At 47.6% G+C, this 52,217-nt stretch overlaps 1 protein-coding gene across 1 annotated transcript; it reads right to left on the minus strand.

Moving 5' to 3' along the window:
* Positions 1 to 28,843: 28,843 nt before the first annotated feature.
* Positions 28,844 to 51,857, minus strand: SPARC (secreted protein acidic and cysteine rich). Its single transcript, XM_086412531.1, has 10 exons — positions 51,796 to 51,857; positions 40,545 to 40,614; positions 39,620 to 39,682; positions 38,929 to 39,016; positions 37,432 to 37,553; positions 35,536 to 35,656; positions 33,682 to 33,815; positions 32,529 to 32,677; positions 30,524 to 30,672; positions 28,844 to 30,054 (listed from the first exon to the last, which is right to left on the minus strand). Exons 2-10 carry the CDS (start codon positions 40,599 to 40,601, stop codon positions 30,026 to 30,028), a joined length of 912 nt encoding a protein of 303 aa, XP_086268657.1. The 5' UTR covers positions 40,602 to 40,614; positions 51,796 to 51,857; the 3' UTR covers positions 28,844 to 30,025.
* Between the last annotated feature and the right edge of the window lie 360 nt (positions 51,858 to 52,217).

The following is a 52,217-nucleotide window of genomic DNA, read 5'->3' on the forward strand; positions in this document are numbered from 1 at the left end:
AGCTGTTCTCTCAACTTTTGGTAGAATTTGCCTGTTAAGACATCTGGCCCTAGGCTTTTGTGTGCTGAAAGATGTTTGATTACAGATTTGATTTCCATGTTTGTGATTGATCTGTTTATATTTTCTATTTCTTCCTGGTTCAGTTTTGGAAGGTTATGCTTTTCTAGAACTTTGTCCATTTCTTCCAGGTTATCCTTTTATTGGCATATAGTTGTGCCTAGTAGTCTCTTATGATCCTTTGTATTTCTGTGTTGTCTGTGTCGTAACTTCTCCTTTTTCATTTCTAATTTTATTGATTTGAGTCTTCTACCTTTTTTCCTTGAAGAGTTTGGCTAACGGTTTGTCATTTTTGTTTATCTTCTCAAAGAACCAGCTTTTAGTTTTATTGGTCTTTGCTATAGTTTCAGAAGCACAGTCTTAACCACTAGACCACCAGGGAAGTCCTCATACTGATTTTTATCTGAACCATTTGAAATTAAGTCAAATACAGCATCCCTCAGTGTGCTAGTATTTCCCTTTCAAAACCACAGTATAAAGATCAAAATTGGCAAATTTAACTTTGCTATAAGCCATTATTTAATATACAGTCCATATTCAAATGTCCTCTGCCATCCCCCCACCCCCACTTCAGAACTGGCAATTATTTTTATCCATTACCCTGTACCCAGGCGCCCTGCCCTTTCACCCAGGCAAAGTGAATCAGGCCTTTAATCCTTTCTTTCCCACCTACTACCTCCTGGCTCTGGGCCCTTTTCCCCTGCCTCCTCTGCTGAGGCCTGCCCAGACCAGACAGAACAGGAAGTGCTGCTGTGAGGAGCAGGAAGGCTGTCCTCACCTTTGACCTGGGAGCACAGGACACCTGAGCCTCTGTCTCTAGCGTGCCCAGGGAGGGTAGGTGTCCAGAAGTCTTAGGGAGGTGCACCCCCAATCTTCAGTGGTGCCCACTGGCCTGCCTGTCCCAAAGGGCAAGAGGGGCCCAGCCCAGAAGGGGCTCCACTGAGAAGCTCAAATTTGGTCTAGTTCTAGGGATAAAACCCACTCCCATGAAAAATCCATATACCCCAGAATGAGTTTCAGTAAAGAAGGCTCTGTGAGTGGGAAAGGAACTTTCTGGGCTTCCGGACGTGTTCTGTATGTGAGTGGTGGTTTCAGGAGTGCATGCATGTGGAGAAGTTCATCGATCTGTGCTCCTGAGATGTCGATCCTTCACTCTATGTCCATGTCAGTAAATAATCAAATCTATATAAATGTGTGTGTATGCCAGGGAGCAATGCTGTGAACTCCAAGAGGAAGTGACAGCTTCTGGTTTTGTCCAGCCCACCTGGAATGGCTTGTGCCCATCACTTTCTAGACACTGAATAAACTGTTGAACAAACAAATGAATTAACTTAATGCTGTGACCATATTTCTCAATGTAGAAGAATGGAGTGTGTGCTCAGTTGCTCAGTCATGTTTGACTCTTTGTGATCCCAGGGACTGTAGCCTGCCAGGCTCCTCTGTCCATGGAATTCTCCAGGCAAGAATACTGAAGTGGGTTGCCATTCCCTACTCCAGGGGATCTTCCCAACTCAGGGATCAAACCTGCGTTCCCTGCATCTCCTGCATTGGCAGGCAGATTCTTTACCACTGAGTCACCTGGGAAACCCAAAACAGACATGATATCTTGCTAAATGGAATAAGCAGATTATAGAATAGTAGGCAAGAATGCTCCCATTTTTATAAATATTTATGTTTGTATATATTTTATATCTAATCTGGGTAACATACCAACTTCTTAATAAGTGGTCTCTCTGAGTGAAAAGATAAGGACAATTTCTTTTTATTCCCCCTGTTTTGCTACTGTTTAGGAAGGGTGTTTTTTGTTTTCATAAAAATATGAACTGTTTAGTTTAAAAAAGCAAATACTTTAAAAATATATATTCATAAAAAGCACCAAGAAGCAGTACAGGTCCTGAGCATACCAGGACTGATTTGTGAATTTCTAAACAAGGGTTACAGTATGTGGTGTGTCCCAAGTTTATCAAACCAAAGACCTTTTGGCAAAATGCTGCTCTAAAGAGAAAAAGATAGAAAGATCCTGGGTCCCTGATAATTGCCTGGCACCGTCACATCAATCCAGAATTGCTTATGTCCAGACTTCTTCTATACCTAAGAAAAGCAAAGCTTTTATATATAAACTACAATGATTTGAATTCTTTGCTATGCAGGAAAACCGAATTCTAGTTGATGCCAAAGTTTATGCAGTGCCATGCACTTAGGAGGTGGTCAGAGACTGTTAATGCTGTTATTTTCAGCTCTCCCAGGTGGGGTCGGGAGAGGAGGGTGCTGGGATCGTCTCCCCAAGACAGAAGCTGCTTTCCCAAGCCTTTCACACAGGACCATTACCCAGCACAAAATGAATTCCTCTGATCTGTAAGCTGCAGCTGAACAAGCTGGAGATGGAGTGAAGTTCTATGGCTGCAAAGGTCAAGCCTGGAAGAAATCCCAAAGCCTGGGTGTGTCTGAACCAAATGCATATGGGCTTAATGGATCCTGGAGTTTCTGAAACCACAGAGATCCAACTCACATGGGGAAGGCTCCCCTCAGGGGTGAGAACCACTGGCTCTTAGAGTAAGAAGAGCCCTTAAAATGTGACCACAATGACCTCCTACTTAAAGTACATCCCCTCCATGGCATCCCTTCCAAGCAGTCCTCTGCTCTACCTGAGTACTCAGTGATGGTTGCTCATCGCCTCCCCAGGAGCCTGGCCCTTCTTCCAAGACTCCAGATGAAGTCCTTTGTATTCAACTTTGGCTCCCATCCTTTGGTCCTGGTTCTGCCCTCCAGAACTGCACAAAGCATGTTGTCCTCTGAAAATCTTTTATGTGTGGAAAGTGTTTCTCCTTAATTAAAATAATAACAACAGGTACTGTTAATGTGGAGTTTACCGTGGCTGGATGCTCCGCTGAGCATGTTACATGCCTGATCTCACTCACTCCTCATGGTCCCACGAGGGAGGGAAGACAATTGTCCACATTTTATAGATGAGGAGTCTGTGTCTTAGGAGAGATAAAGAACTTTGTGTGAGGTTGCTCAGTCAGTAAGTAGCAGAGCTGAGATAAGGGTCTCAGACTTTTCATAGCTTAACCACTGTACTGATGACTACACATGCCTACCTGTCAGAATTTCCCAGCCAACTTAGCTCTTCCAAGGCAGGCTTTCTGAGTTCCTGCTTGTTTCATAAACCCAGAATTGACACCCATAGTACCACAAGTACACATGTATGTTTGGGGAGCAAATAAAACATAATAGGAAAAATGGGATTATCCTGGGAACTCAAGTGTAATAGTTCGAAGAGCCCTGCACTGGTGGCTGGGAGACTGGGAATTAATTTGAGCTCTGGTGAGAGAGATCCCAGGAAATGACAGTACAGCTGATGTGGTCTCCCAACCATCATCCATACCAAGGGCCACGTGGTTGATGCTAAGACTGCATCCCACTCCAGCCAGCTGTGTTTTCTAGCACATAGTTCTGTATGCAGAGACCTCGGTGCTGAGAATACCCTTCTTGCTCTGTGTGTCCATCACACACACAAAGGTACCACATAAGAAGTGAAAGAGGAGCTGGGCTTGCGTAGTACATAGCCAGGGGCAAACACTTTACCCCTTTCCATCTCCTCCTCATCCGACTTCTGGCAGCAATACAGTGATTTTGAGAGAAAGCCAAAGAAGAGGGAAGGAAAGAGGCAACTCTCTCCTCTAGCTGTTAAAAAAATCACACACATATAAAGCCCATAGGCCAGGCACCTACCTGTACTCCTGTCCAACTTACAGTTCAGGCAAGGGAATGCTCTATGTTGGCATGGTATATTTCTCTGTTTTTAGAATTTTAAAAGAATAACCACTCAGTAATTTAGGGAATTTTTTGAAATAAAGTTTAATGAGTTTTTTATTTTTCTTTTCTAAGCAAACCATATGATGATTGGATCTCTGAAGGTCCCTTGTTAAGTAAGCTTCTTGGGAGTATGTGGTCAAAGGAGAGGTCCATGTGAAACCCTGGGAACAGCCAGGATGTAGAAATCATTCCTGCAAAGGCAAGTGTAGACCGTGCCCTGACTTCAGCACCCTTAGGCAGAGGGCATTAGGTACCCCATGTGTTCTGCTCCATACGTGCTTTTGCCTGCAACCCAGAGGCCTTAGTTTTCACCTCTGTGAAATGAAGACACTGGACTAGACTTCCTGTCTTTCCATGCAACACGGGGGTCTTCTGGCAAGCTGGTGATGCTCTTTTTCTTGAACTGGGCATTGGTTACACGGATCTGTGTAATTTGTGAAAATTCATTGAGTTGTACATTTATAATGTGTGCACTTTTCTGGATGTATATTTTGCTTCGATGAAAGTTGATATAAACTGGGACTTCCCTGATGGTCCAGTGGCTAAGACTCCATGCTGTCAATGCAGGGGGTCTGCATTCAATACCTGGTCAGCTAACTAGATCCCACATGCTACAACTAGAGATCCCACATGCTACAGCAAAGACCTGCTGCAGCCAAATAAATAAATTAAAAAGAAGCTTACATAAACTAAAAAACAGATAGGAGAGAGAATGGATGTACATAGAGATGAAATAAAATTGAATGTGAACTGATCAGTGCTGAAGCCAGGGACGAGTTTTGGCGGTTCATTATGACATCTTGTATATTTTTATGTATGTTTTAAATTTTCCATAATGGATGTTATAATAAGAATTATAATTTTTCTGAAATGCTTTCATCTGAGGAGCTCCTGCTATTGTGTAAGAAGAAAGGCAGGTCACAACTTCCCCCTTCCAGATTCAGAGAAGAGAAAGCCTCCTTAACCTAACATGGCCAAAACAGGGTTACTGTGACAGATATGGGGTGTACTGTGCCTCTTGGACTGAGTTATTTGTTTTTTTCATCCTGGCTTCAGATACTGTTTAACATATTTATGTGTGATAGAGCAAATTAACGAAGGATGCTCCAGGACATAGCTGTTTATTTAAGTTACCCATGAGAATGCTAGCAAGGGCTGGCACAGGGTAGATTCTGGGTTGTCACAGCCCACGCTCAGTTGCTGCCTTTGCCCTGGTGCCAACTTCACCCGTTCAGCTGATGGCAGGAAGTAGGTAGAAGGACAAGTCCCACAGGGACCCTCTGGGGTTTGGCTTGACCTTCAAGCAGCAATTGCCACGTCACCCTCACACTTAAAGGGGTTGTGAATAAAACACCATGGCAAAGTGGCTGGGGTTCCCTCTCTCTTTAAATACGTGTACCCAACCTCTGCTCCATGCCAGGCACGGTCCTGGAGTGAGGGTTACAGCAGTGCACAGAACAGACCAAAATCCCTGCCCTCAGGGAGCTTCCATGACTCACTCACCTAAGAGCTTTCAAGACTTTTTCAGACATGGAAAATAATATTAAATGTGGGACTTCCCTGTTGGCCCAGTAGGAGCTCCATGCTCCCAGTGCAGACATGAAAGGGGTGCAGGTTTGATCCCACATGCTGCATAGGGTGACCGAAAAAAGAAAAAAGAAACACTAGATTTATCATTTTAGCCAGTATTACAATGATTTGAGTGTACAGTTCAGTAGTGCTGCTGCTGCTGCTACTAAGTCGCTTCAGTCGTGTCCGACTCTGTGCAACCCCTCAGACAGCAGCCCACCAGGCTCCCCTGTCCCTGGGATTCTCCAGGCAAGAACACTGGAGTGGGTTGCCATTTCCTTCTCCAATGCATGAAAGGGAAAAGTGAAAGTGAAGTCACTCAGTCGTGTCTGACTTCTAGCAATCCCATGGACTGCAGCCTACCAGGCTTCTCTGTCCATGGGATTTTCCAGGCAAGAGTACTGGAGTGGGGTGCCATTGCCTTCTCCATCAGTAGTGCTAATTTACGTTATTGTGCAGCTAATCCCCAGAACTTTTTCATTTTGCAGAACTGACATTGTATACCCACTAATCAACAGCTCCCCTTTGTCCACCCTGACCCCAGGCCCCTAGTGTTCTATTTTCTCTCTCAATTTAACTTCTCTAAATACTCTGTATAAAGGGAATCACACACATTTGTCTTTTTGCAGCTGGCCTGTTTCACTTAGCATAATGTCTTCAAGGTTGTGCATGTTGTAGTGTATATCAGAAATCTCTCGCTTTTTAAGGCTGAATATTCCATTGCAGTGTATACATTTCCTTCATCCATTCATCCACAGATGGGCTTTTGGGTTGCTTCCACCTTTTGGCTGTTATGAATAATGCTATGACTATGAGTGTAACACAACTATCTCTTTAAGACCTTGCTTTCAATTCTTTGGGATATATACCCGGAAGTGGAATTGCTGGCTTGTACAGTAATTCTAATTGTTTGAAGAACCACAATATTGTTTTCCACAGTGTATACACTATTCTACATTTCTACAAACAGTGCACAAGGGTTCCAATTTCTCTGGATCCTCACCAACACTTCTTATTTCCTGTTTTGTTTTGTTTTCAGTAATTGCTATCCTAATGGGTGTGAAGTAAAGACAGATTTTTAAAAACTACTTGTACCAGCTTAATTATAGAACAACTGTGCTAAATTAGGTCAGCTGGAAAGTCACATACAGGAAAGGACAACTCAAATTCATCACTGGCAAATGAGTAAGCTGAGGCTGCCGGGTAAGGTCTTGCTCCAAATCATGCCTTGAGGTGTGCTGGTGCAGGATTCTAAACCAGGGGTCAGAAAACATTTGCTGTGAAAAGACAGATAGTAAATACTTTAGATTCTGGGCCACGTGATCCCTGTCTCAACTCAGTGCTGCTTCAGTATCAGGGAAGCAGCCATAGACAGCGCATTCAGACGTGATGGTATGCCAGTAAAGCTTTATTTACAAAAACAGGCAGTGGCCTGCAGTTTGCTGACTCCTGTTCCAAAGCATTATGCTAAAATGTAGTAAGCCGGTGTAGCACTGGACCCTGAACTTCCAGTTGCCGGTGTATGATCTTGGTAGAATTGTCAGTCAAGTAGCCTACCTAACTGGGGTCAAGAGGTGGGCACATGGCCCAAACTGGACCTTTCTGTCTGGCCTACCCATCTTGACGCAGAGACAAGACGTTGAAACTAATCAAACCTGTGGTCTCTGGTGGTGGTGACTGTTGCTGGTTCCTCCTACCAGATTCCCCGCCCTTTCCTATCCTGGTGACTCAGTTTTCCTTCTGTTCTGCAAGTATACCCCCATCCTTTTGTAAATTTCCATTCTGCTGTATTCGCTGGCGTTTACTTCTGTTGCTCACAACTAGAAAATCTTGACTGATCATTGACTTTTTAAAAAATATTTATTTATTTGTCTGTTTTGGGTCTTAGTTGTAGAACATGGGATCTCTAGTTGCAGCCTGTGGTATCTAGTTTCCTGACCAGGGATCCAACCCAGGCCCCCTGCATTGGGAGCACAGAGTCTTAGCCACTGGACTACCAGGAAGTCCTTGATCACTGAGTTTTAAGGAACAATATCCTATATAATTTCTTTAATCACAAAGTCCCCAGGGGGGTTGGGGGAGAATTGATAAATGTGTATGTATGGCTAAATCCCTTCACTGTTGACCTGAAACTACCACAACACTGTTAATCAGCTATACCCCAATACAAAATAAGAAGTTTAAAGTTTGGGGGAAAAAAAGCCCCCAGAGAGCTAAAATAGAATTTGATTTCTTAAAATGCAATTATGCTGAAGCTGAAGGACGTCTCAGATTCATCAGTTGAAATGCTGCCTTCCATGCCTGCCAGTGCAGACACACCACAGGGACAACCCTTACCCTTGTTTCTTAGTTCAGCCAACACCCCAGCCCTCCCCAGCTGCCATTCATGCAAGCCCCTTGCCCTCTCTGGGCCTTAGTTTCTCCATCTGTAACATGGGGGTGGGGAGAGTGAACAACAATGGTGATTCAGGTTCCATCCAGCTCCAGGCTTTTTTATCAGGGTCTCGTACTGTGTGCTCAGCTCTGAACTGCAGAGAGATGTCAGGCATTGGTAAGCTGTAGTGACACGGGGCTGCCTGTGCAAAATGCCAGGTGAAGAAAACAGCTACGGGTGACCAGAAGGAAGAGAGCTGCTGTGGACTGGAAAGGACTTTATTTGAGCCTTTAATAACAGATAGGCTTTGAATAGGGAGAGAAGGAAAAACTTCATGCGCTACAGGAGCCACTTAGCCCTCAGACTAAGCTCTGGCAGCAGGTCCTGGCTTCATTTCCCTCCCTGGAGCAGCTGAGGATGAATGGACCCAACCAGGGGATGCTCAGGTCCACTTCTACTGGTGACATTATTTGTTGCATTCAGTTTCTTGTAGGTGTTTCCAGTTGTTGACTGCAGGGAGCGGGGTGTGGTCAGTTCTGAGCTCTCTAGCTAGAATATCAAAGTCTTGCTGAACTTGCTTGTTTTCTGCCCGTTCCAGCTGTCCAAGCAGTCACAGACAGCCCCCTGCGTCCTCCCCACCCCATCCTCCAGGAGGGCAGGAATGAAGAGGGGCTTCGAGTGTGTGGTTCAGGCCCCCAGGAGGTGCCTCTGATGGGAGGGAACTGGGAGGGAACACTCTTGTTCCTTTACCACAGGGGGTGCTGGGCAGGGTGACAAAAGGCAGCAGGGGGTGGCCCTCTCCCCTCCTCAGCTTTCTAGACGCCATCTGTTCCCAAACCCAAGCTTGCTTTCCGCTATACCTGAGCCACCTGTGGGACCGGTTATCCGCAGCACAAACACCTCTTTGTTTGCTGCTTTGTATTTGTTTGTTGGCATTTGAACAGTTCTCTGTGGTTCAGGTTTGAGGCCAGCATGAGACAAAATGAGATTGGCAAAGGTGGGCATGGGTGCCACACCTCTTTTCCACCCTCCTGCCCCCAAGTCTAGACCCCCCAGCTCCCCTTTATATTAATAACAAATACCAGCACCACCACCTTTGGAATTTCCTCCTCCCTCAGGGTCTCATTCTTTGCTGTTTCATATGGCTTATCTCAGAAACAAATCTCTTCAAAGGGATGAAATTTTGATAAAGTATTTCTGTTTTAATAGGAATCTTCAGGAGACACAATGCCCAGGCATTGTGAAAGGTTTCTCACGGAAGATCAGGCTGCCCCTCAAATACAGTCCCCCTCTGTTCTTTGTCTAAGCAAAGAATACCAGGGTACGCCGGCCAAGCAAGAAGGGGGCCTGAGCTCCTAGCCTCAGTTCAGCCATTAATATCAATTTCTTCTACCCCTTTGGAAGAGCCTCAGTTTTCCCATCATTACGGCAAAGGGGTTGGATGGAATGATTACCCCCGGCCCCACCATTTACAAGCCTGTGAGAGTGAGAGGGAGAAACTGATGTGCTGACCATCCCCTCCAACCCCCCCAAAAAAAGTTCTCCACTTTTTAAGAACTGCTCGTGAAACTAGGAGACAGTAAGATTTCTGTAATTCTAACACACATGGCTTTTCTGCTGCTTGGGGTGGTTTTCCCCAAGCCATAGCGCTTTGCAGACTTCCCTATTGACTCAGTGGTAAAGAATCTGCCTATAGTGCAGAAGGCTCAGGTTCAGTCCCTCGGTTGGGAGGATCCCCTGGAGAAGGATATGAACAACCCACTCTAATATTCTTGCCTGGGAAATCCCATGGACAGAGGAGCCTGGTGGGCTACAATCCATGGGGTCGCAAAAAGGTCGGACATGACTGAGCGACTAAACAACGACAGCATGATGCTTCACAGCTTCCATGGTGCTGTCACTGCCCTGACTCAATGCAATGCTTGTTCTGTAAAAAAAATTATTAAATAGAAACCTCAATTAAATAAACTTGAGAGACTTCAAGGAGGAGCTCTCATGCCATGCAATGATAACAGAGCCCAAAAGGAAGAAGAAAGACTCCCGGCAAGGACTCAGCCAGTGAGAAGCCATAGACTCTTTGTTAACTAGAGCCCTCCCACCTTCCTTTTCCCTCTATAAAAGAGTTCTCCTTCCCTTGCCATGCTGGGACTTGCATGTGGCTTGCCAGAGTCGCAGATCCCAAATTGCAATTCTTTGCTGATCCCAAATAAACTCATCTTTTCTGGAGAGATATCCAGCAGTCTGTTCTAGGTCAACAGTTCAACAAATAATTTTGAGCAACTGTAAGGTGTCAGTCATTGTCTCGCCTCTACAGATACAAGCATGAATGAGATGTTCAGTTCAGTCACTCAGTTATGTCTGACTCTTTGCCACCCCATGAACTGCAGCACACCGGGCCTCCCTGTCCATCACCAACTCCCGGAGTCCACCCAAACCCATGTCCACTGAGTCGGTGATGCCACCCAACCATCTCATCCTCTGTCGTCCCTTCTCCTCCTGCCCTCAATCTTTCCTAGCATCAGGGGCTTTTCAAATGAGTCAGCTCTTCGCATCAGGTGGCCAAAGTATTAAAGTTTCAGCTTCAACATCAGTCCTACCAATGAACACCCAGGACTGATCTCCTTTAGGATGAACTGGTTGGATCTCCTTGCAGTCCAAGGAAGAGTCTTCTCCAACACCACAGTTCAAAAGCATCAATTCTTCTGTGCACAGCTTTCTTTATAGTCCAACTCTCACATCCATACATGACCACTGAGAAAACCATAGCCTTGACTAGATGGACCTTTGTTGGCAAAGTAATGTCCCTGCTTTTTAATATGCTGTCTAGGTTGGTCATAAATTTCCTTCCAAGGAGTAAGAGTCTTTTAATTTCATGGCTGCAATCACTATCTGCAGTGATTTTGGAGTCCAGAAAAATAAAGTCAGCCACTGTTTCCCCATCTATTTGCCATGAAGTGATAGACAGAGTGCCTGAAGAACTATGGATGGAGGTTCATGACATTGTACAGGAGACAGGAATCAAGACCATCCCCAAGAAAAAGAAATGCAAAAAAGCAAAATGGTTGTCTGAGGAGGCCTTACAAATAGCTGTGAAAAGAAGGGAAGCAAAAAGCAAAGGAGAAAAGGAAAGATATACCCATTTGAATGCAGAGTTCCAAAGAATAGCAAGGAGAGATAAGAAAGCCTTCCTCAGTGATCAATGGAAAGAAATAGAGGAAAACAATAAAATGGGAAAGACTAGAGATCTCTTCAAGAAAATTAGAGATACCGAGGGAACATTTCATGCAAAGATGGGCTCAATAAAGGACAGAAACGGTAGGGACCTAACAGAAGCAGAAGATATTAAGAAGAAGTGCCAAGAATACACAGAACTATGTAAAAAAGATCTTCACGACCCAGATAATCACGATAGTGTGATCACTCATCTAGAGCCAGACGTCCTGGAATGTGAAGTCAAGTGGGCCTTAGGAAGCATCACTACAAACAAAGCTAGTGGAGGTATGGAATTCCAGTTGAGCTATTTCAAACCCTGAAAGATGATACTGTGAAAGTGCTGCACTCAATATGCCAACAAATTTGGAAAACTCAGCAGTAGCCACAGGACTGGAAAAGGTCAGTTTTCATTCCAATCCCAAAGAAAGGCAATGCCAAAGAATGTTCAAACTACCACACAATTGCACTCATCTCACATGCTAGTAAAGTGATACTTAAAATTCTCCAAGCCAGCCTTCAGCAATATGTGAATCATGAACTTCCAGATGTTCAAGCTGGTTCTAGAAAAGGCAGAGGAACCAGAGATCAAATTGCCAACATCTGCTGGATCATCAAAAAAGCAAGAGAGTTCCAGAAAAACATTTAGTTCTGCTTTATTGACTATGCCAAAGCCTTTGACTGTGTGGACCACAATAAACTGTGGAAAATTCTGAAAGAGATGGGAATACCAGACCACCTGACCTGCCTCTTGAGAAATCTGTATGCAGGTCAGGAAGCAACGGTTAGAACTGGACATGGAACAACAGACTGGTTCCAAATAGGAAAAGGAGTATGCTAAGGCTGTATGTTGTCACCCTGCTTATTTAACTTACATTCAGAGTACATCATGAGAAATGCTGGGTTGGATGAAGCACAAGCTGGAATCAAGATTGCCAGGAGAAATATCAATAACCTCAGATATGCAGATGACACCACCCTTATGGAAGAAAGTGAAGAAGAACTAAAGAGCCTCTTGATGAAAGTGAAAGAGGAGAGTGAAAAAGTTGGCTTAAAGGTCAGCATTCAAAAAACTATAATCATGAATGAGGTGAGGGGTTTGGAAATAATATGGTAGGGAAAAGGAAGTGTGGATTGAGAAGGAGCATCATTCCTTGTGAGGGGAACTTTGAATGTATGTGGGACTGAATAGAGGGAGCCCATGTCTGTAAGCAAAATGAGCATTTAGGGGTAGCCAACCTAGGAGAAGGCAATGGCCACCCACTCCAGTACTCTTGCCTGGAAAATCCCATGGACAGAGGAACCTGGTGGGCTGCAGTCCATGGGGTTGCAAAGAGTTGGACACGACTGAGCAACTTCACTTTCACTTTTCCCTTTCATGCATTGGAGAAGGAAATGGCAACCCACTCCAGTGTTCTTGCCTGGAGATCCCAGGGATGGCGGAGCCTGGTGGGCTGCCATATATGGGGTCTCACAGAGTCGGACATGACTGAAGTGACTTAGCAGCTTAACAGCAACCTTGGGAAGGTCTAGAGGCAGCTTGTGCAAAGGCCCTGAAGCAGGAGCTAAATAATAAGCACCTGAGGCCCTGGGGATCAGAAAGTGTGTTTGGAACTTAGGAAGCCAGGGTGATGGCAAGACATGAAATTGGACAGGAAAATTGGGTTGAATTTTGAGTGTAAGCAATAATCATTAGAGGTCTTTCAACATTAAAAAGTCATGCTGGGACTTCCCTGATGGTCCAATGGCTAAGACGCCACCCTCCCAGTACAAGGGGCCTAGGTTCAATTTCTTGGTTAGGGAACTAGATTCCACATACTGCAACTAAGACCCAGTGCAGCCAAATATTAATAACTAAACAAATTTTCTTTTTAAAACGTCATCCTGGCTGCTGTATCATTGCCATTAGCACTGCTGTGAGCTTCTGCAGGGCACCATGCACTGCGTGGTCAGTGTAGCAGAGCCCCCTGGAGTTGTGCAAAGTGCAGCAGCCCCGTCTGTCCTCCATCCCCGTGAGCGTTGGAGGATCCTGAGGCTAAGTGACTTTGGGGTAGAAAGTTTTTCTTGGGGCTTTGATGATGTCAATCCTCTGTCATCTTTGAGAAGCCCAAGGGGAACTCTGGCCCCTCCAGGGTGTCTGCACTGATCCCCATAAACACTCCCTTCTCCCTTTCATCTGAAAGGCTGAGCGTGGCGGCAGACGCTTCCTCACTCTCTCCTCCCTTCAAACTGACACTCTCTAAGCCTTTAAGCAGCTTGTAACTCCATCATCTCAGCGCCCCTTGGAAGGGAGCAACCGGCAGATTAAGCGATTCTGGGATCCAGGCGCTAAGGAATTCGGGGCCTCTCCGGTTTCTTGGCAGGAGTTACAAGTACATGCAGAGACTCTTCTTCAGAACAAGTGAAAATAATTCCTTCCAGGGGCAGAAAAAGGCGTGCTTTTGGCAAAGGACTTCATATGATGTTATCTCAAGAGACCCGCATGGGAGCCCTGGGAGGGAAGGCAGAAGTTGCTAAACCAGGTGGGGAAATGGACAGATGGGTGGGGAGATGCTTACTAGGCTGACTGACTGAACTGAACTGAACTGCATTTTCCGCTCCCCTGGGACTTGGAGGGAGGGATGGGAGGGGAGAGGTAGGGAGGGGAGTGGAGTGGAGCAGAGATCTACTGAAGATGAGGCTCAGTGCCACTCCGCATGCTGGACATCTTAAAGGAAAAAAAACCTCAGATTTAGAAAGTTAGGGCTGCAGGGGACCCCGGGTATCATCCAGTGCAACCTTATTCCTTGGATGAAAAGAATGAGACCCCAAAGCTGAGTGCTTCCCCTTGCTAGCTAGCAGGAGAGGTGACCTTCTATGCCAGAGGAGAAATTGGAATGTATGCATTTTGGAGGACACTTTGGCAACATCTGTCAATGTTTTAAACACACGTATGTTCTTGGACCCAGCAATTCCACTTCTATGAATTCATCCTACAGAAATCTTACACATGTGCACAGAGCTGTATATATGAGGTGCCCTATAGCATGCACCTTGTCAGTGCAAGAATCCTCAAGAAACAGCACAGGGCATGGTGTTGGTTGTTGTTCAGCCCCCCATTTGTGTCCGACTCTGTGTGAATCCTGGACTACAGTATGTCAAGCCTCTCTGTCCCTCACCATCTCCCAAAGTTTGCCCAAGTTCATGTCCATTGCATCAGTGATGCCATCCAGCCATCTCAACCTCTGACATCCTTTTCTCCTTCTGCCCTCAATCTTTCCCAGCATCAGGGGCTTTTCCAATGAGTCAGCTGTTCGCATCCGATGACCAAAATACAGGAGTTTCAGGTTCAGCATCAGGCCTTCCATGAGTATTCAGAGTTGATTTTCCTTAAGATTGACTGGTTTAATCTCCTTGCTATTAAAGGGACTCTCAGGAGTCTTCTCCAGCACCACAGTTCCCACAGATTAAACTGTGGGACCTTTGTTTTATGGAATACTTTGCAGACACTGGGAAGAAGAAGGAGGCAAATGTGCATCACCGCTATGGGAAGATTACTAGTGATATTTTAAATGAAAAATAAATCACATAAAACGTATGGTATAGTAACAAAAAGCGTATGTACTTTTAAATGACACACATGTCAGACCGAGAAGGACAAATAGTGTATGATATCGCTTATGTGTGGGATCTAAAAGCATGAGCCAAATGAGCTCATTTACAAAACAGAAATACAGTCACAGACATAGAAAACAATCTTATGGTTACCAGTGGGGAAGCAGGGGAGGATAAACTGGGAGATTGGGATGGATGTATACACACTGCTGAATACCAAATAGGTAATTAATAAGAGGTCTTCCCTAGTACCTCAACTGGTAAAGAGTCTGCCTGCAAAGTAAGAGATTCAGTTTGGTTCCTGGGTTGGGAAGATCCACTGCAGAAGGGATTAGGCTACCCACTCCAGTATTCTTGGGCTTCCCTGGTGGCGCCTTATTATCCTGGTGGATAATTCATAAGAATCTGTTGTATAGCACTGGAAACTCAACTCAATGCTCTATAATGACCTATATGGGAAAAAAATCTAAAAAAGAGTGGATATATGTATATGTATAACTTTACTATACAGCAGAAAGTAACACAACTTTGTAAATCAACTAGCCTCCAACAAAATTTTTAGAGATAAAATAAATGTACACACCTGTATTTTTATATATTATTAGGGTATTTTCCGGAGAAGGCAATGGCACCCCACTCCAGTACTCTTGCCTGGAAAATCCCATGGATGGAGGAGCCTGGTAGGCAGCAGTCCATGGGGTCGCTAGAGTCCTCGGACACGACTGAGCGACTTCACTTTCAATTTTCACTTTCATGCTTTGGAGAAGGAAATGGCAACCCACTCCAGTGTTCTTGCCTGGAGAATCCCAGGGACGGGGGAGCCTGGTGGGCTGCAGTCTATGGGGTCGCACAGAGTCAGACACGACTGAAGTGACTTAGCAGCAGCAGCAGCAGCGTATTTTCAGAAAGATATCTAAAGAATATCAACAGTTTAGGAAATAAAATGGGAACTGAAGAGAAGACATTTTCGTTTCATTTTATTCCTTTCTGCAAAGTCTGGAGTTTAATGTTGGGCAGGTTTTAATCAGGTTTGTGATACTTCGTCACAGGGCACAGCAATGACAGCTTTGGGCTTCTGCTTCTTAAATTCCTTTGCTGGCTGTGTCCCTAAGATATGGAGCAAATGGCAAATCCCTTTTCCTCCCTGAGACTCAGTTTCCCTATCTGTAAAACACGGTGTGTGTGTGGCAGGAAGTGTGGTAGAACAGGTGGTCCCTCAGTGTCCTTCTGGGGGCAACCCCCCCTGGAGTTGGGGCACGCGCGTGCACACACACACACACACCTAGGAGTACACACACACACCTAGGACACACACAGACCTAGGAGATACACACACACACCCCTAGGACACACACACACACACACACACACACACTCAGTTCAGTTCAGTTCAGTTCAGTCTCGGTCGTGTCCGACTCTTTGCGACCCCATGAATCGCAGCACGCCAGGCCTCCCTGTCCATCACCAACTCCCAGAGTTCACTCAGACTCATGTCCATTGAGTTAGTGATGCCATCCAGCCATCTCATCCTCATCCCTTCTCCTCCTGCCCCCAATCCCTCCCAGCATCAGAGTCTTTTCCAATGAGTCAGCTCTTCGCATGAGGTGGCCACAGTACTGGAGTTTCAGCTTTAACATCATTCCTTCCAAAGAAATCCCAGGGTTGATCTCCTTCAGAATGGACTGGTTGGATCTCCTTGCAGTCCATGGGACACTCAAGAGTCTTACCAACACCACAGTTCAAAAGCATCAATTCTTCGGCACTCAGCCTTCTTCACAGTCCAACTCTCACATCCATACATGACCACAGGAAAAACCATAGGCTTGACTAGACGGACCTTTGTTGGCAAAGTAATGTCTCTGTTTTTCAATATGCTATCTAGTTGGTCATAACTTTCCTTCCACGGAGTAAGCGTCTTTTAATTTCATGGCTGCAGTCACCATCTGCAGTGATTTTGGAGCCCCCAAAAATAAAGTCTGACACTGTTTCCACTGTTTCCCCATCTATTTCCCATGAAGTGACAGGACCGGATGCCCTAGGAGTTCTCATTTCTTGAGTCAGGATTCCCCCTGCTGGTTTCTTCATGAAGCTGCTACAAGAGAGATTCTCAAGGGTGGCTGTACACTCCGTGATGGTCTTTTGGAGATGTGTGGGATTGTCTGCGGCTCTGGGGACAGTGGTGTTTAACAGGTGGGGCTGAAAGAGCCTGGACATCCTCCAATGCAGGAGACAGTCCTATACAATGAAGAACTGTCCTACATCCTGTGTGACTTTTGAATGAGCCAATGAAGAAATCCCGTTCATAATCATCTGAGCCTGGAATCTCACTCTCCTCTACAAGCATTAACCAAATCACTTGAGTGTTTGTCTGTTGTTGTAGTTTGCACTGTTTTAGGATCTACTGAGCCGCAGCTATCCTGTAAATCAATGGATGCTCGCGCTTTGCTTTGTCTAGAGCTTTATCAAGAGTTGTTCACCATCTCATTCCACCCACTCGTATCCACCTGCATTTGTAGCCATGTCAGTGTTAGTTGCTCAGTTTTGTCCAACTCTTTGTGACCCTGTGGACTGTGGCCTACCAGGCTCTTCTATCCATGGAATTCTCCAGGCAAGAATACCAGAATGGGTAGCTATTCCCTTCTCCGGGGTATCTTCCTGACACAGAGACTGAATCCACATCTCCTGCATTATAGGCAGATTCTATATCCCTTGGAAAATATGTAGCCTAAGAAATCTTAGACTTCTTTTAACAGATGGAAAACTAAATATTACTAAATTAGCAGTTGTATATGAAATTCAGAGGTTTTGTTTATTTTTTAATTTTTTTGAGCTTTGAGATATTAGGTGAAATGTGACTTGATGCATGTGTGTGTTGCAAAATAGCTTGCCACAACACCTGTTGTTGTTGCTGTTTGGTCACTAAGTCATGTCTGACTCCTTTGTGACCTCATGAACTGTAGCCAGTCAGGCTCCTCTGTCCATGGGATTTCCCAGGCAAGAATAGTAGAGTGGGCTGCCATTTCCTTCTCCAGGGGATCTTCCCAACTCAGGGATCAAACCTGCGTCTCCTGCATTGGCAGAGCGATTCTTTTCCACTGAGTCAACAGGGAAGCCCTAGTTAACACCCCCATCCCCTCATAAAATTGCCTCTTTTTTGTGTGTGATGATAGCATTTAAGACCTCTGTTAGCAACTTTCAAGTATATAGCATATTTTTGTGGCTTATAGTCACCAGGTTGTAGATTAATCCCCAGAATTTATTCATTTTAAAGCTGGGAGTATGTGCCCTTTAACCAGTATTTTCCCCACACCCCCCTCCTGAGCCTCGGGCAGTCACCAGGCTACTGTCTATAAGTTCAACTTCTTTAGATTCCAGATAGAAGTGAGAACACGCAGTGTTTATCTCTGTCAGATTTATTTCACTTAGCTCAGTGCCCTCAAGGTCCACCCATATTGTCGCAAAGGGCAGGATTTCCTTCCTTTATGGCTGAATAACATTCCTCTGTGTGTGTACAATTTTTTTCTCTTTGTTCAAGTATAGTTGACTTATGTTAGTTCCAGGTGTACAGAAAAGTGATTCAGTTATATTTTTCAGATTATTTTCCATTATAGGTTATTACTATAAGATACTGAATACAGTTCCCTGTACTATGTAGTAAATCCACGTTGCTTCTCTATTTTTTTTTCTATTTTTATATATAGTAGTTTGTATCTGTTAATCTCATACTCCTAGTTCTCCCTCCTCTAACCCCCTTTGGTAACCATAATTTGTGCATTTCCTTCATCCATTCATGCATTCATGAACATTAAAGTTGTCTCTATGTCTTGACTATTGTTAATAATGCTGCCATGAGCACAGAGGTGGCGATACCTCCTTAAAATAGTTTATTTGCTTCAGATATATACCTGGAAGAGGGAATGCTGGATCGTACGGTAGCTCTATTTTTAGTTTTTTGAAGAACCTGCATACTGTTCTCCGTAGTGGCTGTACCACTTCACACTCCCACCAACAGTGTATGAGGGCTCCCTTTTCCTACATCCTCACAAACACTCACCATCCTTGTGTTTTGTTGACAGCCATTCTAATAGGTGTGAGGTGATATCTCGTCATGCCTTTGACTTGCATTTCCCTGATGATTAGTGGTGTTGAGCATCTTTTCATGTACATATTGGTCATTTGAATATCTTTTGGGGGGAACGTCTATTCAAGTTCTCCTCCCATATCTTAATTAGATTGTTGGCTTTTTTGCTGCTGAGCTGTTTGAGTTCCTAGTATATTTTAGATATTAACCTTTTATCAGATAGATGGCTTACAAACATGTTCTCCCACTCTGTAAGTTGCCTTTTTATTTTGCTGATAATTTCTTTTGCTGTGAGGAATCTTTTGTGTTTGATGTAATCTCAATTTTTATTTTTGTTTTGGTTGCTTAGACTTTTAGTGTCATAGCTAAAAAATCTTTGCCAAGACCAATGTCAAAGGAATTTTTCCCTGTCAGACTCCAATATCACCTGCCCTTTTTCTTGGTCCCAAGACTTTTCCTATGCTGACTTTGTCCCACCTCTCATTAATTAACTTATTTGCTCTTAACAAATATTAATGAAATCTTAATATGTTCCAAGAAATGTGCTCAGGGTGAGGGCCACAGCAGTGGAAATAGAGATTAGGTCCCTATTTTCATGGACCTTACATTTTCATTGCAGGGAGGAGTGTCAGGTTGGTGTTCAGTTGCCCAGTTGTGTCTGACTCTGCGACCCCATGAACTGCAGCACGCCAGACTTCCCTGTCCTTCTCTATCTCCTGGAGTTTGCTCAAACTCATGTTCATTGAATCAATGATGCCATCCAACCATCTCATCCTCTGTCGTTCCCTTCTCCTCCTGCCCTCAATCTTTCCCAGCATGAGGGTCTTTTCCAATGTGTTGAGGTCCTTTAATGGACCAGAACCTGGTGGTCCAGAGTCAACCAATAAGAAAGTAAAGGAGAGAGAAAAAGGCTGATATTCCTTGGTTTACACAGAAAGCCAATAAAGCCCCTGGCACGGGGCTTGCTCTGTTCACAGAGGCCTCAGGTGCCTCTCAATGGGGTGAAGGCACAGAGCGCCTTCTTGAGAGGGTCTTAGAAGCCCAGGCAGGAAAGTGAACTCAGAGGGCCTCTGTGCTCCAATGAAATAGCCTGAGAAAGAGAGAAAGAAAGACACGGGGACCAGAGCTCTGATGGAGCAAAGGTGTTTTAATCAACATGGTGTGGGCATATATACTGTAGTTATTCTCAGCAAAGATAAAGATTAAAATTCCAGACTTACAAAACATAGGTGATCCATATTAAAGAGAGAGAGAGTTGTAAATAATCACTTTTACCATATGGTTCATAAAAAGAAAGAGGGTACTTATCACCGTAGAGAAAAACTAACAAAGGAAATACCTGGATTCCTCAGCCCCCAGAGAGGCTTGCCTCTCCTCTTAATTCCTGAATGTTCAGGAATTAATAAGGAACGGAGAATTCCTGACAGATCCAAAACAGCACACAGGAAGCCTCCTGTTAAATGCTTCCTGACACAATGAGTCCACTGTTCACATCAGGTGGCCAAAGTACTGGAGCTTCAGCTTCAGCATTAGTCCTTCCAATGAATATTCAGGGTTGATTTCCTTTAGGATAGATTGGTTTGATCTCTCTGCTGTCCAAGGGACTCTTAAGAGTCTTTTCTAGCACACAGTTAAAAAGCATCAATTCTTCAGCTCTCAGCCTTCTTTATAGTCCAACTCTGCACATGACTACTGGAAAAACTATATAGCTTTGACTATACAGACCTTTGTCGGCAAAGTGATGTCTCTGCTTTTCAATGTGCTGTCTAGGCTTGTCATAGCTTTTCTTCCAAGGAGCAAGGGTCTTTTAATTTCATGGTTGCAGTCACATCCTCTGTGATTTGGAGCCCAAGAAAATAGTCTGTCACTGTTTCCATTTTTTCCCCATCTATTTGCCATGAAGTGATGGGACTGGATGCCATGATCTTAGTTTTTTGAATGTTGAGTTTTCAGCCAGCTTTTCCACTCTCCTCTTTCACCTTCATCAAGAGGCTCTTAGGTTCCTCTTTGCTTTCTGCCTTTAAGGTGGTGTCATCTGCATATATGAAGGAGGGGAAAGAGGGGTAAGAGGAGTAGACCTGAAAGGTCTCTCTGAGGGCGTGACATTTGAACTGAGTTCTGATAGTGGCAAAGAGGCAATGTTTTTGTTACTAATGAAAAGCTGGTAATAAAAGTGTTTTAATGTGGAAAGCTGGGGAAAGAGTGTAGTTTCAACAACTGGGACAGCAAGTGCAAAGGCCGTGAGGCAGGGCAGACCTCAGCTATTTCAGGAATACAAAGGAGGCCATTATAGCTCTAGTAGAGTGACTAGGATGTGCTGGGAGACATGGCTAGTTGTTGTTGTTCAGTCCCCCAGTCATGTGCAACTCTTTGCAACCCCACGGACTGCAGCACGCCAGGCCTCCCTGTTCCTCACCATCTCCCAAAGTTTGCCCAAGTTCATGTCCATTGCATCGGTGATGTCATCCAGCCATCTCATCTTCTGATGCCGTCTTCTCTTTCTGCCCTCCATCTTTCCCAGCATCAGGGACTTTTCCAATGAGTCAGCTGTTTGCATCAGGGGACCAAAATACTTGAGTGTTAGCTTCAGCATCAGTCCTTGCAAGAGTATTCAGGGTTGATTTTCCTTAAGATTGACTGGTTTGATCTACTTGCTGTCCAAGGGACTCTCAGGAGTCTTCTCCAGCACCATAGTTTGAAGGCAATTCTTCGGCACTCTGCCTTCTTTACGGTCCAGGTCTCACAACCATACATGGCCACTGGGAAGACCATAGCCTTGACTATATGGACCTTTGTCAACAGAGTAATGTCTCTGCTTTACAACACACTGTCTAGGTTTGTCATATGTTTCCTGCCAAGAAGCAAACGTCTTCTGATTTCATGGCTGATGTCACCATCCACAGTGATTTTAGAGCCCAAGAAGAGGAAATCTGTCACTAATTCCACCTCTTCCCCCTTTGTTTGCCATGGAGTAATGGGGCCAGATGCCATGATCTTAGTTTTTTTAGTATTTAGTTTTAAGCCAGCTCTTTCACTCATGTCCTTCACCCTCATCAAGAAGGTCTTTAGTTCCTCTTCACCTTCTGCCATTAGAGTGCATCTGCATATCTGAGGTTGTTGATGTTTCCCCTGTCTTGATTCCAGCTTCTAACTCATCCAGCCTGGCATTTTTCATGTTGTGCTCAGCATATAGATTAAACGAACAGGGCGACAGCAGACAGCCCTGTCATACTCCTTTCTCAATCTTGAACCAATCAGTTGTTCCCTACAGGGTTGTAGCTGTTGCTTCTTGACCTGCATATAGGTTTCTCAGGAGACAGGTAAGATGGTCTAGTATTCCCATCTCTTTAAGAACTTTCCACAGTTTGTTATGATCCACACAGTCAAAAGGCTTTGGTGTAGTTGATGAAACAGCAGTAGATGTTTTTCTGGAATTCCCTAGCTTTCTCTGTGATCCAGCAAATGTTGGCAATTTGATCTCTGGTTCCTCTTATTTTTCTAACTAGGACATCTGGAAGTTCTTGTTTCGTATAATGCTGAAGCCTAGCATGCAAGATTTTAAGCGTGACCTTACTAGCATGGGTTCAGTTCAGTTGCTCAGTCATGTCCGACTCTTTGAGACCCCATGAACCACAGCACGCCAGGCCTTCCTGTCCATCACCAACTCCCAGAGTCTACCCAAACCCATGTCCATTGAGTTGGTGGTGTCATCCAGCCATCTCATCCTCTGTCATCCCCTTCTCCTCCTGCCCTCAATCTTTCCCAGCATCAGGGTCTTTTCAAATGAGTCAGCTCTTCGCATCAGGTGGCCAAAGTATTAGAGTTTCAGCTTCAACATCAGTCCTTCCAATGAATACCCAGGACTGATCTCCTTTAGGATGGACTGATTGGATCTCCTTGCAGTCCAAGGGACTCTCAAGAGTCTTCTCCAACACCACAGTTTAAAAACATCAATTCTTCGGCGCTCAGCTTTCTTTATAGTCCAACTCTCACATTCATACATGACTACTAGAAAAACCATAGCCTTGACTAGACGGACCTTTGTTGACTAAGTAATATCACTGCTTTTTAATATGCTGTCTAGGTTGGTCATAACTTTCCTTCCAAGCATGTGAGATGAGTGCAATTGTTCAGTGGTCAGCACATTCTTTAGTACTACCCTTCTTGGGAATCGGAATGAGGATTGACCTTTTCCAGTCCTGTAGCCACTGCTGGGTCTTACAGAGTTGCTGACATATTGAATGCAACACCTTGATGGCATCATCCTTTAGGATTTTGAAGAGTTCTACTGGAATTCCATCACATCCACTAACTTATTAGCTTTATTCCATCACATCCAACACAGCAGTGCTTCCTAAGGCCCACCTGACTTCACTCTCCAGAATGTCTGGCTCTGGGTGGCTGACCTCACCATCGTAGCAATCTGGTTCATTTGGATCTTTTTTGTACAGTTCTTCCGTGTATTCTTTCCATCTTTTCTTGAGTCCTTCAGTGTCTACTAGGTCTCAACCACTTATGTCCTTTATTGTGCCCATCTTGGGGCAAAATGTCCTCTTGATACCCCCAATTTTCCTGAAGAGGTCTCTAGTCTTTCCTCTTCTGTTTTTCTCTTCTAGTTTTATACACTGTTCATTGATAAAGGTCTTCTTGTCTCTCTGTGCTATTCTCTGGAAATCTGCATTTGGTTGGATGTACCTTTTCCCTTCTCCCTTGCTTTTCGTTTCTCGTCTTTCTTTAGCTATTTGAAAGGCCTCCTCAGATAACCACTTTGCCTTCTTGTTTGTCTTTTTATTCAAAATGGTTTTGTTTGCTGCCTCCCATACATTATTACAGACCTCCATCACAGTTCTTCAGGCACACTGTTTATAAGCTCTAATCCCTTGAATCTATTCGTTACCTCCACTGCATATTCATAGGGGATTTGATTTAAGTCATACCTGGTTGGCCTAGTGGTTTTCCCTGCTTTCTTTGGTTTAAGCCTGAATTTTGCTATGAGAAGCTGATGATCTGAGCCACAGTTAGATCCAGGTCTTGTTTTTGCTCATTGTATACAGCTTCTCCATCTTCAGCTATAAAGAATATAACCAGTTTGATTTCAGTATTGACCATGCATTCTCTTGGCAGAGTTCAGAGGCTGTCACAGCAAGTATACTGGGGTGGTTTGCCATTCCCTCCTCCAGTGGATCATGTCAGAACTCTCCACTATGACTCGTCCATTTTGGGTGGCCCTAACCCTGCACAGTTCATAGCTTCATTGAGTTATGCAAACCCCTTCAATACGACAAGGCAGTGATCCGTGAAGGGGGGGCATGGCTAGAGGGATCATTTATTAGACACCATCTGTAAACAAGACACAACCCTCTCTCCTGGTACTTACTTTCTCATCTGCTCAGACTGCTTGCTTCCTGCCCACAAATACTTCCTTCTATTAATACACCTCTGAGTCTTATCTACCTTTCAAGACCAGCACCTGTCCATCTCCTCCCAGAAGCTTCCTTGACTCTCCCAGCTCTTAGACATGGCAGGGTGGGGGTGGGGAGATTGGCACCCAGTATGTGTTGAAGCAGGAAGCTCTGTTTACTCTCTTGCCTCCTAAGCTAGTGTTTCTCAGGGTGTGGTCTTCAGACCACTTGCGTCACAGTTTCCCTAAAATGTTCCTAAGTTTTAAAAGTGTTTTTAGTGAAATATTTAAGTTTTAGCAAGTGGAATACTGTATATTTCTATGCTCACCATCTGTTTTTAAGAACTTTACCACTCATCCATGCTTGCTTCAGTAATCATAAATACAGGTGAAACCTGAGTGCTTGTCAGAAGTGCAGATTCCAAGGCTCTAGCCTGGGTCTACTCATTCAGAATCTCTGGAAAAAGAGCTGTGCATTTTTAACAATCCGTTTTCCCTCTTCCTACCTCACCCACCATGATTCCTATGCATAGTGAAGTTTGACAATCACTGACATATCTTAGTTAAAATCTGCTCCATCAAGCAGTGGTCTGTTCTTCTTACAGCCAGCTCCGAAGGTTTTAATCTTTGCTATGCATCAGAGGCACCTGGGGGAACTTTCAGATATGCAGATCCCAGGCTCCTCCCTAACCTTGTAAATCAGAATGGGTCACAGGGATGTCAGCAAACTCTATGACCAAAACCTAGAAAAGGTGGATTTTGAATGGTTGCCGGGGGCTGGGGGAAGAGGGGGGATGGAGTGGGGAAGACCCGTCTCCCTTGTTCTGTTTGAAACATTCCTGGCATCATCTAAATCGGATTCTGATATCCTTACACTTGCTTTCCTCCAGAATAATGTCAGCAAGCATTTCCTATGCCTCTTTGTGCTGGGCAGAGCTGCTTGCAAGAGCCCTGACCCATGTCTGGGCTGCATTCCCAGCTGAGACATTAACTCAGTGAGTGGACTAGAGGTTGAGTCACCAGATTTAGCAAAGTTTTAAGTATGTAATGAATAATTTTCTAATAGAAGTATGTTCTAAACATTCCACGGGACATACACTAAAAAAAAAAACTGTTTATATAAAATTCAAGTTTAACTGAAAGTCCTGTGTTTTATCTGGCAGTCTTGCCTTTGGCAGTATCTTCTGCTCCTGCAAACCTCCGTTTCCACGTTTGGAAGATGAGGGGGCCTCAGCTAGATGACTTCTGTAGGTTCTTAGGACTTGGATGCTGTAGTAGTTCAGAGGCATCCCACAGTTCTGGGAGCCCTTCTCCCCGGCTCCACCAGAGGGCGCCCTGGCTCTCCTCAGCGGGTTCGGGGATTAGGGTTCAGGGAGCAGACTGCTCGGTCCCTCTGGCTCTTGGGGGCCATCTGGAAACCGGGTTGTGAGGCTTCTATGTCCCCAGGTCTTTACTCATCCCTGGGACCGCTGGTTCAGAAGGAAAGACGGGGAGAGCTCATAGGATGGGACCATCTTATCCAGCTGCCGCTCTACCATTATTTAGAAGGGGAGGCTGGACCCCTTAGGGGAAGGCCCTAATCCAGGCAAAGACCACTGTCCTGGAAACTAGGCTTTAAGTCCCTCTCCAGAGCCCCTTTACCTCATGAGGGTTCCCTTATTTCTGTTTCCGGCTGGACATATTATAACCCTTGCAGTTCTAAAACCAAAACCAGTGTAGAGACCAGGCAGCCCAGCACAGCCTAACCACTGTGACATGCCTGAGCACCTTCACAAAGAGGATGTGGTCTTGAAACTTTGTAAATGAGAGAGCACCAGGGATAAAGGACTCATCTAGGCAGTGGGGAAAGTGCAGGAATGTTGCCATCAACATCATCTTCCTCTCTGCCAGATACAATGACCCGGGGGGCAGGGGCCATTATCATCAGGATTTTACAGATGAGGAAACAAGCTCAGTGTTTGGTCATTGGGCTAAATGGGGCTCAGACCAGTTCTGTAGCTGTTGGGAGAGAAGACCTAGAAGATCTCTAAAGGACCTCCACCCCCTTCAAGAAAAAGAGGAATTGCTCAAAGGGAGAGATACCCACCACTTCAGGACTGGAAATGATTTTAGGAGACTTACCAATTTGGCATTGAATTAAGTGTAATTCAATTCTCTTCTGGACCATTTGATTATCAAAGAGAAAGTCTTTTCTTCCTTTAATAAGAAACAGCATCCTTCAGGCACAGGGAATATTTGTAATCACATTACATTTTTTTCCACTGTATTTTTTTTTTTTGTTTGTTTTGTTTTTTTATTTTATTTTATTTATGTCAATAGTAAATGATACTGATTTTTCTCTCAGGGTAATGAGATGATTTCCTTTAAATGTTAATTTTTTTTTTTTTAAGAGATTTGACTTACAGGGAGCAAAGCACTGATGGAAGGAGAATATGAAAACATTGCCTGTAAGGATTCTGAGGGCCCCCTCAACTCAGCTCCTCAGCGTTGCTGCCACCCCAGCTTGTCCTCCTAGGGCTCCTTGATGCTGCCTTTCCCTTGAAAATTCAGCAAAACTCCCTAGAGGGAGAATTCTAGATATGGGTGGAGGGGGGAAGCTCTGGTTTCCAATTTCCCCCCATTTTATGAAAAATGAGCAAGTCACTCAGCCTCCCTGAACCTCAATTTCCTCCTCTGTGAGTATGGGGAGCAGAGCTGTTCTGAGAGCGAGAGCTGTGTATTATACAGGTGATCTCCCCCAGGTTGACCCAGGCACAAGGACTGCATCCTACAGTCTCCGGGAAATGTCACAGCTCCATCCCTACCTGAAGGAACAACCCATTCCAGCCAGGTTCCTTCAGAGCTCTCTGCTTTATGGCCTTTGCCGCACATGTTTCTGCCTCAAACGGTCTGACTTGTGCACAGTCTGCCTAGCCAGGATGAAAGCTCCAGGGCAGCAGAGGCCATGCCTGCGCTTACTCGAGAGAACATAAAACGTTATTGCGGGCATCTGGTAAACACCATAGAAGAAGGAATGAGCCAGTTCCGAAATGCACCCTGTCAGTCTCTGCCTGGATTCCTCTAGATGATGGCACTAGGCTGGACTTGCTTCCACAAATGGCCAGGATCAAACTGCCCAGTTCTTGCCTCCCATTGTGTGAACAAGCAACACTGTAATACAAGTTTATGAGTTTTATGATTTTTTTAAATGACTTTGAATTGTTAGCAGTTTGAAAATAATGTAAGAGAGGGATAAACCAACTCTAGACTTGGCATCTGGAGACCTCGCTCTGTGTGTGGCCCATTGCAATGGACACTTTCTGGAACTATTTCTCTGTCTCAAAGGGGAGCCTCAGAACACCAGCTTGAAATATCACACCAGCATGATGGGCATGCCTGGGCCTTGAAAAAATGCTCAGTGGACTTAGTGGTGGGCCTTTCCAGAACTAGAGCGTTCTTTTTAAAGGCAGTCTAATCTTGTCTCTGTTTCTCTGGTTTAAAATCCTCCAACAACTTCCACTGCAAACAAAAAAATAAAATCCAAACTCCTCACATGGCCTACCAGACTTCAGGGTCTGGCCTCTGCCCACCTGTTCAGCTTCACCCAGTACCAGACAGCCCTCAGCCTGGACACCAGCCATGCAGGGGGACTCGTCATGTTCCCCACCCACTCAAGACCTTTGCCTGGGCTGTTCCCCCGCCTGGAATGCCCTTTCCCCGACCCTTCTCCTCTCTCACCTCGGCCCCTCCAAACACATCATTCTTTTCCTTCGTGACCCAGGTTTTTTCAAGGAAGCCCTAGAACAGCCCTGTGCAATAGAACACTCTGTGATGATGAAAATGTTCTGGATCTGCCCTGTTCAGTAGGGTAACCGCTAACCACATTTTGCTGTTGAGCACTTGAAATGTTTCTGGAGTGACTGAGGGACTGAATTTTAAATTTTAAGTTAAATTTAAATCTAAATAGCCAGGCATGGGGAGTGATTACCGTGGCACAAGAGTAATCCTGATTCCTTCTGTGACATACACTGCTGGTTTCTTATATTCTCCCTTCAGTGTGAAAAGTGAAAGTATTAGTCACTCAGTCCAACTCTTTGTGACCCCATAGACTGTAGCCCACCAGGCTCCTCTGTCCATGGAATTCTCCAGGCAAGAATACTGGAGTGGGTAGCCATTCCCTTCTCCAGGGGATCGTCCCAACCCAGGGATCAAACCTGTGTGTCCCTCTTTGCAGTTGGATTCTTTACTGTCTGAACCACCAGGGGAGCCCTTCAGTGCACCTATCACATATTATCATTTGTATTTAGTTGGGCATTTTTAAAACCCATTCCTCGTTAGACTGTAAGTTCCAGAAGAACAAACGCTTTATCTGCTTTGCCACAGCTGTGTCTGTAGTACCTGGAATGGGATCAGTCCATAGTAAGTACATCATAAACATTTCTTGATGGATGGGTGAATGAATGAGTGAATGCTTAGTGAAGGCATTGCTTTCATTGGTGCTTTCCCTGGTTGCTTAGCCCGGTGCTCTGATAATGAAATGCAATCATGAAAAAGGTCAGCCCCCAGGTCATAAAATTAAAAGCTAAATCCATGCTTATAGGCACCACACATTCCTGTGTATAAGTAAGCTTGTGTGTACGAAAGGGTAATAATGCATCTGCGAGGCTTTGCCTCTGTGTATTCACGTGTGGACATGTTACGTCCACAAAGCTCCACGTCAGGGAAATGAGGTCACTAGGACACATGCAAAGTCACTCAGGGAGGCAGTTTCTAAATCAGTACTTTTTATTTTGAAAGATTTGTCAAACTCTTCACACCGTGGCAAGAGTTTGCATGATTAATAAGAAGCAGCTTTTTCATGAAATGCTTGGAGGTGAACGAGTTCTCAGCCTGTGAGATCCGACCATCCCATTGATTTTGAAATTTCTTTTGATTAATAGAAAGAAAAAGTGGGGAGGGGAGAAGAGGAGGAACATGCTAGCGACTGAAAGATCTCTGGTGACAGCCATCCAGATGTGAAAAAAGAAAACAGAAAACCCAAAAGAAAACCAATTTGCCACCTGCCCTTTTTCTGTTTTACCATGTTCTGCTCCTCGCTCTTGATTTTGGTCTTTCTGGCTGAAACAGCCTCCCTGTCCTGCATCTCCTAAAGGTAGTTTGGAGGGGAGTAGCCCTGCAGGACGTGGTGATCCACCTCTCAGAGGTGTGGGGGATTCCAGAGAACGGATGGGCCATGGTTCTGGAAAGTCTGAGCAAATTGCCTAATGCAAAAAGAAATGGCACTGCAAAGTGAGGAGGGGAGATGGTGAAGAACTGGGTATATGTGAGAGTTTATGTACTTTCAGAACACAGCCTCAGTTTCCTTCTCTCAGTCACAGCCCCTGACCACAAGATTCGTTATCTGCAGTTCTGGCTGGTGGATTCTGCAGCTCTCTCCCACCACTGATCCTCTAGCCCTAGAAGCATCCTTGCCAACATCACGTGCCTGTTACTTCCCTTTGTCCATCTTCAGGCCACTTAGGGATGACCCCCTGGCAGCCAATACCCTGATATAAAATTAACACAAAGTCTGACTTGGTGAATACTAGTTTCGAACAGAAAAGTAGAAAATCTGAAGATGCAATGTGTGTTGAAGGCAGACTCGAGCAGATCAAGTGTTCCACCCATGTGCCACCAAGACAATGGGCGGAGGTGCACGCGGCAAGAGGAAAACGGGACCATTCATGGGTGAGCAAGAGGCCGTGAGAGCTGAGTTACAGCTAAGAATGTCGTGACTTGGGTTAAAATGTCTGTGTTTAGCACCGTTAATGTATTCGTTTAAGTCTATATTAGCACCTTGACCCCAGGCAGAACAACAAACCATCCAAACATTTTAAACATTGGGGAAAACAGGAGGGGGAAGGTCAAAGAGAGAGAATCTGGTTCTGCAGGAGGAGGCATGGCTTTAGATCACGAGGTCCTTGTCGATGTCCTCTGCAAGGCAAGAAGGAGCAGAATTAGACTTGGGGGCCGGGGTCAATGAGGAAATGCTTCCCAAGGAGTTGGCGGATCCCGCCCATCCCGGGGGCCGGGGGCCAGGTAACCAGTCCAAAGTCACCAAGGGAGTCTGTGACTGAGAACTTTGGTCTCCCCTGTCCCTGGCTGGTCCTCGTCACTTGTGCTGCCAAATTACACGTGCTGTTTCCTGTAGGTGCCTGTCAGTTCCCAAAGCAGTGCTAGACACAGAGTGAGTACTGATGCTTGAAAAGGGAGAGAGAGACAACGGATGGATAGAGAAGGACCAGGAAGTCACCTGAAAGAGCGAGGCCCACCCAGGCAGGGAGAGCAGACAGGAGTTAACCAGGCACAGAGAAGAGACGGACAGGAAGGACAGACACACAGACAGCAGCAAAGAGGGAGTCTTTGTCCTCTCGGACAGTGGATCCTTTGCTCAAACACTCACTCTCCTTGATGCCGAAGCAGCCGGCCCACTCGTCCAGGGCGATGTACTTGTCGTTGTCCAGGTCACAGGTCTCGAAAAAGCGGGTGGTGCAGTGTTCCATGGGGATAAGGGGGGCGCGCAGTGGGGCCAGCTCGGTGTGAGACAGGTACCTGCAGGGGTGAGGTGGGGAGAGGCTGAGGCTGAGCGAGCCCCACAGCCCTGCTTGGGGAGACAGAGGGAGGGAGCCTGCCCCTTGGGGCTGAAGGAGAGGATGTTCCACAGGCTCTGCCACTGACCTGCTGTGGTTCTGAGCATACAGCACTGCCCTACTCTGACCATCAGTTTCCTCCTCCATCAAAGGGGGAGGAGTTGATCATAATGTCTAAAGGGCCCTTCCAGGTCTGAGGTCTGAAAGACTCTGCACTTTCACTGCTAAGGGCCCAGTTTGATCCCTGGTCAGGAAACTATGATCCCATAAGATGTGTGGCTGGAAAAATAAAAGGAAGAGGGTGCTGACTTCTGGGGAGGGAGCATGGGAAGGGACTGGAATTGGCAGGCAGAGGGTGAATAGAACTTTATCTTTTATGTACTGTGTCCCTTGTGAGAGGGAGGCCTTCTGGTTTCTCTCCCCATCTCCTGTTCCTGTCCTCCCAGCTGGCCTGGACTCCAGAGCACATGTAGGATTTTTTTCCCTTGTTCCCCAGAGCCCTCCATTAGTTGTCCTCAAAACACTCTTCCCCAAGGAGCCCCAGGCCCTCCTATCTGGCCCAACTCGTGGAAGGGATTGGTTGAACTGAAGCTCCTCCCCCTTCTTTGTATATCAGTGAGGAAATCGAGCCCCAGGGAGGGGCAGGGACTCAGGCAAGTTCACGGGGCAGCTCTGGGACAAGGAGAGGGGAAGGACGGAGACTCTGACCCAGGCTGCTTTCCCAGATGCAGGGTCCTTGCAGCCCCATCTGGAAGCCTCCCTCCAGGCCCCTTCCTTGCTCAGCCTGAGTCCAGATGTTCCTACTTCTCCCCTCCCCTTCACGGTATGACTCAGATGGATCCCAGCCATGGAAAGAGCCTGGGAGAGAAGCTACAGGCAGTTTCCCAGCACTCAGGAGACCCCAGCCCCCCAGGATCACCCACAGGGTAGGCTGGACCAGGAGGGAGGGTTGAGCCTCCCAGAGGGGTGCAGCCCTGGGCATCCTGTGCAAGCAGAGCAGCCCTCCTTTTGAGCTGCTCCAGGAGCACACAGCAAGGGAAGGCAGGACGAGAGGGGCCGGTCCTGCTCAGCTGCAGACCATCAGCCACCACCTGCAACTTCCGGGCACATTCCTTACTTTTTCCTTCCATTGTGAGAAACAGACCACCACCCAGAGGGTGAGCTCCATGGGGGCAAGGGCCTACGTGGCAGTTCTCACTACAGTTAAATCCCCTGCCTGGAATTGTGCTCGACATGTAATAGACACTCAATAAATGTTGGTTGGCTGACCAACTCCTGGCCTATCCCACAGGGTGTTTACACAGCACTTCCTAACTCATTTCAACATGGGGCAGGAGTGATCAAACCAAAGGCTTGCCATGGAGATGGGATGGGCACTCTGATGGTCTTAAGAACTTCCAGAGCCAGTTTGCCCCATTGGGGCCGGGTCTCAGGGCCTTGCTGCCCCACCTCAGCCTTGCCACCCCACGAAGTCTGGCGCTCCTTCCCAGCTCCTTCTACCTTGCTGAATGGATACCCAAGGCTGGCACTCACGGGGTTAAGGAGGGGTTTTCAGTTCTGATGGCTTCTGCCTCTTAGGCAGTAAGGAGGGAGTGTCTCATGGCACTAAATCCTTTCTACATCCTTTCTCCTACACCTATCCTCTCTTGTCGCAGCCCTTAGGCAGGCTATGGGCCTCCAGGGCTGGGAGCAGCAGAGGCCACCGAGAAGTCTTCTGACCACATCTAGTGCACCTAGCAGCCCTGACCAGCGACTGCCCACTCCAGGGCCAAACTAGAGGCAGCTCCCCTCCGTGATCCTGAGGTTCTGGGGTCTTACCCGTCAATGGGGTGCTGATCCAGCTGCCCGAACTGCCAGTGCACAGGGAAGATGTACATGTTGTAGTTCTTCTCGAAGTCCCGGGCCAGCAGTTCCACGGGATGGTCGCCAGCCTCCAGGCGCTTCTCATTCTCGTGGATCTTTTTCACCTGTGGGAGCAGAGATGCTGTGTGACAAAGGGTCCAGGAGGTTGTCGGGGCCAGTCAAGGTCCCTTCCCCCCGACAGGAGGCCAGAGTAGGCAGAGACCAGCCAAAGTCAGGGTTCGGAATGAGGGAAGGTGGTCCAGGGGTTAAGACTGTGCTTCCACTGCAGGGGGCACAGGTTTGATCCCTGTCAGGGACCTAAGATCCCACATGCTGAGCAGAGTGGCCAGGAAAAAAAAGACCAAATGAGGGAAGGAGGTGGTTAGATGAGTACCAGCATTATCTCATCCACAGAAGTGGAGGCATGGGGCCATCTCAATCAGAATGACTGGGGAGTGTGTCAAAATGCAGCTTCCCGGGCCTTCCTTCACAGAGACACTGGTTCATTGTGCCTGAGGTGGGGCCCAGGGAGCTGTATTTTATCAGTACTCCTAGTGCTTGATATGTCCCTTAAAGTCCACAGACTCAGAAGGAAAAAGGAATAGAATTGTTTATGTCTCGTACTTAACATGGAGCTAAACAAAGTGAGCAGGTCCTTTCATTACAGGACTCCTCAGAGCCTTTAAGATGTGAATGTGCTCTGCCTGCATGCTAAGTCACTTCAGTCATGTTCGACTCTTTTTGACCCAGTGGAGTATATAGCTTGCCAGGCTCCTGTGTTTGTGGGATTCTCCAGGCAAGAATACTGGAGTGGGTTGCCATGCCTTCTTCCTCCAGGGGATCTTCCCAGTCCAGGGATTGAACCCATGTCTCTTATGTCTCCTGCATTGGCAGGTGGGTTCTTTACCACTACGCCACCTGGGAAGCCCCTGAATGTGTTCTAGGAGCTTTCAAAGGCCGCACAGAGGAGCCTGGGACAGAGGTGCTCGTTGGAGCAGGGATGTGGGCTTACATTTGGGGGCCTCGATCTGGGAATGGGACTGGGGCTCTCAGCCAGCCTGGGGCCCGAAGTCAGGGCCAGCTCAGGGTTGAGCAAGTGCCCTGAGACAGAATGAAAAAAGACCCTTACTCGCAGCTTCTGCTTCTCGGTCAGGAGGTTGTTGTCCTCATCCCTCTCGTACAGCGTGACCAGGACGTTCTTAAGCCAGTCCCGCATGCGCAAGGGGAATTCAGTCAGCTCGGAGTCCAGGCAGGGGGGGATGTCTAGGGTCAACACACAGAGGTGGTCAGCACAGACCCTGACTCCCTGCCCGAGGGCCAATGTGCTGGCCACGTCGCTTTCCCCACCCCCGCCCTTCTCCTGCTACTGCTTCAGTCTGTGGCCTTGGCACCGGGCTCAGCCTCTCTGGGCTGCAGTTTCTTCATACCTTTTGAACAAAGGAGATTGGGGGGGGGTGGGGAGAATACTCTGCAAATGGACGAGTACAAAGGCACATCCCCTGTTCCCTTGACTTTGATCTGATCTGGGGAGGGAAATGGTTTGCTCCAGAGACTCCTGCTTTTCTGGGTGTTGGGCCCTGAAAACAGAGGCCAGGACCCACCATGATGATGTTGACCCTTGAGAGGTGTTTGAAGCTGGGAGACTGAGGAACAGCATTCACTCAGAGGCCCAGCTTAGCCGGGGTGGGGGTTCAGGTATGCTTAATCACCAGAACATTCTTAGTGATAGGATTTCATCCTGGTCTTTGGAACTCAAGGTGACATAATGTCGGTCCTGGAGATTTCATCTAAGTCCACCCTCATGGAATTATTAGAGATCAGTGTGGAGAGAAAGGGCTTGCTTAAGGCCACATTATCAGAGCCTCATTCAGCACCAGGGCATGTGGGTGCCAGGGGACCTAGGGGTCCATCGTTCCCCAATCCTTGGGCCTGTGGAAAGTCCCCTCTGTGGTTAGGACCATGACCTTCTTCACCAGCAGCTGGGGAGTGGAAGAGAACATCTGAGAGGGAAATGCTAGGAGTCGGAGCAAGCGATACGCCCCAGAGAACAGAAGAGCCACTGGCACAAGCGTCAGTCTCACTGCCCAAGGATTCCTCCCCTGCCCTCCTTCCCCAGGCCTGAGCTGTCTCTTTTCACATCCAGGGCCCTGTAACTAGAAGAGCGGTGCTGACCACAGGAGAACCTGGTTCCCCCTCCTCCACCTTTCTGCACTCTGCACACCTGAGACAGGTGAGTGGCCCTCCCCGGTGTCATCTGGTGCCAGAATGTACCAGACACACCATGCGGATGTTGTCTTGGAGGGGAGCAGAGGGGGCCTTGCCTGTCTCGGATGACAGGGAGGCAGACACGCTGGAGCCTGGCCAGAGCAGGAGCCTGGGCCAGCTGAGTCTGCACCTGGGATCACTCCCCAGAGGCCAGGCAAACCCTGGCATCCCTGCCCCCAGCACCTGGCTCCCAGGTTTCTAGAAGCAGGTGCTTAATCATATGTTTTACACAGGCAGATGGGAATGTAGCAGAGTAAAAGGGCCTAGGATATGACAATATTGAGTAACAGGGCCTAAAGGGAACTGACAGGATTGCTTTGATTTTAAAGCATTCAAATCAAGTATTTTTAGGCCTAGGAAGAACATCATTTTTGCTTCACAACTTTGAAGCAGGAAAGATTGTGGTTATACCTATAGAAGAACTTCCTTGTCATTACAGAAAAGAAATGAGCTGTCTCAGATGCCAGTGAGAGGCTCCAGAAATCCGCCCTGATCCTGTGTTCCCTCCACTGCTCAGTCCTTCCCTGGAGGGGTCCTGAGTATAGATACCAGCTCATAAACAATCATCTCATTTTATAACTGGGATCCCTGATGCTCAGACAGGGGAAGAGAGGTGCCCAAGATCACACAGCACAGAGGTGGCAGAGCCAGCATCAGTGCCAGGTTGGTGCCTCCTCCCCGAGTCGGGAGGCTTGGCAGGGCCCGAGGAGAGACTCACATTTGCAAGGCCCGATGTAGTCCAGGTGGAGTTTGTGGCCCTTCTTGGTGCCCTCCAGTGTGCACTTGGTGGCAAAGAAGTGGCAGGAAGAGTCGAAGGTCTTGTTGTCGTTGCTGCACACCTGTCGGCAAAGCAGAGCGCCTCACCCTCATTCCCAAAGCCCTTCGCCAGTACTGCCATCCATGCCCATTTCAGAGATGGGGACACTGAGGGCCAGGCAAGGAACGTATTAGCCCGGGGTCCACACAGTGAGTTAGGGGTGGGGCCCTGGCAAGGAGCCACTCTTTAGGCTCCTAAGTCAATGTTCAGCCCATGCTGAGAGCCGCTGCTGGTCTCTGAGCAGCAGAATGACAGAGTCAGGGCTGAGATATGGGAAAGCAAACCTGGGAGATACAGAAAAGATGAATTGAAGGTGAGGATGAGGGAAAGGTAGAGTACGCAGAAGAATTAATACAGCAGGCCTGGGACTGTTATCCTTAGAAAGGCCTTCATGCCATGTTGGCCCTTGGCTGGTGTCTGGGAGCGGGGCTGGTGAACAGTTGCCTGCACTGTTAGAAAACTGTCCACAAATGATGCAGTGTCTCAATTTGCCTGGGTTGCTCATACAGACAGTATGGTTCATGCTGAACATCTCTTTTCCTGCTCGGAGTCTGGCATTTGGGTATATGCCAGGCATGGGATGCCTGCGTGGCCAGGCTTCAACTAAACAGTGGGTGCTGAGTCTGTAATGGGCTTCGTTGGGCAGAAGCCTTGCTCGCATGAGGCTGCAGTTCATCTTTGTAGCCGGGGAAAGAGACCCTTCATGGCAGGGGGAGAATAAGCAAGACTGTGCATGGATCCCTCCACATTCAGCCTTTTTCCAATTCCCTTTTCATCCAGCTACAAATCCTTAACTATTAGCAGTGAGTGCAAAGATGTGGTGAGTTATGTTGGTCCTTCTTGCGAATCTCTGCGCATGAGGATGGCAGAGCAGAGATGCTGTGGGCTGAACAAGGGCAGTGACAGGAAGGAGTTGTGTCAGGAGGAGAGAAGCCTTGTCTTGAACACCCTGCACATACTTACTGCTTACATATCACTGCAGAGGGATTACTGATGGGCACTGGTGACCAGTGTGATAGGTGATGAAGGGGTGAGGAGGAGGGAAGAGCTGACGAAGATGCTAAAATTTGGACCTCAAAGGGTAAGTTGTACTGGGGAGAGGTTGAAGATGGAGAGATCAGGTGGAGGTTTGTGGGAATGATCCTGGAACTCAATTTGTGGCCCTGAGCTAGGTGACCACTAGCAAAATGGTTGATATGCATGAGTGCTCAATAAATATGTACTTGGATGGATGGATGGACAGATGAGTCCTATTGGAGACTGAATGGACAGCTTTGAAAGTTTTTTTAAATAGTACATATTGGGTGCTTACTAAGTACCAGGCATTATCTGACAAATCCCTGCAATAGCTCTATGAGATAAAGTCTATTTCTGGCCCATCTTTAGAGGTGAGAAAACTTGGAGAGGATCAGGAACATAGCTAAGATCTCACACTTGATGTCAACCTTTGCTGTGACCCAGAACCCACATGTTTGGACCTGATGCTTTGCCAAGATTCTCCCACATGAGAAAGTCCCTCGTGTGTGTTCCTTTCTGAGTCTCAGTAGGGCTGGAAGCTGGTGGTGCTGAGTAAATTCTTGCCCGTTGCTGGAGAGTCCAGTGACAGTCACTCTCCAGTGACTGCTGGAGCATCCCAGACAGAGACCCTCTCTGGCTGGGTCTCTTGCTGTGACTAGACCTACTGAGGGGACTTCTGAGCCTGGAGCTGCCCTGTGGGATCCCCCAGGCTGGCAGTGTTCTGGGCAGACGCCCTGAGGGCCGCAGTCCTCACCCCCCGCCCTGTCCCTTGGGCCTCACCTTCTCAAACTCGCCGATGGGGGCAGGGCAGCTGGTGGGGTCCTGGCACACACACATGGGGGTGTTGTTCTCGTCCAGTTCGCACACCTTGCCGTGTTTGCAGTGGTGGTTCTGGCAGGGGTCTGGTACAGCACGAGGGCAACATGGTTAGCCTCACCCGGGCTAGCACATCCATCGCGACCCAACCCACATGGATCCTTGGACAGAAGTCCTCAGCGTTGGCCCCCAACTCAACCTTTGGGCAGCCCTGCACCCTCCCTTCTCTTCTGCTGAAATCAGCTTGTCGGGGAGCAGTTGGCTCTGTCTGGAGACTAGAGATTTGGTCTGAGGTCAGGGCCAGGCATACCTGCGGGGGCTGGGGATTCAGTCTGGGACCCAGGAGCACTGGGTGCCATATGGCTCCCCCGAGGATAGAAGCAACCACTGTGTTCTCGGCTGTTCATGGATCAGTGACAGTGAGGTATTTTGGACTTCTAGAATAGACTTTCTAGGATGACTTGGAAAGTCAGCTGTTGTCACGGAGCCAGGAAGCTATGCAGCCCAGCAAAACAGACCTGAGTGTCCGTAGCGGAAAAGGGAACAGAGCCCCAGGACCAGACTGAACAATAGAGTCTGCCTGTGTCTCGTAAACACCGGATAAGGGACATGGAGGGGAAGGAAAAGGACTCAGTAGATGCCCTTCTGCTCCAGTGGATACTCAGGCCCTGAGGATGAGAGCTCATCTAGCCTTTCCTCCTGGTGCTTGACTACGGTGTCGTAGTCTTCCTCTGTTAGATGCCTGACCTGCCAGGTCCTGGGCAAGGGTGCCTCTACTTTCATCTCGTAGTCCCTCGACAACCCTGGGGCAAGGGTCCACTGTCTTCACCCTTCTCCACAGAAGACATGAGCAAGCTGTGCTCAGAGAAGGTTTGAGGGCTGTCAGAGGACATTGCAGAAAGTTTGGAGGCAGACCTTGGTTGGTCCACCTCCAGAGTTGGGACTTTAGCCCCTAGAGTGCGGTGAGTCTCCATTCTGTGGGTTAGGGATGCTGGACTGTGGGCGGGAGCCAGAAGCCCCAGGTCATGGTTCTCACAGCCTTATAGGAGTTGTGTCAGGCTTCCAGGCTTATTTCCTCATGGCCATGTGAAAATTAAATAAGCTTATAAGTGTGAAAGCGTCTGGGGCCATCAAGTGACCGGATGGGACTGGCAATCTCAGTAGGAACCTGAAACCCAACTCTGGAACTAGATTAAAGTGCTGCAAGGGTACAAGGCCACTTCCAGCTTGAGACTTCCCTTCCTGGCACTCACAGCCTGGCTATAAATAGATCTTTCCAGATTCCAGAAAACACTCCCAACCTTTCAGTCAAGGCAGTTTGTCCTTCACAGCCCCTCCCACAGGGAGGACCCCACCCTGCGTTTCCTTGGGAAGGAACCTCACACAGGCTTGGCCCACACCCCAGGCCTGGGCGGCAGAGGGCAAAGGCTTGGTGTAACAAGATAAGGAGAAGGGACCTACTCTCGGCCACCACCTCCTCCTCGGTTTCCTCAGCACCATCATCGAATTCTCCTACTTCCACCTGGACGGGGTTGGCTCCCACGGGTACCTGGGGTGGAGGGAGAAGAGTGAGTCAAATGCCCCACCCCACCCCCAGACCTGGAGGAAAGGGGCAAAGGCTGGAGGGGACTTGCCCGAAGCCTTGGGTACCCACAGGGGATGGGGATAGACATGCTGAAATGGGTGCTGGGTTCAGATCCCAGGAGGCACAAGTGCCAGGTCCAGAATTGAGACTGAATCTATGGACTCGCTGTACCTCAAGGGCCCAGAACTCTATGGAGATGCCCTAGAGGCCACCAGGGGTGTCAGGGCAAGAGGGGGTGCCAAGCTCCCTCCCCTTCCAGCTGCACCAGGGTAGTCTCCCTTTCATCAGTTGATATTTGGGGAGACTCTGGATGACCATCTGAGAAAAAAATGTCACACAATTCAAACAGTAAAAAACAAATTTCGAATCATAGCTCCCACCTATGAGGTTGCAGGGAGAGTCTGGGGAGCACTCGGGCGTGTGTCATCATTGGGGGATCTACAGGATTTACATCTGTGCTGTGCATGCATGTGGGAAGGGGAACAATGGCCTGCTCCGACAGCCCCCGTCTGGATTCCCCAGTGAGCGGATGTTGGCAGAGACGAGTCTGGGGCCCCCACCACCTACCTCGGCCACCTCGGCCACGGTTTCTTCCACCACTTCTGTCTCATCAGGCAAGGCTTCCTGTTGCTGTTGGGAGGTGAAAATGGGGTTCAGAGAGGTTGGGGCCCGGGCCAGCTTCCCACCACTAACATGCCTCAGCCTGGACCACTGAAGCTGGAGAGCTGGGAGAGAGGCTCATGGGAGATCCCCCGAGGCTGTGCCTCAGGACCTGCCGTGGGTAGACAACTCGGGCACAGGAGAAGCCAAACACGCAGGCCCTGTGGGGCTCCGGAGCACCGCGCTTTGTATAGTTATATCTGGAGTGTCTATCAAAACCCAAAAAGCATTTCCGCAGCTTAGACTCCCATAATGATAGGAGACCAACTGGTCTGATGCAGACCAACTCCCTTCAGATGGGAACACTGAGACCCATAGGGGATGAACCCTGAATTTTAACAGATGTCAGTATCTTCCCCACAAGTGTGATACTATCATCATCATCATTATTTGGCAATTCCTTCTTGGAGTCAATTTGGAGTGAGAAGAAGCAAGATAGCACATGACTTTGAGGTGCCTGGCTGGCTGGGGCTTGTTTTCCCATCACTCCCATCAGCATCCCCTTCTCTTCTGGAAGTCTTCATATGATAAAGAGCTCACTTCCTTCTAAAACAATCCTAGTCGCTTTCTGGGGAAGCTCTGGTCGCTAAACAAGTACATCTTCACATTACATGGAAATCTCTCTTCCCTGGAATCTCCTCCCAATGATCCTCATTCAGTTTTTATTTTGAGCTTATTAGTTTAAGGGAAAAAAATCTTAAAAAAAAAAAAAAAAGACAACTCAAGAAGGGGAAGTGCTTGTCCCCTCTGAACATCCAGGGCTGGTAGATTCAATGCCCCTGCGCTGGTGGTGGGAGGTAAGACCAAGAAGATGTGACTTTCAGGTACTCACAGGGGCTGCCAAGGCCCTCCCGGCCAGGCAAAGGAGAAAGAAGATCCAGGCCCTCATGGTGCTGGGAACCCTGTTGGGAGAAGAGAGATGAATAATTCAGTGAGGGCGAGGTTTCTCGATGGAGAGTTCCTCCTGACACTGAATTCCTGTGACATGCAAAATAATTTTAGATGATCCATGGTAAACGATAGTGAAAGACAGGGAGAAAGTTGCTTCTACTTGGTTCTCTTTTAATCCTGATGGTATGAGAAAGTCTCAGTTTGGTGCTAACGAGTCTTTAACATCTAACACTCTTCTCTCACCCTTTTGAACAGAGGGCAGGCCTCTGGCTCAGAGCCTCCGCAGGAAATGACATCCAGCTGGAATTTAGTACAGTTGTTCTGTCTCCTTTGTATCTAGTTTAACAGTTTCCTTCTATTTATGACAAAAGTACGCAGGTTTTTCCATTTACGGTAGGGATCTTGTCTCTTTCCTCAGTACATTTATTTAAATTTTTAAACAGTGATTGGACAAAGACAACTGGTTAATTAATCAAGTCTGGGCAATGTTGAACCGGATCTTGTTCAAGGGCCCTTCAATTGCTGATGTTCTAGGATTCTTTTCTTCCTATACCCCAGACTCTTCCCCTCCTCTTCCTCCTCTCCTGTCTTTCCCCTGACCTCCTTCTCCCTGCTGCTGCTGCTGCTGCTGCATCATTTTAGTCGTGTCCGACTCTGTGCGACCCCGTAGACCGCAGCCCACCAGGCTCCCCAATCCCTGGGATTCTCCAGGCAAGAATACTGGAGTTGGTTGCCATTTCCTCCTCCAATCCTTCTCCCTGCTGCTGCTGCTGCTGCTAAGTCGCTTCAGTCGTGTCCGACTCTGTGTGACCCCATAGACGGCAGCCCACCAGGCTTCCCCGTCCCTGGGATTCTCCAGGCAAGAACACTGGAATGGGTTGCCATTTCCTTCTCCAATGCATGAAAGGGAAAAGTGAAAGCGAAGTCGCTCAATCGTGTCCGATTCTTAGCGACCCCATGGACTACAGCCTACCCGGCTCTTCCGTCCATGTATTTTCCAGGCAAGAGTACTGGAGTGGGGTGCCATTGCCTTCTCCGATCCTTCTCCCTACCCCTCTTTAATAAGAGAATTTAATAGGCAGCAACCCCTTGCCAATTTGAGACAGTGAGGCCTACATTCTAAAACAAAGAACGATAGTTTTCAAGTATAGCCAGTGGAGACTTATGGCATACTTTCCTCCATTCTGCCCAGGAGGGATGGCACTTCTCTGGATTCTGTGTGGAAACTACCCAAATGCTTGCATATGTTTTGTGTTACCTTCTGTTTCCCCTTCACAGCTAAAAGATGTTAACTGAGATCTAGAAAGTTCTCTAGAAAATTCTCCCACCCAGGTCACTGCTGAAACCTTCCTCTTGATGCTGAGCTCTCGACTCTAACAATCTAATGACTGGAGGGCATCTTGGAGCAGAATCTCTGATGATTTGCTGCCAGAATGCTGTCCCTAACCAAGGAACTGCGGTGGGAATGTTTTGTTTCTTGTCCTAACTCAATGAACTTCCATTTCCAAATGGCTTTAGAAAGTCCTTCCTTCTACTGTTCAGCTTGCCTCCCTTCAAGCTTCTCCTGGTCTGCTGTGATCATCCATCTATGCCACACAGAGCAAGCATGCTCCCCTGCTCCTAAGCAGCTTTTAGTCAATGTGGGCAGTGGCCATGTCTTCCCCCATTTGTCCCTGGCTCCTTCCAAGATTTCTCAACTGACCAAGCACCTCGGTGGGAGGTACCATGACATCATGGAAGAAACACTTAGCTTGGAGCTAAATCCCAAGGATTCTGGTTCTGTCTCAATATTAACTTGGTATATTGGTTCAATCCTTCATCCTCTCTAGACCATGGTTTTCCTCTTCTATTACTTGAGAGGGTTCGACTAGCTGAGCTTTGAGGTGGTAGCCTGAGCCCTTGAGATGCCCTTTAACTGTCCCAAGCACATGCTGGTCTTGACAAACATCATCCCCTCCATTATCCCCATCTTCACTTAAATTATGGTATTTGCGTAGCAGAAAGAGGCACCAGAAGGGAAGACTTCATAATGGTCCTCTATTGGGGTTGAAATAGACACTAAACCTCAGTATTCCATGGCATGTATAAGAAATAAAACCAACAGAAATTTAAAGAAATCAACTGGGGGCTTGGCTTTGCTTCACGGTGTCCCCAACTCCAATCTGAATGCAGTCTTCCCTTTCCAGGAGGTTTTGGAAATGTTCCTCACCCCTTTCCCCCGACACAGAGTTGTATGTTGTCTTCCCTCCTCCACTTCTCTCAGGCCTAGAGGTAGAAAAATCTCCTTTCTTGCTTCCCCGCTTGGAGACAAAAGCAAAACAATGCCTGCATGTGGCTTTGGATGAAAGGAACAGGAGAGAAAGCATGAATGAAAGGCTTGTCTGAGATCGTTAGAAGTTGAAGGGTCAGAGACTCATAACAGGAATAAAAAAAGTCACCTTGTCTGGGCTCCAATGACAGACAAGTCATACTGTTAGAGAAGCAGCCCAGCTAGGGCTGGAAATGCAATAAGCTTCAGGTTGGAGAGCCAGGAAGACTAGCATCTCCAGGGTTTGTGTCCTTCATCCGAGCAGAGGAACTGCTCCTCCTCTGTGACCAGGGAAAGATATGTGGGTTGGCTCTTCTGTCTGTCCTACCTCACCAGCCTTGCTCTTTCCCAGTGGCACACTGACTCTTTCTGCCACCCCCATCCTTGGTGCTGCAGCCAGAAGAGAAAAGTCATTCTAGATCTCACGGTGCATTAAAATTTCTAAAGGCCTCACACACTGGCACCACGGCATGGGAGGGCTGTGAGTCCCGTTGTTCCGATGAGCGGTCTGAGATGGAGAGGGAGGAAGTCAGACAACATTCAGGCCCCTTCCAAGTTGACAAAACTCCTCCTCATGGACTTGGGTTGTGCCTCATAGAGGTTTTCTTTGAGACTGGGGTGGGGATCGGGGAGAAGAGTGGGATGTTAAGAAAAGGACACACAGTCTTGGAGGAGGAGGTGTTTCCCTAATTTGGGGGTTTGCCAAGTTTTCCCTCATCCCAACATCCTCTTCATCCAGATTGTTTGATGGGAGGGAAGGGCAGCATTGGACGGTTCTCGAATGTATGACCATACTCCCTGCATACCCATGAGCTTCCTGTCTGAGGTTCTCTAACCACCACTGGTCAAAGAGGCCAGGTGCCCATCCTGCAAAGGTCAGGGCGTGCATCAGTAACCCTAGCAAGGTCAGAACACAGGGCCAAACCCCAGCATCCAGAAATGATCAGCTGTGCACACATCCTTTGCCAATCAAACCTAGGCCTGGCATGCCCATCTGGTGAAAATATAAACACCTTTGTATAAATGAGCAGTATTAAATAAAAACTCTGTATCTCTTTAGTTTGTAATGATGCCTGTGTTTATCCTTTTAAGAATGTTTTCATAATCTGGCATCCCACTGGGGGCTGAAGGCATGTCTTTCTACCTTATAGTACAGAAGAGAGGGCTGAGGCCCAGAGGGGAAAAAACCTGCCCAGAGCCCCAGGGAGAGGGTGGCAGGGCTGAATGAAGACCAAGGCTGCCCCCCTCCACCTCTGGCCTGCCCTCTGCCTCACCTGCTGTTTCCCTTGGCAGCAGTTCCTCCGCTAGGTGCTCACCTGATGGGGCCCAGTTGGGCTGTGAACTGGCCCAAGGTACCCTGGAGGAAATGAGACTGGGGGGGGGGGGGGTGGGCGGGGGAGCAGGAGGTGTGTTTCCCTTGGCCCAGCGGTCATCAGATGCAGACTTAGCTCACTCCCACCCCGCCACTGCCCCTGCCTCTTGTTCCGAACATCCAGTCCTTTCCTTTTGCCTTTATTTGCTCTGGAGACGGCTGAAAACCCGTCCCTGGCTGCCAGCAGGACCCGAAGCTGAGGTCACCTCTCCTCCTTTAGAAAGAGTCTGGGGATGGAAAAATACAGCCTCCACCCCCCCCCACCCCACCCAAGTTCATCTCCCTTGAAACATAAAGGGCCTCCTGTGGGCTTTCTCTGGACACTGAAGGGTTGCTGAAGGACAGAACTAGGGAAAAATCTTGGAATCATTAAATTTTAGACTTTGGATCTTGGAATCATAGACCCCTGAGGACATGAAGCACAGAATCTGGGTTACAGTCATCAAATCTGATTTGAGTAGAAGAGTTTATGAAGCAATGCAGTCTAACAGAACTTTCTAAGATGATGAAAATATTCTATATCTGCATTGTGTAATGTGATGGCTAGTGGCCACCGGTGGTTATTGAACACTTGAAATGTTGCTAGTGCAAATGAAGGGCTGAAGTTTTCCTTGTATTTCATTTTAATTAACTTAAATTCTACGTAACCACATGTGGGTAGTGGCTACCATATTAAGACAGAGCTTGCTTAGTCCCTCAGTCATGCCCAACTCTTTGCAATCCTGTGGACTATAGCCCACCAGGCTCCTCTGTCCATGGGATTCTCCAGGCAAGAACACTGGAGTAGGTTGCCTTTCCCTTCTTCAGGGGATCTTCCAAACCCAGGGGTCAAACTCAGGTCTCCTTCATTGCCAGTGGATTCTTTACTATCTGAGCCACCAGGGAAGCCCATATTAGACAGAGTGGTTATCAACTTTTATAGAGGCATTATGGCAGAGAGGTAAGCCCAGGGGCTCTGGAGACAGAATATATAGGTTCAAACCCTGGTTCTGCCATATAGCAGTTGTGTGACTTTCAGAAAGTGATTTTCCCTCTCTGGGCCTCAGTTTATTTCTCCATCTTTAAAATGAAAATAACATACTTACCTTGAAAGACTCATGGGTGATTACAAGAGATAAGCATCAGAAGAGTATCTTAAAAAACAAAGATCCCAGAATCTCCATTCCCCTTGAAAATCCAGGACAAGAATCCTAGCTCTTTGTTCATGGCCCAGGGGGAACAGGTGCTGGGCTGGAACAAAGTAGGCATTGCTCCTTTTGGTCTCGGGCACTCCAGCCCAGCCTCCACAGGCACAGTGAGGAAGCCAGGCCCCAGGCTGCCCTCTCAGTTGGGCTGCTGACGCAAAGCAGGCATCTTGCTTCCACCATTTGGCTTACTAACAAGGGTTCCCAAAACACATGTTCCTGGTAAACAAGCCCAAAGAGAGGAAAACAAGTCTAGAGGCTAATAAAGGAACTCGTGAGTGAGCCAGGCCCACCAGAATGCCAGGACTCAGAAGGAGGCCTGAGACAGTCCAGAGAGGTGCCACTGTGGCCAATGTGGCCACGTGGGCACTCACACCCCAGGGAGCACACACAGCCACTCAGAGGTGATGTGGAAGTCAGGATCCCTGGGATTGAGTCTTGGCAGTGCTGCCCCCAGCCCACCCTTCAAATTAGGATAGGCTCCTCTGCTCCTTGGCTTCACCTAGTGCCACTCCTCTGCACAACGCAGAGGTTGTTTTAGATCAGTGGTGTTCAGAGTCATACAAGCCAGGGAGCCTTTCTCTCAATGAAGTCTTCTGCGGAAGTCCAAGTTTGAAATAACTAAGAGCCGTTTACTTTTCTTGTACATATGAATGCACTATTATCTATTCAATGAATCAGCTTGAAATAAAAAAAAAAAAAACATTGTTGAGATGGGAGCTGGCACTGGGACACTCCCTGAGATGCCTTGGAGAACCTCTAAGTTCTTTCATGAGAAGAGTTTGAAGACCCTGAGGCCACAGTCCCTAAGGTTCCTTTCAGCCCTGACGTTCCAAGTCAGCTGAGTCAGAAGCCTATCAGAGGACCGCCTTTCCCAGCTTGGGCCTTGACTCCCTGCTTCCACTTCTAACAATTCTTGCTGGAAGGGAAGAAGCTAAGGGAAACATTTAGGGCAGCAGTCCCCAACCTTTTTGGCACCAGGGACCAGTTTCATGGAAGACAATTTTTCCACAGACCAGGGCGGAGTGGAGCATGTGATTAAAGCACATTCTATTCATTGTGCTGCTGCTGCTAAGTCGCTTCAGTCATGTCCGACTCTGTGCGACCCCATTGCTATTATTATTACATCAGCTCCACCTCAGATCATCAGGCATTAGGTCCTGGAAGTTGAGGACCCCTGTTTTAGGGTGCTTAAGCACAGGTTTGAAGAGGTTCAGAGGCAACTCGGAAATAGCCCCAGAGCATGAGACTGGTATCAGTCTGACAGATGTTCCATAAACACATCTAAGATGCCACGTTTTGCTGTGGTTAGAAGCCCCAGGGTGGAGCTTTAGGCTCTCCCCGTTGGCTCCCCCTAGCGACCACTGGTGCATCTGGGTGACCACAAATGGAAGGGATGAGAAATAACATCAAAGTGTCCAGGCTGTCACATCCTAAACATAGCAAGCAAATCCATGGCACATGTGGCTCCACCTGCCCCTCCTGTGCATGTGGCAGACATTACTAATCAATCATATGACCTTTCCCCCTAAAGTCCAGTTCAGTTCAGTCGCTCAGTCGCGTCCGACTCTCTGCAACCCCATGAATCGAAGCACGCCAGGCCTCCCTGTCCATCACCAACTCGTGGAGTTCACTCAAACTCATGTCCATCGAGATGGTGATGCCATCCAGCCATCTTATCCTCTGTCGTCCCCTTCTCCTCGTTGGACTCAAATCCTGGACACAGTTCTTTTGGCAGTTGCTACCAATGGATTGGTGGTATCATGCCAAGCAACACCTCTTTGCCATGCTTCTGATTTTAGAGATAGGAAGACTGAGGATCAGAGAGGGAAAATAATTCACTTGAGGTCATACGTGGCAAGCTGGTATCTGGACTGAACTTCCAGATATTCAGAAATATCAGGACGTTTGGGAAATTGTTTATTTTTCCATTTGATTAGTCTAGGATCCTATGGCCATAACTAACACATAAGGGGCCAGAAAGATCCTCATAATAAAACATAATAACATAAAGGGTGCTGCAGTCATGTCCGACTCTGTGCGACCCCATAGACGGCAGCCCACCAGGCTCCCCCGTCCCTGGGATTCTCCAGGCAAGAACACTGGAGTGGATTGCCATTTCCTTCTCCAATGCATGAAAGTGAAAAGTGAAAGGGAAGTCACTCAGTCGTGTCCGACTCTTAGCAACCCCATGGACTGCAGCCCATCAGGCTCCTCCGTCCGTGGGATTTTCCAGGCAAGAGTACCGGAGTGGGGTGCCATTGCCTTCTCCGAAAGATCCTCATATGAAATGGGTTAATACCACATTTCTGAAACAACCCAGCTAGAGTGAGAGTTGGTATCTCCATTTCTACTTTGCCTACAGACATCAAGGTCTATAACTGGACAAGTGAGTGCAGAGTTAATGTCCTGTCTAGACATCTCCTGGATAAGAAGGAGACTGTTTTCCTAAATAATTCTGTCAAGTCACTGGTTGCAGTCACCTCTTAGCCACCTCCTGTTGCCCTAATGACAAAGCCATGTGGGCTGTGTCAGGTCATGGCAAGCCAGCAAAGGAGGAATAGAGGTAGCTCTTATCACTTGTTATCCATGGGGCTTGTTGACTACAGGGAGGAGTGTCAGGAGAGTACCAAACTGCTCAAAGGAAACCAACAAAAAAAGCCAAAATGAACATCTGGATGTTTCCAGATGTCTGAAAATTTGGCTCAGACATGTTTGCTGCGTGACTTTGAGTTATTCTCCCTTCCTGAGTCTCAATTTCTGTCTATAATATACAACAGGTGCTCAGATGGTAAAGAATCTGCGGGCAGTGCAGGAGACTGGGGTTCAATTTATGGGTTGGGAAGATCCCCTGGAGAAGGAAATGGCAACCCCATCCAGTATTCTAGCTGGGAGAATCCCATGGACAGAGGAGCCTGTTGGTTGACATACAGTCCATGAGGTCGCAAAGAGTCAGACGTGACTGAGCAACTAACACTCAGGCGTCTATCCCTCCGCCATGACCTGTAGTTAGGTCTGGCTGTGCATGTCTGTGTGTGGCTACAAATGGCAATTGTGTATTTGCATAAGTGACCAGTGACCTTGAGTGACCAGTCACTGACCAGTGACCAGTGACCACTGTGTGAAGCTTTGTATGTGATGCTGCGTGTCTACCTGACTCAGCATCTGTGGGTTTCAGCCCATATAGGTGAGGGTCAGAGTTTGCATATGCATCAGATGGACATCCGAGACTTGCCTGTGAGTCAAGGTATTCCTCAGAGAGAGCCATGAGTACATGACCCCCTGTGTCTGCTCATGTATTGAAACATTTATTTTCAGCTGTGCCAGTGGGTGCCTGTCGGTGAAATCAATGTTTATATACTTGGCATCCTCGTGGGTTTGTGTCTGTCCCTGTTTATCCCTGCACACATACCTGTCTAAATAACGTCAAAAATCAAATATTTTCCTGTTTACCTCACATCCTCAGCTCTTTCCTCCACCATCCTTTTCTATTTATAGCTTATTTTTTTAGCAAGGAAAACTGCTCTTGTGAATAGCAAACCCCAGCCACACAATTGGTTGACAAGTCTCTACAGATGGATAAAGATTTTAGCACGACTATTATGCAATCCAAGTTCCCCTAGCCCCTCCTCTCTTGTTTCCTTTTCAACTAGGGGGCCAGGAGCTGTTAAAGGGGGCAGCCAGGGGGCCGACTATTCTTTCTAATGAAAGCAGCACCTGGCAGTTGGGTTCACAGGACTTCAGAGCTGAAAGGGCACCTGGAGACCCTAGGTTAGATTCCCCATTTAACAGATTAGGGAACTGAGTCTGGAGATGGGAAGTGTCTTTCCAAATGTCACTGTGAGTTAGGTTCCACCTCTGCCTTTGCCTTGGACACTGGAGGGTGCAACACTCTTGGGAAATATGAAGGTGCCCAAATCAAAAGAATTTGGACAATATTTATTTTGCTTACATGTGCGTGTCACCACTTTTAGTAAAGGGAAGTTGTATCCAAACCCTAAGATGATGAAGCTGCCGAACAAAAAAGCCGGGAATGATGTCACCAAGTCTTTGGATGCCATCAATTCATCCATTCTAAAAACCCATCTCATTAGGTGAGAGGGCCACAGTGTAGCAGGCGCTTCTCTGTGTATCATCCCCGTTTTGTCCACATAGTATCCCTTTGAGGTGGTGGTGTTATCACTTTTTGAACCAAGGAGGACCTGGTTCCCCTTGAACCTGGGGCTCAGAAAGAAGAAGCCATTAGTTCAAGGTCAAATGGCACCTTTGAGGTAGAGGTGGTTTTAAAACTTGGGTCTTCAAGTAGCCTATCCCAGGAAGCAGGAAGCATCTTATAGCCCCACAGCTGCCCTGGGGTCCCGGGAGATTGGGAGATTGGGAGATTGGGAGGGCAGGACCTATAATTTGCCCTCTTGGGATGGAGTGGAGTGGGGGACATTCAGACCTACAGAGCCTGATATTCTGTTTCTAGTGTCCCCTCCCAGCCAGCAGGCAGAGACCCTGAAAAAAAGGTTACCGTGGCAACTCGCATTCCTCCTAGAGTGAGTCATAGCAAAGAAGAGCCTTTTGGTGGGTGGGACTTGGAGAAAGTTTCAAAAGTTGATTCCTTCTCCAGGCACCCTCCCTTCCCTCCCCCTCCCTCCCTCAACTCCAGCTCCCGGCTTTGTCGATGTGGCAGCTGATGGCTGCAAGTTAACTCTCTCTTCCCCCCAACCACTCCCATTTCAAAGCTTTTCATCCTCCTGCAAATACACCTTCACTTCCAGTCCCCACCCTCTCCATCTCCCACATCATGCCCTCTGACTACTTGGAGGGGCAGGCGTCCATTTGAGAATATTTTTAAGACTGAAGGCTGTGAACACCCTCTTGGATATTGCCACTAACTCTGTCTCTATTTCTGTCTGTGTCTATCTCTCTCTCACACACACACAACTGTATATACAATTTTAAGGGGCTTGCAATTTCCTCGAAAACTAGCCAAAGGCTAGTCCATGAATTCTGCTTTAAGAGACCTTCATTGGAAAGTTCAGAAGACGTCGGGCATCCCAAACATCATTGAGTCCATTCCTCTTACTTTACAGACAGGGAGACTAAGTCCAGGGGAGACATTTACCTAAGATCACATGTAAAATGTATGTCTTCAGTCTGTCCCCCTACTTCAGATGTGCTTCTCATCCTCTCTCAGCACTTGGGGTGCACAGAAATTCAACCGCAGAGAAAACCCTTTCTCTTTGTGTTCTGCATAGAATAGCATTTTCTGGAGGAAAACATGTGCCCCTCTGTTTCTTTTTGGGTGGACTGGGCTTCCTGGAAGACATGCCTTCCCCAAGGCCCCCCTTTCCACTTGGTGCTCTTAGGGACTCAGGAAGCCTGCTCATGAACCAGCCAGTGAAGCCATAGGTAGGAAGGGCTTTACCTGAAGACCTAACAGCAGCCTAGAGTTTGAACTTCTCATGGCAAAGGTGTGAGAAGGTCGCCCTGAAACCCTCTCCATCTTGTCTTCTCCCTCCCACTCTTTGCAGCACACCACCACCACACCCAGTCTCCCATCGGACCCTGCGCCTCTCTGGACCCTATCGGATATCAGGGGTCTTCAAATCTAGACACACGGAGGGCTACTACTGCTGAGTTTCCTGCGTTTACACCCTGGGGAGCCCGGGATGAGAACAATGCCTAACCCCGGGCTGATTGTCTGACAGTGCTATTTCAGGCTGAATGGCACCGGAATTGGTGTGTGTGTGTGTGTGTGGGTGTGTGTTGGAGAGGGTGGAGGTTGAGAGGGGAGAAATTCCAGGGCAACAGGAGCCTTCACAGAGGTGCTGATGAAAGGTGAAGACCCCCTCTTATCCCTCCAAAGATCAGTTTATCACCCAGGCCAAGTCCCTTTAGGAAAACAGAGTGCAAGAACCAAGTTTAGAAAGTTTCTCCTCCTGGAATGGGAAGCAGGGCAGACTCTGGTGGCCCATCCCTCTTGCAGCTGTGCCCAGATCATATTCCCAGGAAAGGAAGAGGTGGCCCCCACTTGTAAAGGCAGCGTCTGAAACCCGAGAGACAGGCGCAGAGAGGGACAGGGAGAAAATACTCTCTCAGAGACAGTCGGATTACTTTCTGCAAATCCAAAGGGGAGACCACATGATCTCAGTTTCACCTGAGGAGTTAACAGGCAGCAAGTCTGTGTCCCTTGCCCTTCAGGAGAGCAAGGATGGAGTCCCTCGCCCAGAGACCTCCCAACACAGCTTCTTTTCCTTGTACACAAAGTGAGGAGTGGGCCAGGGTGCAGGGGGTGCAGGCCTAGAAGAGGGACAGGCAGGGCAGGGGTCGGACATACCTCAGTGGCAGGCAGGCAGGCAGCAGGCAAGCTCCGGGCAGTCTGGAGGTCTGCAGGAATGTGAGGGGCTTAGAGCCTGGCAACAGGAAACCACTCAGAGCTCTGGGCTGGGTCTGTCTCCCCCTCCACCCCGTGGTCCCTCCTCCTCCTGTGTCTCCTCCTTCCCCTCCCCTCCCCTCCCCTTCTCCCCACAGCCAAAGCTGTCTCTGTCTTCCAAGCCTTTCCTCCTCTCCTCGCGGTGGGCTGTCCTGACCCGCCTCCCAACCCCGCCCGCCACATGGGTTCTGGAGCTCTTGCCTAGACAGACTGACCGAGCAGAGCGCTGGGACTGGAAAGGCTGGGGGAATCATCTAGAACAGTCCCCTCCTCATTCAGAGGGGAACTGAGGCCTAGAGGGGACAAGGGATCACCCACCCAGGGTT

Source organism: Bos grunniens, chromosome 7 (assembly GCF_055505025.1).
Source record: "Bos grunniens cultivar Pamir isolate PY7600 chromosome 7, Bosgru_T2T1.0, whole genome shotgun sequence".
Classification (NCBI taxonomy): domain Eukaryota; kingdom Metazoa; phylum Chordata; class Mammalia; order Artiodactyla; family Bovidae; genus Bos; species Bos grunniens.

Coding starts and splice junctions, on each gene's coding strand:
- SPARC (XM_086412531.1), bottom strand. CDS start 40,601: ATGAGGGCCTGGATCTTCTTTCTCCTTTGCCTGGCCGGGAGGGCCTTG. Junction 37,554..38,928: donor GGAGGAGGTGGTGGCCGAGA/GTAGGTCCCTTC, acceptor GTGCTGTACCAG/ACCCCTGCCAGAACCACCAC. Junction 35,657..37,431: donor CCATCGGCGAGTTTGAGAAG/GTGAGGCCCAAG, acceptor CTTTGCCGACAG/GTGTGCAGCAACGACAACAA.